This window comes from Corapipo altera, unplaced genomic scaffold (genome assembly GCF_003945725.1).
Source record: "Corapipo altera isolate COAL_440 unplaced genomic scaffold, ASM394572v1 1, whole genome shotgun sequence".
Taxonomy (NCBI): domain Eukaryota; kingdom Metazoa; phylum Chordata; class Aves; order Passeriformes; family Pipridae; genus Corapipo; species Corapipo altera.
This window is the reverse complement of record NW_020884873.1, coordinates 11985736-12057824: the sequence shown is the minus strand read 5'-3', so window position 1 is coordinate 12057824 and position 72089 is coordinate 11985736. Positions and strand designations below refer to the sequence as shown.

The window sequence follows — 72089 nt, the reverse complement described above, 5'->3', positions numbered from 1 at the left end:
GAGATTACCTGAATTCCCAATGCTGTGTGCTACATATCCTACCTGAGCATGAAGGGAGTCTAACATTAGCAGAACAAGTTCCATAGGCATATATGTCACAGTGCAGTGAGGTCTTCATCCATGCCTGGAGACTTCAGATATCGCACAAAGCAAATAACTGCTGATAACAGTACTTTGGCATATATTTGACAACGAAATGAATGACCCTTGGGGCAGTGTGGCTGTGAACTGGGGCTCTGACGATTCTTTGAGAATAAGGATTGGTTTTCATCAAGTTTTTTACACTTCTCTATTACTGAAGTGTTTTATAACCCACAAAGAGAGAGAGAATAAAGAAAAAAGAAACCACAGCAAATTATGGGTATAATGGCTATAAAACAAGACAGTAAAAATTATTTCCTGCTCATGTTGACAAAACGTAGCTCCAGCCAGCTTGGCTTTAGAATTCAGAGCTCCCACAGTGAGGATTTATATCAGCACCCTATTAGGGTTAGTACTTTTATTCTCACTGAAGAGTCTGATAACTAACACACATGTGAGCTAACTCACTGGCATAGACATTGCAGCACAGAATCCATATAAACCATCATTTTTCTTAGGATTGGTGGGAACAAGCAAAGGGGAAACATTGTGGCTTAGTGTCTTTGCTCTCAATTTTATCTTTCAGACAAAAATATTTGAATCTGCTTGGGTTAAAGTTACTTACTGGGTAAGTAGGAAGCAGTAGCAGGTAAGTTGTTAATTACCTGAATGACTTCATACTGAACAAGAGATGAATTTTCCAACTCTATGGAAGAAGAAATCAGAAACAGCTTGTTTTCTGGACTGCGTTTTTGTCTCTACAAAACAAAAAATAATTTTTGTGTGATTCTGTGTCTGACAGTGCGCTGTTCACAGTATTTTAACACTGAACATAATCCCTTCAGCAAGTGCTGTAGTATTCCACATGATATTGAATTATTATAAATTCAAACTAATTTTCAGCGTTAAATAGTTAATGGAAATATGGCCAGGGACATTTTCCCTCTTTGAGGAGATATTTAAATGTGTAAAATAAGATGTCTGTATTTAGACCAATTAGACATAAGAAGGCTAGCAGCTGTGACATCACAGACAAATAATTACATGACCTGAATTCACTATTAAGGATGTATATAGAAAAACAAGCACTATTTGAAGGCTTGGCCTCTTGGTGATGATGCAGGAGTACCCACAAATGGAGCAAGTTTGGGATCAGCCCTGCAAGGTTACCAATGAGGGCAGAATTGCTGGAGGCATGGTACATTTCTGCTTAGTTAAAATGGTGAAGGAACAAGGGAAGAAGGGACAGTTCTGGAGCAGGATGACTCTGTGCAGGGTCTGTGGGGTGCTCAGTAGGCACTAGTGAGAAACATCTTCTCCACAGCCTCCATTTAGCCCTTCGACTTGTGTTTAGTCTTAGGGTTTCTTTTACAGTGGTGAAACAGTTCCTATCCCTCACCTGCAGTGAAAGACACCGAAGATTGCATAGACAGCCACCAGTCAAATCTTTTTGCATCCTTTCGGCAGCTCTTGAACATTTATGCCTGAGTCAAGTGAATATCTAGTATGTACATTTCTTGTCTCCTACTCCACCCAAATCCCTAGAGCTGTGGTGTTGTCCACCTGCATGCAGCAGGGCTGAGCTTTGCTTCAGTCCACAGTCAGCCACAGGCTCTAGAGTGAACTAGACCTCTGCTGCTTTGTCAGGTAATAGAGGAAAGGAAGCAGAGAGGCAACCCTGCGTCTGTAGCTCATGATCTGCAAAATGTCACTGAAAATAACCAAATATCAGTGATATTGCCAGAAGCAGTCTTCACTCTTCGCCTTCTGTTTCGGAGTTGCCCAGCAGTGAACTTTTTTTTTTCATGTCATTTTTACTAAACTACATTTGAAGTCCCCTGTTAAGAAGTCATTAAATTCAGATACAAGAGTTTTGTTTAGTTTGTTGGGTTTTTTTGCAGTGGTGGTGGCGGTAAATTGTAGTGTAAAATTTGAAGTGTGTTAAAATTAGTTGCAGAAAGAAATTAACATGTTTAGAGCTTCTCCATAAATTAGTAAGCCTTGAGTAAGCATTGCTCAGGCATATTAGACATTTGAAGCTGACTTACTAAAGGAAGAATCCTGCACAACAACTATATGCTGGATGGCTGTTCTTTCTTTGGAGAGAAGTAGGAGACTGAGAAGTGGACAAAGGACACTGATGCTAAAGAAGAAAATAAAAGTCAAAATTTGGAGTACCTGGAACAGACACACCCTACCCCCATCACTACCTCAATCCTGTCCTACATGGGAGAAGGTGCTCTGCATGCACCTAGAGCTGCTCTGATGAGAGCACAGGTAGTCTCCTGGATGGGGTTTGCATCTGCAGACCTGGGGGCTGCACTGAGGCCTGTTTCCTCTTCTAGGAATGAGATAGCCATTACTTTTGTTAATTGTTTAGTGTTTTCACTTTGTTTTCCTGAGGTTTTACAGTGAATTAGGCCACAGAAGGAACATTTAGCCATGTAATAGAATCATATATTCTTGTAGGGATGGAACCAGAAATAACAGCATGACAGTTTCCTCTGTACGGTATCATATATTTTTGTATGTGAGCCTGTTCAAATTACTCTTTTCAAACTGAGTGCTTAGCAGGGGCTGTCTAGGTAGGAAACGTGATCCTGTTTGTCACAGGGTCTGTCAATGCGTGAATGGAACTGCTAAACTGATTTACAGTGTTTTAGCACAGCTACTCCTGGACATGCGAGGTTAAAGTTACAGAACAATTAGGGTGAAGACATCAGTGGTATTTTATTTATGAAAGGTCTGTTCACATTCTGGAATTAGGCCAACCTAACCACAATAATTTATGAGCTGTAGTTGGCAAAAAAAATAGTCTCAAAAATTTAATTACAGTGGACAGTGACCAAGGAAACTGATCTCCAAATGTTTTTCAGCTAAACCAGTGTTACTTACGTAGATACTTGCATTAAGAACTTTTTATATCCTCCCTACTTCTTGCATAGGACATGCTTAGAGAGCATATATAGAAGAGCTTATGTTCTTCAGATATCTTGAAGGTCTTAGCTTGGAAACAGGTTTAAAACCTTACTTAAGATCATTAAATTAGCCCTTTTTTGGTTTGCAATGGAGCAAAGGGGTTTACATGTACTTCTAGCAAACAGACCACTTGGGTTATTTCACTCTTTCCAGATAATGTCTTTACATTTTCTTCCTCATACTTTACAAAGTTTTGCCTATCTGAGACCAAGCAATCAATTGCAACTTGAACATGAGCTCTTCTAAGATGCTCCAGCAGTGGAACGAGGCGCAGATTGTCGTTTGCTCTCCTGAGATCCCTCGAGAGTTCTCACATTCAGAAGTACAGCATTTTCAGTTCCCTGCATTTTTACCTCCATAAAATAACTTGAAGGTACAGCTTATTTTGAAGATGATGGTACTTGCTGCTGTTTATTAATATGGTATTTAATTATTTTTTTTTTGACTTTTGAGAGTCACCAGGTATCTGTCCTTAATGTCTTGTACTGTGGGGAGGTAAAGACCTTTCTCTCAGCCTCAGCTTTTTTAAAGATTAAAGGATTTTGTGTAGGAGCCAAGACCCCTAACTGTAATATTTTCATTGTCACTGGCAGCAGCAGGGCAAAATAGACAGTGAAAGCTGGCCAAACTGGGGGAAGAGAGCTAATGGAAGTGAGGTGACTGAACTAATGCAGCCTGAAAGCTCGTGTCTCAGTTTGAGGGACACCATCCTTGTATGCTAGTTTCAGGTCTGAACCCAAATGTATGATGTCACATCTATCCAGCTACGCCTTCACAGCCAGGCTGTTGTGTCCCATAGCTCGGATCTGAGGGCTTTGAGGGAGGGAGAGGCAGCTTGGCTCCCATCAGTGGGATGAAGCAACAGTGAGTCACACACAAATTTATGGCAAGTGATGGCAACCAGCAGGAATAGCTTCTAAAATCAGCTCTCTGCTGTGCTAAGGAAGTGGTCCTTGCTGCAAACACTGGCAGACTGCTTTCAAATGGCTTGCACAGCCCTGTTTGCCTTCACATTGGCTCAGGAGAGAAGTTGCCCTGGAGCTATATAGGCAACATCCACTTACTTTGTCCTTGCTCTTGGATCTGCCTCCCCATGAGTCACTGGGCAGAGGCTGGTAGACTTTTTGGGGCCTTAGACAGTCTGAGCTAAACTTGCACTATGTCCATCACCTTTGTCAGAGAAACTCTTGCTAATAATGTAAAAACTGACAGAGAAAGCATCCAGATGAAAGGGGGTTTTTTTTGTATAGTTTCATTCTCCTTTCTGGGGTATGTAAAAAAAAAGAAAAAATAAAAAATAGGTCTCTTAAAAGGCCTTTTAAATGTTAGAAATGGTTTTTTAAAAAACCCAAATTATTCCATTGATCTCCAAATCTTCTAATACTGTTATTGTCAAATATTCCATCCAACATCTTTGACTGGAATAATATGAAAAGCCAAGGACTTAGTGATTTTTGCTGATAAACTTATTAATATTTAGAAAATGATACAAATCTCTTGATCCTTGCTCAGTCTCATTTATTGTAACACTTTTTGACAGGTTTGCATGAAGCTGAATCCACCCTGGAGAACTGAGACACTGCAGGTTTGCCTAAGACTTGGGATGGTACAGGTAAGCTGAGGATTCTTTCCTTAAGGCCTCCTTAGTTTTTATATATTGTGTTTACATTCTCGTTAAAGTGCACCAACCTGTATATCTAATGATAAACAGTAACAACTCCCTTTGATAAACAGCTGGTTTGTCTCCTGGGTTCTAGTCCCTTCTCTTACCTATCTCTGCTCATGCATGCTGTTATGTTTTATTCCTCTGATCTCTCAGTTTGTCTTTATTGCACATCACACGGGTTCCTGAATGAAGGCTGGTCTCAAATATCACTTGCTTTTGAAAGTTTGATTGCTTGATTTGGGGACCTAAAAGCTCTTGGATGGTTTATAGTTCAATGACTGGGTTTTTCAATGATTGCATTGCACGCATTTGTGTACGTTCTTTCTCTGGCCTTAAGTATAGTGACATATTTACACAGATAGTATATTTCATAAACTGTAACAGGCAAATTTGTATGAATTTTACAAAATACTGTATATGAATTTGTGTATTTGGGTGTATTTCTACAACTTCCAGATCACTCAAAAATTTCTAGAAGTTCTCTGGGTATGAGTCTTATTTTTCTGTCAGTGAAAAGAAACATATGAATGGCTGCTGAATCTTCACATCACCACATTATTACTATCAGTGAAAACTCTAAAACAATTAAAGATCTAAAATTAAAACCAACTGGAGAGCTTACTAAGCTGTCAGTTATATCAGATACTGCCAATAACTTCTTGTACTAGCAGTATTTTCTGAGCAATTTCCCATAGAAATGTGAATGAGAAGAGTTTTTGCATGGTGATAGCATTTGGTGAAGAAAAAGTTAGTGATTTGATAGTTCAGATTGGGACTGTCACTTCCTACATCAAGTAAATGTGAGAAGACAGTGGCAGTAGTTGTCAGAGACATGGACAAAGGGGGGCAGGTCTGGTATTTCTGGTGGTGTTTGGAGAATGGAAAACAGTGCCACATAAGAGAAAAAAACATTGTCAAAACTGGTAATGTCACTTTGAAGTTGATGACAAAAACCTTGAATTTGATGTGGAAAGATAAGATGGGGCAACAGAGTAAAAAGATGACCTTGTTTGCTCTGGGCATCATACAAGAACTTCCTGGCCCTGGCCTTGCTGAAGCATAAGGTGATGTAAACAGGTGCAATTTCAGCATCAAGGGACTTTGAACAAATTTCTCTCCTCTTCTGCGCATTTTTATTTTTTTAATGGCTATTACATGTAAACCCCAGCAATATATGCTCCATTGCACATAGTTTGGGCAGATGCAATGCTGGTGTAAGAAAGCTTACGTGAGTCTAGATGTCTACTTGCTTTAAGTGGTCTGATCCTTGTACAACCTTTTAAATTAGCCCAGTGTTCAATAATTCCCCTTTTTAATTTTGATCCACACATTTGCATGATTTGTTGAGCAACTTTATGTCGTTTTCTACTGAATACATTTCCATAACTGTCAAGCTGTATAAACTGTTCCTGAATCCAGTGCAACTGCTGTGCAAATGGGAGCAGAATTCAGAGTCTTAGGCAAATATCTGAATCTTAATTTTTATCCTGATCTGATGAAGGTTACTGGGAATCTGATTATAATAATACTGAATTACTGGAATAGTATCTCTGGAAACACATGTTAACAACGCAGGTCCATGGTCACTGTCTTCTATTGTATCGCAGTTTTTTATGCTGAGACTGACAATGCAAGTGTAAGACTACGTGGGTATAGTTTTTATTGTGATTAAACAAACTCTTGCTTGATCTTTTTGACATTCAGCTGTTGCTGAAGATGTTAAAGCAAAAGTAAATGTACTAATCATTGGTAACAAAGCAGCCTAATCCACACTGACCTACAATTTGTTTAGGATCCTTCGGAGCAACAAAGAGATTAAAGTATATAAAAAAAGAAGAGGTAAACAGTGGGTCAGAGATTAGAAGTGAAAAAGGAAAAGGCTGGCTTTCACCAGACCACACACTGATAGTGGACTTTTGGTCACTGATTGTTAGAAAATGTTTCATGTTTCACTTTCCCCCAGAACCTTAGAAACAGAAGGTTTGATTGGCACTTGTCATGACTGATAGAGAGACGAAGATGCTTTGGTAAAAGGGAGAGGGAGGCAGCCGTGTCAAAAGCAGAAGTAGTCAAAGGATGATTCCTCCTTTCTGTGGTTTTGTCTCTTTCTAAATTATTCAAATCTGGGTGGCATCTTAGGATAACTGGCATTTTGACACAGCTTAAAGGATTGTCTCACTAACTCTATTGAACTAAGGCTGCCATCCTTTTTAAGAAAAATTATAAAAAGGCAGATCTTCTATAATCTGATATGTATACAAACCAAAGGCAGCTTGATGCAGACGTCTTAAATATTTTGGAGGGGGGGCAGCAATTTTATCCATTTTGTTGAGTGATTGTCTTCTGCATCCATCTGCAAGAATGTTACTTATTGGTTTAAAAAAGCCTTTATTTGATTTCCTTTAGAATACCCATAGTTGTTTGCAATGCATCTGGTGGTTACAAATCCAAGTCAGGCCAGCTGGATCAGAATCAACAAACACAGGGAATTTTCTCAGTCTAAAGAAGGTACCTCACCAACAGGGAATCTCCTCTATTGATGGTCATCCTGATTATGGATTTTTCTTTTAGGGGCAATTTTCTTTCTTTCTTTTCAGAAAGGGACCGTGTCCCCTCTTAGTGCTTTGTCTGAACCATGCTGGCTGGCGTAAATGGGCTCCCCAGGGTTAGGAGCTCCTCTGTCATTCTAAGCTGCCATTTTATGCTTTGGTGTCCTCTTCACTTATCCATAACCAAAGCCAAATCCTGCTCACTTTATTCACGGGAATCGCCCACTGAAATAAATAATTGCATAAATTTTGGATTAGAAGGATTAGATGTCCAGTGCCAGTCTGTGCTTAACTTCTTAAAATCATTCAGCAAAGCCCATGATTCCCACACAGTTACAACCATTGCGATTGGCTATAGTTAGCAGGAAAAATATCATCTTAGTCTCCGTATTCATGTATTTGCTTTGAGCTTCTAGCAAGCCAATCATCAGCCTTTATTGTCTGGCTCAGTTTTTTAATTTCTAGTGAAGAAAATCTTCAGTTATCTGAAAGGGACAGCTACATTGGGCTGACTTCTTACATGTAGAATGAACAGGGGGTTTCAAAGGTCCTTCATCTCTACTCAGCAATAGTCACCAAGCTAAAGACTTCCTAATGGACATATCAAAGTTTTAAATAAAACTAACTGGATAAACACAGTCTTTAATGATATAGGGCTGAGCTCCAGACAGATTTCTCTGATGGGTTTTTTTCTAGTAGCCAGTTTATCTTCTAAGATGAATCTTCTAGAATTTTATGAACAGGGCATGCACATTCATTAGTCCAATAACACAGATCAAGATAATTCTATAAAATTTCTGGGGAGAGAGCTGAAATGAGAGTACTCACAATACTGGGAATGTGAGGCAGGAACCTTTTTTACTTGACAAGAGAAGTACGAACACTCAGGGCTTTGAACTATCAACATCTTGATTTTCTTAATTGTTAATCAGGGAAAGGCCAAAAGAGATGCACTCCTAGTCTCTCATATTTTGTTTCTTTTCCTCCCAATTTGAAGTAGGAACATTTATGTATGATTTATCTTTAGTCATCTAGTGGCATAAGAACCAGTTGAAAATTCACATGAAGAGATAGTTTTTGCATTTCAGGTAAAATTTCTGAACTCTGCAGAAGGCCTGCAGGAGACTCTTTGTGTGGACTTCAATAGGCCTCCCAACCTGGATTACAGAAACCCCCAAGATGTGGGGTATTGATAGGAAGAAGAATAATAAAAAGAAGCACAAGTCTTTAGCTGTCCTGTGTAGGGCCAGGAGTTGGACTCAATGATCTTGATGGGTGTCTTCCAACTTAACATATTCTATGATTCTATTATTCATGTTAATTCATAACTCAAGAATGTTCCCTTCTTACCTTGTCATCCCCCTTGCCAAGTTACTGAAAATATTACCATCTCCAGCTTCCATGATGGTGAATTTTTATGTTTAAGCTTGTACTTGATTGCAGAGATCAAATGAGAAGCTGCACCATAAGAGTCCATATCCGGCCTGCACCATTTTCTATTAGGTTGCCATACTTCATACATGATCATGAGTATCAAATAACTCTTAATCATCACAAACACACTTCTGAAGATTACGCCCTCTGTAAAGTGATATCTTTCACGATAGGAGAAGAGAGGCGGGTGGTCTATTTTCAAAATTAAATAATGCACTCAAAACCTGAGAAAGTCTTCCTTCAAGGGTTGGACTTTTCCAACTCAGTTGATTCTATGATTCCTTTCACAAAATTGAGCTTACTTGTGTCTATTAAATAATTAGATGTCCAATTGCCCAGAAGAAATTCAGATTCTGCACCAGTGACATGCATGAGAGTTCTGATTTTTTTGCATATGCAGTTTAAGCTGCTCTGCTGTATAATCCTGACCCAAGGAGTTTTCAAATGCACTGTTTCATCTCGTTAGAACAGAAAACATTCTTGTTGATGTCAACATGTGATTGGCAAATATGACTTACATCCTGCAATGTGTAATTGTTCACAGATTCTGGAATTAGGTCCCATGTTTAAATTAAATAGCAACAAATAAAGCAAAATGCTGAATGACCAGAATATCCTGAACTGGAATTATTTGTCCACATTGCTGAAATCAGTGGCCTTAAAGTGCCGACTGTATGATCTGTATTTCCCCCAAAGTGTGAAATTAGATTCCTTTTGTGGATCCATCACGGTAGTATTGAGCCATTAGATACATCATCCTACACTTGTCAGCCAGCCTTCCCTGTTCATAGGGACTGTAAAGCATATTAAGCAGACAATAATAGTACCCTTCAGAATGATTGGGTTGTCACATTTTTCAGTCGAATAACGTACTTTGCTCCTGTATCCCACAAGCATCAGAGGGCTTCTTTGAAACCCAGGTCCTCTGTGCTCCACTAGCACAAGGTGGTACCAGGGATGTTTCTTTCTCTTCTTCCATCGAGTTTTCTTCTCCAGCTCCTTCCAGTATGGTACCTAAGAAAGTCAGCACAGATACCAGGCCTTCAGACAGCCATGCTTCCTCCTGCAGTGCCAGTTCCTGGAAAGAGGCAGAAATGTGCTGGCAAGCTGCAGAGTCACAAGCTGAGTGAAAAGAGAGTTGTTCAAACAACGTCTAATGGACTTAATCCCCACTTCCTGCCCTTTCAGGATAACAACCAAATTTCAAAGGCAGTGCAAACTAATATACAATTCCTAGGAACAGTTTGACAAAGTTAAAACATCCATCAGACTGAAACTGGTGGCAAATAAAAGTCTCTCGAGAGGCTAAAAAGGTGAAAGACAAATTTCTTTTGTGAGTGTTTCAATCTACCCAGTGACCTGCAGCCTGGCCATTGCCAGGCATGAAAAACACAGCATGCCCAGAGGACTCCCTGCCCTCCTGGCCTTGGCAGCCCCATTTCCTTGCTGTGTATGCCCAGGCTCAGGTGGCTCTGGAGTTGTTTTGGTGCCTTGCAGGGAAAGTTGCACTTAAGTCCTGTAGATGTTTAACTTAAGTGTGAACAAACACACATCCCAAGGTGTTTTCCTGTTTAAAGTCAATAGGAATTTCAGTGGTCAATCTCAGGTTTATTATTCTTATGTTTACTTTTTCTGTAGCTGCTCCCCTTATTTGGTTGTATCTGTACATGGAAAAAAACCACAGCCCAAACCCCACTGCAATATGTTCCCTGTTGCTTCTCTGGAATATTCCTCCCAAGGCAGTGGGTGGATGACAAAGTATCACTGACTTCAGGCCTCCTCATGCTGTGCCAAAAGTGCCATGGCTGGGATGCAAATGTGTCAGTTTTGTATTTGCCAGTTTTACATCATGTAGGGTGATTATCATTTGAGACACCTTTTTTTTTTCCTGTATCAGGTCTGTTTTAAACTCTTTCTGGTAGCATTAATCAAGCATGGGGAGAGTGATGTCATATCACTCCACGCTGTACATTTCAGGCTGCCTTGACAGAAATACAACTACATGTACATGCCTGGTTTGGATTGTATTTGTAGACCTGCAGACCTACTACATCATGTTCTGCTGTTAGTGACTGTAACAGTGTCATGTAAATCTTTTGAGGTGCCAGCATAAATTTGAGCTTTTCCACTATGACAGGGATATGTGTGGGTGCAAATGAGCCATGGTGTTTCTTGCCTCATTTTCAGCCATGCACATTGTGCCAGGGCTCCTCTTCTGGGTTGGGGCTTTCTCCTCCTGAATCGCTGCTGACAGCTCCTAACAATGCAAGTGGTGGCCCTGCAGCCACTTTTCCCATCCACTCTTGCTGTCGGCAAGATTCACACTGAAAATGCCAACAAAGTAAATTATATGCTATTGTATAATCATGCTATAATCATTTCTGTACAAAATGTGCCTTTAATAAGTGCATTGCAAGAAGTTCCCTTCTCTTTTGTGTTTGGCATAATGAACCTTCAGACAGCAGTTTAAAGAAAGGATAGCAGTCACTAAGCTCCTATTTATGTGTTTATTTATTCAGCAATTTATGTTAAGCAACAAGTATAATTAGCTTTTCTGGATAAACACTAAGCAAAGTGGGAGTGTTTTAAAATCAATAATAGGGCACCCTGCAGTGGTTATATTTTTTAATACTTTATTCAGAAAAAATACTCACAGATGCCACAGATCCTCCTGTTTGCCATTGCTTAATAGCTGGTGTTCCAAGATCCTTTCTGAGCCTTGTCTGCAGGCAAGTGGCTGCCCTCAGGAGTCATTAAGAAGCCTTATCTAGTACAGCATTTAAGGGCGTGCTGCTAGACAGTCTGGATGAATTAGCACTTTGTAACAGTGTAATCAAAGCAAAGCAACTGGGCCTTGACTCAGTCACATGAGGAGGATTATTAACAAGGTAGAGCCCACAGCAGAGGTGCAAATACCAAGGGAGGGCTTGATGCCGTGTTTTCAGGTGTGTGTGGATAGCTGGTGCTCCTGGACCTCTGTGCCTGACCCTGTGGAGTAAACTTCAGGTGTGGAGCTGGTGTCTGGGATCCTGGCATGCACTGATCAGAGGTTTTTGTCCCTGCTCAGGTTGTTATAGATCATTTTTATAATGCCAAATCCAGAACAGTCTCCCGATGACTCCTCTGTGCCATTGTGAGCTTCTAGATGAGAGCAAAAATAAATCAATCCTCTCTCATCCCTGGCACATGTCCCTCCTCCTGGTGGAGCCCAGTCCTAGAAAACAGTAGCTCCTCTGTGATCTTCTAAGCAATTTGAAGATGCACAGAAGCATGCATCCCTTGGGACCTTGTGTAGCCTCTGCACTGCTGCCTCTGCCCAGGGACATACAGAGTGAGGTCAGCAGAGTGGAGACCTCATTTGTGGTCTTTGTGGGCTGTCTCTTCAGTCAGCAGAGACACATGATTTGTGCTACCCATCTGGAAAAGCCTGCTTCTCTGCACTGGCCACAGAGGGAACCTGACGTGTCCTAATTTAGGCTGGCTACTAACGCTAGTTAGTAAGAAGTGTCTTCCTGCTTTGGTGGGCTGCAGAGAACTGTTACCTAGTCTTCTGGGCTGGCACCCCAGGATCTATTAGCTACTGCTTTGCTCTGGCAGTGATGCTGGTTGGAGCTATGTGCCCTCTCTGATAAGAGTGACAGCATGAACTCCTAAGTTTTGGAGGCTTGTAAGGAGATGCTGGCAGTTCCTTTCACCAGAAGAATAGCAATGGGAAGTAAGAGGGAGAAACTGTTTGTGCATCAGGCCTTTCCTCTTTCACACCTCTATAGTGAACAGTTGGATATTGCTTATTTTTGGAACAAACAAAATTCAGTAAACACCATCTGCTTCTGACAAAATGAGCAACACTCGCTAAAACAGAAACAACAATATGCATTAAAATACCTCTGAAAGAACAACAGGCCCCATAAAAATATAACAAAGGGTGAGATTTTGTTCATTGTCAAAAGTGTTGATAGAAAGAAATGTTTGTGTTAAGTCTAAAATAGATCTGTACCTAACAGGATCCTAAAATAAATCAGAAAAGTTACTTTCATTTATTTTCTGCGTGAAGTCCAAGTCAGAAATTTAGCAACTGCTTATAAATCTGTTTCCATCATGAGGCATCTGGGACATCATACAGAAGTTGCAACAACAGTTGAAATGCATCTTCACCTCTGTGGAGTCATGAACCTGTTTTACCCTTACACAGAACTGAAAGCCATTCAACATGATGGGCAGATTCCAAGTTGTCATCTCAGATATTGTCCCTTGTTCAGCTTTGTCTTCCTGGAAATTGTGAAAGTCAGTGAATGCCCTGTCCTAATCCTTGTCCTAGTGAAAAAGTTCCCTTAGTGAAGACCCTTGGAGCAACTCTGTAATTTCCTGCTGGGAAGGTGCATTGATACGCCTTTGCTTCTCAAAGCCTATCTGATACAATCACTCAGTGTGGCAAGAGACAACCATGCAGTTATGAGCATTGCTCTGCTGACCATGGCATGGCATGGCTTTTCTCTGATCCCCTCTAAAGTGAACTGTGAAGAGAGAATTGAGCAGTTTTTCTGTGATATTGACATCAATATCACATTAGGGTAGGTGGACACGGCTCACTTCTGAGGTCTGCTTCTGTAAGCATGTCATCACCTGAACTATCATCCACATAAAAGACCCTTAATTTGTCTCAGACTACTCCAGGCTTCTATACCTGTTGGACCAGCCAGGTAGCAAGGTGCTCATGTAGGTTCTGATTTTGGAAGACCTTGACAAATTTGTAATGCCATCTATAGATATTGTACACCATCCATGTGGGGAAAAGGTCATGGGCCTACTTTTGGGAATAGGAGGCAACCCAGGCCATACAAATCTTGGCAAAGGGACTAACCAAAGCAGGATTGTGTTCATGGAAAACTACACAACCTGTGGAGCAATGTGGATGGATGTGACCTGACCATGGTGTAAATGTTTTAGCCAACTTGGGCAGCTCCAGATGGAAGCAGTGCTTGCTGAGTAGGTGTGCTGAATAATGCAGTAAGGGAGAGACACCATCCTTGTAACCCTGCCTTCCACAGTCTGGGTACCGACAGGACACAGGGATAGTGCTTGAGTCTGTTCAGTGTACATGGTCAGGAACCCAGGCCTGGAGAGCATCTCCAGGGACTCTGTTTCCAGCCAGAACTAGTGTAACAAATCTAGTCCTCATTTATATTTTCTGATTTATTAATGTGAAATTGTATTAGAGCTGTTGGCCGTAATACTGAGCTGGAATTTCATGTTCAGTGGACTATTCATTATGACCCTCAGATCTTTCTATCTTTTCTATCTTCATCTGGTCCCTTCAAAGCTCATACCACTTTCCTGTTTTCAGCTAGCTAAATGATCCCAATTACTCTGAATCAGCAGCAAAGCTGCTTAATAATATATCATCCTCCTGAGCAACTGGCCCTCTGTGGTCTTTAGTGACAAGTTTTTCTTCTGCGTTATGGACAAACACGTCAACTAGGAGTGGGCCAAGATATAGCTCAATAATGTTCTTCATTTGTAATGACATTTTTAGACCTGTCAGCCAGTTTTTAATTCACTGAATAAGTAGCACAATAGTTTGGTGTCATTCCAGTGTCTTAATCAAAGTTTCATGTGATACCAAGTGAAATACACAGTAGAAGTCCTAAGTCTATTACCTATGTCAACCAAACCAGTAATCTTATCCAGAAAACAAATCAAGTTAGTTTGACAAGATCTATTTTCATAAACCCATGTTGACTGGCATTAATTATATTTCCCTCCTTCCATTCTTTATTAATCAAATCCCTTATCAGCTGCTGCACTGTTTTGCCTGGGTTTGATGTCAAGCTGACAGGTCTATAATTACCTGGGTCGTGCCATTTACCCTTTTTAAACAGTGGCACAATATTAGCTTTCTTCCAGGCTCTGGCACTTCCTCAGTGTTTGAGAAATGAGGGCCCAAAGAACTCCTTCAATTTCTGTTAAAACTCTTGGAAATAATTTTCCAGGTTGGCTGATATCTAACTTTTGTGTTTGCTTTTTAATACCCCTAAAAGTTGCTATTACAAGGGAACACATGTTATGATCATTGTATGATTTCATTTACATCACTAAGCTCAGTATAGCAATTTGGTGGGGTTTTTTTAGTTATACCAAAGGGCTATATATTAAACATATCTGCTTTTTCTTTATTGCTATTATTGCCATTTATATATCTTCTAATCATCAGTAGGTTAATGCCAATGTTATGATTTCTTTTATTTCTGATATAGTTTAAATCTTCCCCATGTTAATTTACCTCAAAGCACTTTCTAAGCTTCAGGGAAACAGGCTTCCAAAGTTAGAATAGGTTAAGATAGGATAGGGTAGAATAGAATAGAATAGAATAGAATGTTTTGGATTGGAAGGGACCTTAAATACCATCTAGTTCCAGCCCTCTTGCTATGGGCAGGGATGCTACTCACTAGACTGGGTTACTGAGAGCCACATCCACCCTGGCCTTGAACACTTCTGGCAATGGGACATCCACAACTTCTCTGGGCAGACTGTTCCAATGCCTCACCACTCTCCAAGCAGAGAAATTCATCCTAACATCTAATTTAAATATCCCCTCTTTTAGTTTAGTGTCCTATCACTATTTTTCCATGCAAAAAGTCGTTTGCCATTTTTTTAATAAGCTCCCTTGAAATACAGAAAATACTGAAATTACCCACAATTTGACTAAGGAGCTCAGTCTCGTGCAAGTAGCAAATTTCCCAGGGTCCTTCACAGCACAGGTAGACGCTGTTGTCTTGCCTAATAACACTCTGTGATTCACACAGAAGAGTCTGAGTAGTCAGGTCTTTGAAGGCTCAGCCCATGTGCATCCTTTTCTGGGGGTGAAACAGTGGTAGTGGTAGGAGCTACCAGCTGACCCAAGGACCAAATTGGCATTTCCATGCAGTCCCTCCAGGATACCAATTAGAAATATATTCATGACCTTCAGAAAAAAAGTGTATATACAATAATGGTGTGGAGGAAACTCTCAAATGTTAAAAACGGGGTAGAAGAATGATTTCCTCAGTGGTGTAGGTGGGAGATATGAGAAAATATGGCATAAATCTCTTCTCACTTTCCTCCTGTTTTGCTGAGGAATATTTTGGTTTTGCTGCATTTAAACATTAAAGATGTCTTTTGGGAAAAGAGAGGAGAAAATGCTTTTTTAGACAGGTTTCTGCTCTAGATTATTGTTTCATGCTACACTGCATAGAAGAAAGCAACCCGTGTTTTTTAAAGGATAAAGTGAGGGGGTGGGCAGGGTGCTGGTATCAGGGAAGGGGAGGCAAGTGCTCAGTATGTAATCAGATAAAGTGAGCTGTTTGGCATTAGTGTGTTAGCTTTGTCCAAGCTCCTAGCATCTTCAAAGGGCCAAAGCACACTCTTCATTTGTCACCCCAGCGCACCTTTTGTGTGAATAATTTCCCATTGGTATTACCCAGAGCTTGGAGTTGATAGCTGGACTAGCCTCTTTGCTTGTACTATTATTTCCAGCAAGCTTCATACATCTGCAGTAAATCCAGGAGGATTTTCAAGTGGGCTAAGGAACTATGAGTGACAGAATGAGCTGATAAGGCCTGAGTCCCACAGAAACAAAAGGCTTCCCATTTTGTCCTGACAAGACAGGCGCTGCCTTGGAATTGATTTGATTTGATCAAGTTTTTGCCAGCTGAGCCCAAAAGTTCATGCAAGTGAAGAATTAAGCCTCCAGGCTCTCTCATGCTTACGAGTAAACCTTCACGTTGGTGCCAAGGATGAGAATATCTGTTGTGAGTTGGGTTGCCTGTTTGTTTTTGTAAAGCAGGATCACTGAAGCTTTTCCTACTGACGCATTTTTGACGGTAAGAAACTGAAAAATGTCTAATGACCCATAACTCTGTGGACAGAGCATCTTCAAAGAAAGGCATCAAGCTACAATGCTATTGAAGTTTAATACACTCTGAAAGATTAAGACCTGATGAGGTAAAACATAATAACTTTCTGTAAATCCTTATTTTTGAACTTGTGCCTAAGCAGGAAAACATGAGACAGGACAAGCATGAATCAGAAAGCCTGGCTGATATTATAGAGCCAGACATTTTTGAAACTCAGAGGAAAATCTTTAGGAGGGTGTAAAAAAGGTGCAGGTCTACTTCTACTTTGGCAGAAGTAAAGACAAAGTAGGAAAGAAAAGCATGACTGGACTTGGCAGCTGGGCTAGCAAAGGAAAACCTCATGTTAAAAAATTAAACCTTTCCAAAAGAATGGGGTCGTGTGAGAAATGCATTTTTTCGTAACAGATGTTTGAGCTACACAATACAGTAATGTATAAGTTTTATCAAGGGCTACAGGTGCTGTGAAATGGCTTGTCCTGACCATCTATGGGGCGTGTGGGAGGGGTACAGATAGACCACCTTCAATTTAATCCCACTTTTCTGAGAATCTTCTCTTACCTTTGCAATCTTTATCAGAGTGATTGCAGTTAAATATTTATTGCTCAGGGAGGCGGAGTTTGATGATATACAGCTGAATTTTTCCCCTCGACCTATTGCATGGCAGAGCTTTGGGAGTGGCAGACAGACTGTCCCTTGCTGTTACAATGATGTTCACACCCTTATTTGCAAAGACTAGGTAACATTTGTGTAACCTAGGCAGAGGTATCCAAAATAGAAGGAATTCTGTGTTTATATGTACATGTGAGAGAGAGAAGAAAGGGAGAGAAGCATGGAGGAACTTTCAGATCAGAGTCTCAACCTTAAATTTATAAGGTATATTTCTTTTTAAGGGGGAATAAAGTGAATTATTTACAATGCCTCATGGATTCCACACCTGGGAGTTACAGGACTGTCTGTTGGGGATGCCTGTAAAATGAGGTGCCCTTTGGACCCCCTTACCCTAGAAGAAAGGTCTCCTGTTTCACATGAAAGTGTTGCTGTGTGCCTCAGTTTGATTTTACTTGTGTAGCACAGGAGTACAAACTTTACAGACGCCTGAATCTATGCTATGCCTTTATCTGTCAGTGGTGGCATGTTAAATCTAACTCTGCCCACAGTTCATGGCAAACAATGAAAGCCCATAAAAGTATGGGAAAGCCCCATTTAGAAATCATTTTTGGTTGAATGTATTCTCATATTTTTCTTGCAACAGGGTACATAAAAAAATTTATTTTGGTTAAAAATGCTAACATTAAATTTTAAAGTTAGTCAAATGTAGATAAGAAAAGAATCCCCTTGTATTTACAAAATATTAGTGGGCTTTCTTTAAAAGAGGCTGATTTTTAGAAAGAGATGTGTATGCCTGTGCATATGCTTTTAACACTCAATTTGTATCTTTATAAAATATATTCTGCCCTCTGGTTTCATATAAAATGCTTGGTTCTGAAAAGCAGGTGTGTTAATTGAATGGGTAAATGCAATGAATTGCATAGTGATAATTCAGAATTATTGCTAGGAACCTGAAGGTTTGTGTTGCCAGCCCTGATGTTCTAATGGTCAAGTCCCAACACAAGTTAGTTTCTACTCCAGCAAAGCTCCTTCAGCTTCTTGTGAGTGGTATACCAGTTTTAGAATTTAATTAAGCCCTGGTTATTCCTTCCCTAGTAGTTTCCTCTCTATCTGTCTCATAAACATCTATGATTGCCCAGTCAACAGCATTACTTAATTGGCTGAAGATCCTAATCCAGCTTTCCTGAAAGGAAAAGCATCCTAGACACAGTTGCCAATTATTCCATTATCTCTATTGACAGCCTGGTGTAGTTTGATGTCCTTCAAAGCTCTGACACAGATATCCCATGGGAGACCATTGTCTCCAGTTAAAGCACAGTGCTGAAGAACAGTGATTTTCTGTGTCTGCTACCACTGTGTTCCCTGGCTCTGGAGATGTTACTTAATATCTTGATTTCCCTATCTGTAAAATGGGAATAATGTGTTATTCAGGTAAGGTTAAGAGGGTTAATCTTTTGATGTTCATAAAATGTTACAAGAGCTTCTTTATAGTTTTAAGAACAGACCACAAATGTAATAAAAAACTAAGTGGAAATTATGGAGCTGGATAGCAGTACAGGTTGCTAGTGACTTCATGTTACAGCTGCCTCAGTTTTTCTCTTGTTTTGAAATGCCAAAGCTAAAATTTCCAGTATAGTTGACTTCTACCCTCCTTCTTGCATCATGACATGTGGCCTCTCAGAAAGCAGTGCTGTAGTATTTTCCATAATTTTGTAGCCCTTAAGTTCCTGACTTTTCAATTTTAATATTCTTTTAATACAAGGAGCTTACAGAGAGTATGAGAGTTTTAGTTTATGAAAGCAAAGTAAGCCACCTTCCCCTCCTCAGGAATGGGGTGTGCTGCCAAAGCTGACGTGGCCCGTGAGCTCTGCATGGCCACAAGATCCCCAAGCAAGTGAACCCTAAGCCTGGATGCTCCCTTGAGTGTGTTTGGAATCCTCTTGTATTTCCCTGGCCTTTTCATCCACTACCCTTGTTCATACCTACTTGCTGGGCCCTCTTCTCTGCAAACTTATGCCTGTTTTCATGAGAGATCCCCCATGTGTTCTATGAAACACACAGGAGGAGTTCAGAAAGCAGATTATACAGGCATGACTTTGTGTATGGAGTAAATGCTACAGGTGGTGCCCAGCTTGTGAACAAAGAAGCAAAGACTAATTTTCCTGTTCTTTGCAGCTGTAATATATCTTGTTTTTCTCTTAAGTGCCTTTTTGAGGTAGGACCTTGGAAATACTGGACTAAAATTGTTCTAGTACTAGTTACCTTTTATTCTTTTAAGGTTGCAATTTTAATTCAAAATATTTTGTTAGAATTATTTCTGATTTCAATAAAAACAGCCTTTTAAATCCTCAACAGTAGGAAGAAGTACATTATTTTGCCTGTACCTAAGGAGCTAATAGCCTTGCAACTGTGTTTCTGCAAAGCTAGAATACTTACACGCTTTGGAGTAAAGACTTGCGATTGTCTTGTGCAGGACCAGGAGCTGGACTCGATGATCCTTGTGGGTCCCCTTTCACCTCAGGATATTCTATGATTCTGTGATTTTATGACTTGACATTTGGCACAGGGTGACTAACTAGTCCGGCTTGAGGGATGCACCCTCTCTCCATCCCATAAATCCGCCCTGTTCATGACACTGTTTCAGTACATACGTGCTCAGTACAGATTTATTTAGAGTTCTGCAGCTGATTTTTCTTAGGCTTTCCTCAGCTCTGTGCAAACTGAATAGTTATGGAGTGAGGGCCTGTGCATGATTTTGGACGCAGTCACTTCTGTCACCAGCTCTGGGCTCTCCAGTAAAGACAGGGAGAGGAGACAGAGCCTAGTGGGAGGGCAGAAGAGTGTGCCTGGCTGTAAAGTGCTGAGGAACAGCTGAGAACTCACATCTGGGTCTGCCGAAGCCCAAAGACCTCTAGCAGCCTTTTAGGGGTATATATTATGAGAGGTACAATGCACATGGGGCCCAGTTTCCCCTGACCTCAGTCTCTGTGACTCCTACTGGGGGCACTGCAAGCAAGCTTATATTGAAAGCTATGGAGCTGTTTTTAAACGGTTCTTTACAGCAGAGAATAATTAATTAAACAGGTGGTTCCATGAGCGGTGCTACTAATGATGGCTGCTTTCCAGGGTTTCTCTCTCGTGTGGATTTCCAGGCTGTAACAAAGGTTGAGCTCATGCTGAGGTCTTTCCCTCAATGAGGGAATTAATAGGGCCTCCCTCCCTCCCTCTACTCTGCTGCCTATTTTCATGAAACTTGTAGGTACTTAATTCCTGTCAACCCTCTACGCCTCTGTCGCACTTGGTCAAAATTGATCGACGATTTTGAAACTTCCTGGGGATGGAGGGGAATAAACAAAGAGAAACAGATGCATGAAGAACATGGCTGGAGAAAATCCACTTCCTTAAGTCAAAATTATTGCTGAAGATGGGAATGACAAACTGATCTTTGTTTGCCCCTTTGGCCAAACTGGAGGAAAGTAGTAAATAGCAGGAGATCAGTAGTGCTGGTGAGGTTGTCTATACAGTTTTGATGTCCGTGTTTTGAGAAGATGTCCAATCTTTCAGGAGGTACAAGAATCACCAAAAAAATCCTTTAAGGAATGGTAAAAATTTCCAACAGAAAAACTGACAGAGCTTCATTTAATTTCTTCTGAGCGTGAGCTTTACTGTAGCACATAAGTAATTTTAAAGGGAAGATATAATGGAAATTAAAGATTTCCTTAACCTTGCAAAAACTGCTTTTGTTGAGACTTAACACAAGTTCAAGTGTCACGTAAGCCAAACATTGGTCTTAGAAATAATGTACAATATGTCCATATGGGATTCTCCATATCCTGACAGCTTCAGATCAACACAGGAAAATTGTCTTCTGGAAAATTGTGCTTTGACTAGGTTAAAATAATTGGGTGGATTACACAGTGATGATGTTTGACATCCTTTGGCCTTTGTTGTGCAGCAAAACAGAGTAGCTGACCAAAAAGCCTAAATCCAACCCTGGAAGTTGATTAAATAAACACTAAAGTTTTCCTTTCTGATCCTCTCTTTCTGGGAGAGAGATGACCCTCCATCTCCCCCTTCCCAAAATCATTACAGGGCTATAAGGTTAACCACTCAATCGCAAGTGAAGTTGCAATGATATAAAATACTTGGTGGGAAGAAACTTCAAGATTTTATGAAGAGAAAAATGACAGATTTTCTTTTATGGTTTGACATTTTCCAGAATCACCAGATGGCGCCAATGCAGACTGTCCTGGAAGTGATGCTTCACCGTGGGTTGGAACATCTACATCTCCCAAGCCCACGTTAATGTGCAAACAAAAGAAGGCAACTTCTGAAAATTTTTGTGGTAAAAATAGATATTAGGTTCTGGGGAAGTGCTCAGTACTAAGCATGGTGCAAATCTTTTCCAGAACCTATGCCACTAGTGCATTGGTCCTCTTTGACTTAAATCTTTCTTAGATGCTGACAGTAAGATAGAACTGTGCAAAACCAATTTTTCCAGAAACTAGTTTTCTCATTCCTTTCAGTATTATAGTTAAGTTTGGAATTCGGAAGCACATCATGTGATAACAACAATCTTGGAGCATCTGTCAATCTGTGCTTGAAATAGAAACCTCTGTTGCTGTTTTGACATGGAAAGCCAAGATATTTTTGTTGTTTTTATCACACAGATTTGGTTCATCTGGAGTATATAGGATAAGCAACAATGGCATTTAGGCATCTTTATTCATCCCTTTGTACTGTTTTGGACACAGCTATAAACAAACAATGAGCATTCCCTCCCAATAGGAGTCTTTCTTGCACATGGCCCAAAACATAACCTGAAGACAAATGTACTCTTTTAAAAAGAAACAGGAGATTTATGTTGCAAGCTTGTTTAGATACCAGTCAGAATACCACATTGCCACAACACTGTGAATCACTCCTTTTTTCTTTACAGTAAAAATAATGTTACTGATAGTGATGATGATGATGATAATTCAGATTTTTTTTTTCTGGTACCCTTTTTCAAATTGTTACCTGCGTTTTTCAGTTCTCACTCTAAATGAACAGGAAATTAGAAGAACTGAGTCCCAACACTTTTCCCCCATCAGGTCCTGAATTTGCTGTCAGTTTCCCTTGGTGTGAAAATTGGGGTTTCTTTCCTATGAATGTGATGATGATGTGGTAGAAATAGCGGTCTAGGGACACAGAGAAACACATTAGAAAGGAAGTAAGACTCAGTAGGAGTTTGAGTGCAGAAGTAACAGAATTGGTACAATCTGCAGAACTCATGAGCTCGGTCTGTGTTTGTGTCATGACCTGCCTTTTCCCTTCAATTTTCTTATCCATTCTCAGCAGATTTTCATGTGGTGTGAGGAAGCAAGGCCTGCTTCATACAGCCCAATAACTCAAGGCCTTTTCCTTCTTGGATGATAGATATGGAAACAAGCAAAAAAAAAATAATTGAGGAGAAGAATCCCATATGGTATTTTTTAATGGTTGTCTCCTACTTGATTTCAATCAAAAGTCAGAAATAGGAAAAGGTGTGTGATTTCTTTGATGTAGCTACTCAATACTGAAAGAGAAAAGTTTGTATTGGTACCTGTCTCTACTGATTAGAACAAACCAAAGGAATTTAATTTCTGTTGGTATCCTTGGGAGTATCTATGAAGGATGCTGCTCCACAGAACTCAAATTTGAAGAGGTTCTTTTCTTTAACATTTAAAACAAACAACAACAAGCGTTCGCCACGCTCCCAGAATACTGCCTGACCAGGATGGAGCTCTTATGCTTTATACATGTTAAACATCTCCTATTCAGAGCTAACTTTGACTTTGTGCCCTGGACCAGGTGAAAGGACTTTTTCAAATAAGAAAGAGTAAGGAAAAAAGAAGAAAGCTGATAACAAAACCCACAAAACACAAGAAACAAACCATAAATTGGAATTTCTGCAAGAGGAGTCTTCTGTGGCCAGTCTGATTGTGTATTTAAAAAAATAGTTTTCTTTATGGCAATTTATAAAAATGCTTAAGGAAAAGTGTGGAAAAGAGTTCTTTTATGGACTATTTTATCCTTTTTTTTGTCTGCTCTTGCAGTCGACTTTTTGGCAAAATACTGCATCTTCAACCAGGAGAAGTTGGCGAAGCACAAAAGGGCTTTTGAAGCAGTAAGTGTAAATTCAGACTTCTTTTCTTTTCTTTCTTCCTTTTTTTTCCCTCTCCCTCTCCTCCTGTGTCTGTAGACAGTTAAGCAGAAATAATAAGCACCATTGCTTGCAGTACACGTCCCATGAATTACGCTGACATCAAATGTAACTTTAGAATGGAGGCACGCTTTATTCTTTTCGACGAACTGTTCCCCTATCCATTCTTTATTTACATGTCGTGAGCCTAAGCGCTGCACAGCCAGTCAGAACACACACACAAGAGGGGGGAGAAAAAAGGAGGCCATTAAACAAATTAAAAGGGATGGGGATGACTAATACAGTACTCTTGGAATCTGCAATTTGATTAGTCTGAGTTTAATACACAAAAGCAGCGCCGAAGCAGGAGGGGAGTCGAAGTGCTCTTTAATAACCTTCTACAATTAAATTATGGTGATGAATTTAACTATTCTGTGCTTCTAAAGGGGTCTTATTATCTGATTGACTCTGAAAGAAAGTCAGTATTTAACCAGGGTTCTTGAGTCCAGCTATTGGAAGTCATACAGTAGTTTTATGCATTAACAGCTATTTTTTTTGTTGTTGCATGCCTCTTCCCATTTGAATTCATCTGTGATTTGAGAAAGATGGCTCTTAGGGTTATTCTCATTGCTTTTGATGGGAATGTGTGCTGACCCTTTTACTGTACTGCCTAGAGAGTTACCATGAAAATTGCATGGTAGGGTTTGTCTCCCTTTCTGTATTTTTGCTTGCAATTTGTAGTTTTCATTTACAATTTTAGACTACTTCCCTCTACTGGTCCTCTCCATTGTCTAACAATGCATCATTCAAATGTAGACACTTTGTAAAGCATGCTGGGATCCCTGAAAAAGACTTTAGCCATTAAATGGCACTAATATCCATCCACAGTTTATCTTGACTTCTGGTTTTCTCTCTGTCCTTCCTCTTACATGCTTTTTCATATGCTGACAGTAGAGTACTATACTGCATGTACAAAATAGCAGAGAGGGGAATTGAATGCATTCCTTAAAATAGTGCATTCCTTTTCTTTTTTACTAGTAAGTATATCTCTTTCAGCTCTTTGATCTTTGACAGAGAGAGAGAGAAAAAAAAAGGACAGGGACTTCATAATTAACCTGATGGTAAAATCAGAGAGATGATTTTATTCATAGAGGGATATGATGGAGGCAGAATCCAAATGTTCCAGCTTTTACTTTTAATGGCCGAAATGCCGGAGCTCCTTTGCAAATTTTTATCTGAATATTTGGAGAGGATCTAGGCTGAGGGGATGAAAAGAGAGAATTATGCAGAGTACTGACTATTCAGCTAGGGCCTTATTCTGATACCTATTTTCATGCTAAGTTGTATCTTTCTCTGCCAGTAGTTTCACTGAAAAAAAAAAAAAGATACTATTTCTGGTGCTAAAATACTGTGCTGTTTGAATGAGGGTGCTATATCCAGCCCTCGTTTTGTTCGTGTCCTCAGTGCCCGAGCAGGAGGCTCGGTGCCTCTGCTCCATGCACTGTGCCAGCTGATGGCTCCAGAGCCAGTCTCCATGCAGGGCTGAGGGGCAGCTCTGGCCCCACTGCCCCCCACAAGACCCGTGTGTGGGGCTGGGTTTGGAGATCTTCATTCAGCTTTTGTGCAGCTGGCTGGCTCTGCTGAATGAGGGGCTGCGGTGCAATTTGGACCTCTGCTGCTGTGCAGAGGAGGGAAGGGGCTCCCACCTTCTCGCTCTGTGTTTCCCACAGTGTCCCGTGCTCCCTGGAAGGTGAGAAACAGTGGGTCCAAGGGGCTGCTTGCCCTTGTTTTGTGGCATTTTGTGGTGCTGTTGTTACACAAAAATATGTGAGAACGAAGTATAGTGGTACAGAGCTATGGGATAGCTTCCCATAAGTAGCAAAGGACCAGCTAATCCAGCTGAGGAGTGCACAGCTTAAAACCAGCCATGAGTGAAAAGTGCAGGCTACTTCTCTGGCAGCCCAATGTTGGGTGCCCTGAATGTCTCAGAGACGGCTGAAAATTGTTGTAATTTATGTTAGCTGCCCCCAGGAAGTGCAAAAGCATCGGAAGATGATCACTACAGCAAACAGGAGACAAGGTTGTATCTCTTTTTTTCCTGACAGACCTGTCTGCATAGCTGGCAGAATGATTCCCTCCATCCCCTATACCAAGGGAGTTTGTTTACCCTGAGGGCTCTCCTGGCCTGTGCTGGACACTGGGGGTCTCAGCATGGTCAGCCTGTGTGCTCGGGTGCCCCCTCCTTGCTGCTGTTCTCAGCTCTTGAGCTGCTTAACTGTCTCAGGGCAAGTTTTTGGATACTGGTGGTCTCTTCAGCTCTGCTAATCAGGATGGAGCTGTGGACAGTTTGCATACATTCAAAGGCTCTGCTCTGTATTTTTTGAGCATTTTTTTACTCACAATGATCTATCTTTGCCTCTGCGAAGGGTCAGTTAAGACCAAATAGTTTAGACCAAAGGCACTGGAGCAAAATTTTATTAGTGCTTTGATATTGCAGTTTATTTTTTTGTCTTAACAGTAAAATCCTTCTTCTTGCTTATTAAATCATGGCAGAAACTTCCTTGTGAGCCAATGATGACAGGCAAACATGATGTCAGTGTTTAACGAGATGCCAGCCAGAGGTTTAAGGTTTCTGATTTTTATCAGAAGCTTTTATATTCTCTGACTAGTAAAAAAATACGTTGTGATTAGCATCTGTGGCTCATGCGTGGTGAAAAGGGCAGTGCACTGCATGAAACCTAGGGATGCTGGGCTGAGCAGCACTTCCTTTTAAGAAGATTGTGCTCCCAAATTAACTTGTTCTGATGCTAAGCATAGCAGAAACAGTGCTGCTGCTAAGCAGAACAATTGTTTTTCCTTTGTAGTCTGCCTGCTGGTTTGTTCAGGCCTGCTTTGTGCTCAGCCTTGGCTGGGTCTGGGACAGTGGTTCAGTAACTGTGAAGCTCTGTGCTTAGATCCTAGCCAAATCAGTGACACACAAAATCAGGGCAGGCAGTGAATCCCCAATGTGCCAGGTTTAGGAAATCAGCCCTCCACATAAATGAGCCAATATCCTGTTTTTATTTTGCTGTTTTCTGCACCCATTTCTCTTGCATCTGGGTATTTAATACGTATTTCCAACCAGCAACGCATCAGCCTTAAATTAAATTCCCTACTCTGGATATCAAAAAACAGGCCCTTCCTTCTCTGTGCTGTTCCAGCTTTGCAGCAGTCACCAAATACAAGACCACGCTTCCCTCAAGACTGCTCCCTCTTTTCTCCCTACCCAAAAGCAATTTTAAACTGCTTGTCTGAAAGCAGTATTTGAATGAGGATTTCAAATATGTGCTCAGGCTTCCTCTTTAGCTCACCTTGAGAGAAAAGCGCAGAGCAAATGGTCAACTGCAGTGAGCATGCCAACTGTCATTTACTTGAGTTATTCACCACGTGAAGAACCAAGGAATGAATCAGGGACACCTAAAATGAACATGGTAGCACTAATATTAAAAAAAAGGGGTGATTTTACCAAAAAGACAAATGAGGACTTCTGCCTCTTTCCTTTTAGCCAGCTGTGTTGGAATCACAATGCCAGGAATATGCAGTGGAGAAGGATGCTGGGAAACAAGGCACAAATGTTGTGGCAAAAAGAGAAATGAGAAGAAAAAGTTTGCTTCCCTCAGGTATCCCCCTTTCCCCGGCCTGCTGCCAGCCCCAGGAGTATGCTGAGCATCGCTGTGCTCGTTGCACAAAGAAGAGCTTGAATCTGGCCCTTGCTCTCACTGTCATATAATGTCTTCTGAACTGCTCAAGCTCCATCTAAAAGCTGTTTGCCTGCTCCCTCTGCACTGATTAACAGGCCTTTCAAGACCTGGACTGCTTTGGTTGTAAGAAATCTTTGTCCAATTTCCAAATGACATTTGTTTTCATGTTAACATTGCCAGCTAGTTTAGCTTCCTTTTTCCGCCTGCTTACCTTAGAGATATTTAGTGGGGCAGTTGTGCTCCAGCTCAGCTGTGGCATTGCAAGGCTGACAAAAGCAAACTCTGTCAGTCTCCCTTGTGCTCATCACCCTGAACCTGCTCCATGCTATCTCCTGCATTGAGGCACAGCAAAGGGCAGGGGAGTCAGGAGTCAGGAGTGAGAGCAGGGAAGGTGGTGGTGTGGACAGGGCAGTGGACTCACTGGCAAGCCCCACGGTGCTGAAGAGAGGCGAGTAGGGCAGGTGTACCATCAGTCACCAGGGTCAGATGCAGCCCAATGGCTGCAGACACATCCATAGCAATGAGGAAGGTCTGAGGTCAAGCCAAGAAGTCAGTCCACAGGTCAGGGTCAACAATGTCACTTGTACAGAGTCCAAGGACAAGTGTTGGAGCTTAAACACAGCTCCTGTGCCAGCAGGTAGAGGCCCCATTGAGGCTCCATGCAGTCCAATCATCAAGGTTAGTCAACAGTGCCATGACAAGGCTGACCCTGCAGCTCAGCCCCCAGGAGCAGGGGAGCAGCAGCAGAGCCCTTTGGGGTGATCAGAAAGGGCTCTGGCCCTGGAAAGGGAGTAAGCAGACCTACAGCCATCAGCACAAATAGTCTTTCCACTGCTGCTTAACTAGTGATTCTCTATCAAAAATATCCCCATCAATAGACCTTACAATCATGTTCTTCACATCAGCATTGTATTTCTAGCTCATAAATCTCTCTTGCTCGGTCAGTCTCACATAAACTTCAGTCTCCTCTGTCACCTTTCTTTGTCATGTCCCTGACTAACACAGAAAATCCTATCCTTAATCCTGAATTATGTGCCTTCAGACATTCACCTGAACTTTGCCCCTTCAGTCCTCACTAACTTCCAATTCTACGAGAGACTCTGATCCTTCTCTATTTTAACCTTTTGCTAATTAAATGACTGCTTTGCCTGCTACATATTTGCTCACCTGAGCCTAGTGTTGCTGACCAGGAAGAGGAAAAGGACTACAAGATTCTTTTATCCTGTGAATATTACTGAATTAGACAAATCTGTGACTCTCTATGACAAAGATGTCCTTTTTCTGTTTCCCTCTCTTTCCTTCCATGCCCTTCCTTTCTCTTGTTTTCTCCACCTACCCTTTTAAGGATGGAATAGTTATAATTCTAGGAGTCACTTTTAATTCAGAATATTGAGCCTGGAATTACATTTAGATGTTGATTCATATAATTTAGGCTGTGCTTTTAAGGAATTGTACTGACTAGTGAGAGTTCTCTCTTATACCGTGGTGGGGACACTTTGTTGAGTTGTGCTTTGGGTGATGAAGGTGGTTTGGCCTTGCTGCAGAAATGAAGTCCTTTTGCAGGACTGCCAAACTATCAAGAATTGGCTTAAGGAAACCAGCTTGCCCTATCAAGAAAATCACTTTGGTCTTAAAATTTGTTGATGCCATGGATCATTGCTTATGGAAGATTTTCATCTGGCAGGTTGGAAGTTTTCAATCCAAATAATTTCTTTAGGTATGAACATTTACTTACATGTTCTGATCCTTTGAAAGCTTCAGCTGAGCTGAATTTGGGCACTGACATTTTTCTCAGGTGAGGGGCCACTGTAGATTTGCTGGAACCTTCTGTTTGTTGAGAGCTCTTGCAAGAAGTAGAAATATTTGGTTTCTCAGCATAAATATTTGTGCAACCTGACAAAATTCATGCTGTGTATTCCACGCTGTCAACTAAGCTTGCTCAAGCAACTTCCAAACAACAAGATCTTTGTGGCAGAGTGTAACAAAAGCCTTAGTCCCTAATGTGCTGCGAGGCCTAGATCATCTGTGTGCAAATGACCCTGTGGTGCTGCCAGTGTCAGTAAGACCTGTATCAACCTGTCTGAGGGCTGTTTGCACAAATTTGTTTAGCTGGAGAGAGCATTTCTGTACAGTTTACTTCTCTTTCAAAGTGTCTAAGAGGAATGGTGAAAGATCCCCTCTTCTTTGGAGTCCTACCTTATTCACTGCATGTCTGGCAGGTACATGGAGAGCAGGCAGACCCCCATGGGGGCACTGAGTGGTCCCCAAGCGCGTGCTGGGGTAGAGCACCCCTGCATTGTTTGCCTGAAGGTTTGCCAAATGGAAGTCTCTGGAGGATTTTGGCCTCTCACCTTTTTGAGATGAAAATTTATTGGAGCAGAGAGTGACCTATGCAACAGCATCAGAGCTGTACATCAGACTGGCTGTGTAAGGCATGCTTTCCCCTGTGTTGCTCAACACTTACTACATAATGAATTCATTAGCAGAGCAGAAGGATATAAATGTATAGTGAGAACTTGAGATCATTACCTGTGAGTAATTATAGCATCTTTTCCCTTCTGCTGCTGTACTTTCTCTGCTGTGAGTCTGTGAAGTGCATCGGTATTCAGCCATCAAAATACTTACGGACTTGAACAGAAAGAGGTACTGGCTGTGTATGCAGATTCTCAAGGCAGCAAATGGAGGAAATGATGTGATGAGATGTGACAACTTCTCCATTGTTGATTTTCAGTACTGAACCTGAAATGAAAACTACTGCCTGGAAAGATGTTGAATGGGGGCAGAGATCAATAGTCCAGTTATGCTCCAAAAATACAACAAAACTACAAATTTCCCAGTTTGTATGATGGCAGAGCATCTATTAGCTACCTGATTCCCCCTCCCCCAATTTTATCTCATATATTACATTATTCTGCACCCAAATTAAAGTGAGCTTTAGTAGTCAGAGATACTCTTCAAAATAGGAAGTCAACTCCATCAAGGATACTTCATGGACATCTTTAAAACTGACAATAGGCTCTTACCATCTGCTGGTAAAATTGAATGGGAGTGACTTCAATCTGGATGGGATCTTGTCCTGACAATCTCATTCTCATTCTCATTCCCATGTGTGAAGTCGCATCTTGCTGGAGATGGGTACCCCTGTTCATCTCTGCTGCAAATCGCTGTTCTCTGGCAGTTCTCCCCTGATGCCTTGTCACATCTGTACTCTTGACATACCTGATGCTGTTTATTCTGTTTGTATTAAACAAATGAAAAAACTCCTTGTTGCTAAGCTACCAACCTCTGGAAGATAAACTCTAACCGAAGGTTGCAACCTGCTGCTTAACAAAGCTCTGGTTTTGAAAGTCCATCACTGCAACACTTTCCTCCAGCTCCCTCTGAACATTTCCCTGTGCAAATATCTGTCCCTGCCAGCACAAGGCTGTTCACCCCACTGGTAAGGCCACAGCTGGCTGCCTTTGGGGCTGCCTGCTGAGGACAGGCTACGAAGAGGCAGCATGGAGTGCTGATAGTGCAAAGTGGTCATCTTCCTCCCTCCTGCCTTTCTTGCTGCCTTTCACTCTCCTTGGAGGGGAGGCACAAAAGGAAACTCCACTTTTCAAGACTGTTCAGTTTGCATCAGGCCGAAATGTGTTTTCGACTGAACAATCACTTTCTGTGCAGACAGTGACAGCTCAATTGGTCCAAGGAGGGGGGCGGGAGGGGGTGCTAAGGTTTTCTTTCACTCCTTGTAGCGTTAGACCATGTCAAATGAGACAGTTGAAACAACACCCGGTTTGTTTGTCTTGTGGCCTGGTCTGAGACGTGAAATATTAGGACAGCAGTAAAGTGTTTACATCTCTCCACAGCTGAAGAACACCTCCCACACAGCTTCAGCCCCTCTCCTCATTCAGTGGAGAACTGAAGAGCACCTTTCTCTGGATAAAAGCTCCCTTGGGTGCGAAATTTCTGGCCTTGGACTCTCTCTTGAGCATCTGAACAGATCAAAGGCGTATTTAAAGAGCTTTGCTAAGCTCTCACCCTTACAAGTTTCTTACACGGTATAAAAAATTGATTGAAGTAGGATGCTCAAGTTTCAGGTTATGCCTGAGACTACTTTTTCATTTGGATCTTCATTTCTGTGAGCCATTCCCAGAATGCTATTACTTCATTGAGAGCTTGATTGAAATACAAGTATAAACCAGCACAGCGAGTGAACTTGAGAGCAGGGGAGGGAATCCACAACTTTGTGGTTATAAGAAGTATATGGAACGCTTCCATATTTCCTTCTCAATCTCTCTCCCCACAAAACACAAACTATGCTCTTTTTGCCCAATCTCTGCATTACATCAGTGTTTATGCACTTTTCCTAAGAAAGATTTTCCTAGTTTGTAAGCAAGACCTGCTTTAACATGGAATAAGGTTTGTTTGGTTTTTTTTAAATTGTCATTACTAATTATTTCTGGAGGTTCTAAGCACCATCAGAGGTTGATAAAAGTCTCTAAGAGATCAATTCTACCTCTACTTAAGCTCTTCTTAAGGAGTCTTTCCATCTATCCCTGTGATAACAGAGAACTAATCTTACTTCTCTAACTCCTGGACAACTAGTAAACAGAGGATTGAACATAAAGTTTTTTAAGAGAGCTCACAATCCTGAACCATGTCCTATGTGGATTGTTGAATCTGAAGAGGAAATGTTTTATAATGGTCCTGTAAGGGACATGTATAAGTCAGTATGCCAGTCTGACTAAGATAGATGAGACTGGTAAAGCTTCAAGTGTAGTAAGAAAACATGCTCTTAGTGTGAAAAGATTTTCCCCACTGATCATATTTATTTACCTTAATTCATGTAAACCTCTAAGTGGATGTGTAAGGATCTGTGGTCCAGAGGGAACCAACGCAGCTCAGCGAGAGGCAATGCAAGCCCAGAAGCTCAACAGCTGTGTTAAAAGGTACACAGCCTAATTAATGTGTCCTATTGAGGATGAGGTGTGGGGATTCAAGAGCAGCACTTCCCTGACTGTGCATAAGTTGCTGATTGGCGTAGGCTGTTGGTGCTCTGGAACACCTAAATACAGCAGTTCAGATCTCCATCAGCTGAGGGAGATGATGTAGACATGACAGTCATCTCCTGTGTGACTTAGGTGTGACTTAGGTGTTCCAAATCTAGTAAGTGTGCTGTGGATTGTTGTAATGACATTTCCAGTCAAAAAGTCATTGCTCCTTATGATTAAGCAGGTAATCACTGAAGCTCTATGACGGGAGTTAGGCTGTTTATTTCAGGATGCCCTGAGTTATTCTAGACCATCAAATACCAGGGAGTTGCACAGTTTCTTCCTCTACTCTGACTTACTAGTTGAAAGGAGTGCACTGTGAGAGACAGTTGGGGTGACAAAAAAAAGGAAGTCTTATATGTGAATTACTTTTAAGTAAAAGGGGTTGGTTTGGGTAAAAGGAACTGAAAATCACATAAATTCTTGCCTGTACAGATCTTTTCTTCTCTGTCTACATCTTCTCCAGAAGATCATAAAGCCTGTGCAGTGTCTGTAAATATCTGATGGGTCATCTCACTGAGAAACATAATGAACTTTAGGGTCTGTGTGGAAAGACTGTAGTGCTTATAGTGTATTTTAGCTCAGTATAATGGAAAGTCATAGAGAGATGTCAAATCCCTCCATTCTTTCAGAATTTCTATATTTTCATAAGATTTTTGAATTTTCACTTATTCTTCTCCTGCTGCTACTTTTGTATTACGTATTGGAAAACAACTAATTGGTGAAGAAGGTGGTGGAGAGCCAAAAAAAACTAAACTACTGTGCCTCTGTGCTCAGCAAAGGGGAAGAGTAAGAGGTTTTGAGAGTTTCCTTCAAACTGAAAAATGAAAGCAGAGCTTAACTGCGCATTGTCAAAGCCACACTCTGAGACACTGGAGTTGTGCACAGAGGTGACTGTCTAATTTTCTGAAAACTAATATTATGAGTGTCCTTCCAGGCTTTTACTGATGAGATCGGTACTTGAATTCCTAGCAAATTTTGATGGCCTTGAAAGAAGTTGCTACCTCCAGAAGCATTGACTTACACTGTAAGTAAAGCCAAGGGATCCATTCCTGGAAAAGTGTGAGAAGGGGTGGCAAACATTTCCAGTGTTTATACCTTCATCATTTGTTTGTGATATTTGGTTGGTCAATGCTCTCCTTAAATAAAGGGAAGCAACCTGACCAGCAGCAATACTAGTGCATGTCTGAGGTATTTATTTATTAAACAATTCTATATATAACCCAAATAATAGATTAAATAGCACACCTTCCTTTTTCTTCGGCTTCTGGAAGTAACAGTAATGCTCAAGCTCTGAAAGGCCTGGGAAGAAATCAAAGCTGTGAAGGAAGGGGAAGATCAGAGGCTAGCAGTGGAAATGGGGTGTATGCCTTCGTTCTTATACAGGTAATTCTGGCCAAGTAGTTGAAAGAGAATCAAGAGATAGCACTAAGGGTACAGTCTAATCATGTTACTCAATGTTATGTCTTTGCACAGATTTTCTTTTCTCAATTGTTAGCTACATTTTGAAAAGTGACAGGGGATTTGGGATCTGTCCCATTTTGGTCAGCCAAGTTGGCATAACGTAGAGGAGTCTAAATATAGCTGTAGGAGATGTTGCTCATTAGGCAACTGAAACCACTAGACAAGATAAAAATATGTCAAATACTCTGTGTATTTAATTTCAGACCCAGCTAGGCTCCCTGCATAGAAACTGCACTTCTGTGGTAGTTGCTTTTATTTACTTCCCACAACAAAGACATCTGATTTTATCTAAATGTTTTGTATATGCTCAAGTATGAGAAAATTTTCCTAGTGTCATGGTAGTGCTTGAAAGTTTTTCAAGTCCAGCATTAAAACATTTGGCTCTTCAAATGCTGCTGGTTTGTAGCTGATGCACATCAATGGAGATGTGCCTGCTTCCTCCAGCTGAGCCTTCAGCACTTCACTGCTGGCCTTTTTGCAGTTCTCTTATCATGATCCTGTTTGAACTCTCCAGACATACAGCACAAACTCTGTTAATGCAGAAAACCGGTACTAGGAAATACAGAAAAAGAAGTATAAAAACCTCCATGATTTAATCCAAACCTTACAAAGGCGTTGTTTCTTTGGGCACTTGCTTTGAAAAGGCCACCATTTCAAACAAAACAGAAGGAAATTAGTAGGAAGTGATTATGGAGACAGGAAATCTGAAAGCCATGAAACTGTAAATAAAGTGTTATTTGTACTACTGTACTTGGTGTCCTGCTTTGCATTCCCAGCACGAAATGTTAGACAAGGCTTTAGCACTAGAGCAGGGACCAAGTTCTTTGGATGTTTTTAAAAAAAAAAAAGGAAGAAAAAAGGGTTCAACATTTTCAACACATATTTCATACAATTTAAAATGAAAGTCTTTTGGACAATTATTTTGTATGGAGTTGTTCTGGGCAGATTTTTATCTGAAACTTGGAGCCCTGCAGCCAGTCTCCATTGCAATTTGTTCCTCTCAGCAGAGGATGTGACTTGTTTAGACATCAAACACATATCAAGTGGCTCAATGTTAGTATTCTGAGGCATCAGCTCTAAGGCAGGCGCCAGTGCTAACATCATTACACAACTCATGTTGCACTATGATTATCCAGTTCAGCAGTGCCTGTATTTATTGTTTATTTTTATCAGACCTATAAAGCTCATCTTTTCCATCTGTCAGCATTATCTTATGTGATCCATTAATACAGCTAGGAGGGATGAATTGCACTATACACTTGGATCTCAGTTAATGAACCACCTTACCCTATAGTAACAATTATGAATGAATGAACACAGATTTTAATTGATTCCATTATGATGTGTTTGCTTTGACAGTGGTTACTGTCGTATGAAAACTTAACCAGCAAAGTTATCCCTACATCTTTAGTTGTTTATATATGTGCATTCAGAAAATATTCCTTTCTTCTCCCTTCCTCAACAGCCATATATTGGGTTTTCTGCTGTAGTTTAAAAATTATTTGCTCAAAGGGATACTAAAGCAGAGCACGTACAACTCCAATTTGGTCTGACAAGATGCTCTGAAAGAAATGAATTTTACAGGAGTTAAGTTCATGTGTTTTCATGTTGCGAGAGGCCACTGAAGTCCCGTGGGCAAGAACTAGCCCCTTTTAAAAGACAGAGGGCTGACAGAACCGAAACTGAGATTCTGATTGTTGTTTCACACTGCTGTTCAAGCAGAAACAACTGCCTCAAACTGCCATAAGGCCTTTGATTCCCAGTGATATTTCATGTTAAGAGAGTCTGGAGGTAAAATTTGGACCTTGATGTGGAACGGACATCCATTTGGAGGAAGCTCAAAGGAGTCTGGTGGTGAGACCTGCAGTGCATTTAGGCTGACACATCCCCATATGCCGAGAAAATCGAGAAGACACCTTCATTATGCTTATAGCTGATAGAGTAACCTCTGCAAGCATTAGCAAGAGGAGCAAGTGTAAGACCAGATAGAACTGGGCAGAACAGACTGGAAGTCAGATCATGTTAGGAGAGTTTTATTGCAACTGGGTGGTTCACTATTTCAGTGGCTGCAGAGGGAGTTAAATGGATAATGTCCCCTGAAAGCATTTTGCACCAGATATAGTCAGTCTTTTTTAAAATGTGGACAAGTAGCAAGACAAATATGAGGTAGCTGAGTCCTACTTGTAAGTTGTCACCATTCTGATGCCTTAAAAATCAGCAAACACCTCCTTTACAGAGAGAGGAGGAAAGGAGGAAAGGAAACCCGTGAAATGAAAATATTACACTTACTTTCCTGTGGTAGAGCAGACAGTGTCTTGTGTAACACTGAGAGACAGAAATATTTGGGGTGGTTTTCTTTACTGATTTAGAGTATGTTCTTGAAGTATCTTCAGTGCCTAGTTGTGTGTGGCAATGCCTAAATTATAGCTGTAATTTTTTGAGGCCTCCTTCAGCTTTCCTACCCCAAAGCATTTTTCCCCCACCAGTCTGGTGTCCTTATCAACTTCTTTGGAGAAAGCATTAATATTTTGGGGGGATTGTTTTGCTGACTGTGCTAATCAGGTTTGTCTCTGCTTCCATCAGGTCTTATTATTCAGCTTTCCCCCTTCCCCCTGCCTCCCTCCCCTCCAAGCAGGGCAGCAATCTGTTCTCTTTAAACCCTTCATCATCTTTGCTCTCTCCATCTCAGTTTCCCCAGATTTTAGAGATTGTTGACTATTATGTAACAGATGGCCTGACAGACCTCCAACTCTTTGCAGTGATGGCTAGCTTGGCGCAGAAAATAGCAGCACTGGAGTAAGCATTCAGCAGCATAGACGCTCATGAATTTTAACTCCTCAGTGACAAAGGAATTCAAGGGGGTAAGAGCCAATCTATCAGTAGCAGAAGTAATTAGAAGACTTAGATGGCTCTCTAGTGCAGAGTATCCCTTTGCTGCTACAGACTGTTCATAGTAGATTAGGATAGTCTATGTCCCATTGATCTCTAAACCATAACTATGCTTCAAAACAATGGGACAGCTTAATCCAGAAATTGAGACATTCAAGTAAGCATCAGTGAGGGCTGTTCTTTTGGCTTGTAATGAAGCATACTTTGCAGCATCAAGCTGGAACAATGTATATTGAGCAGAGTTAAACTTTTTGTTTCTATAACATCCCTGGTTAGCAGGGGAAATCACTTGCATTAAATGACCAGTATTTTGTCTCTAAACATTTAATACTTGGGGAATTAGTTTTCCTGCCCTCTTTACCTCTTCTGTCTTCTTTGTTCTTTGTCATTCTTGTTTCTGTATGTGTGTTAAAAGAGTTCTTGTGAGCAACCACAGTTTTGGCACTCTCATGTAGCTTTTTGTCATCTCTAAGAAGTTTCTGAATATATCATTCCCTTTCCCAGAAATCTAGCTGCGTGTCTTTCAGAAATATTTCTGTGTCTGACCAGTCAATGGAAGCTTTTTCTTGTAAAGTAGGGGAAGTAGGGAGAAAGGACAGTCAGTTCAGAAGAGCAAAGAGCATCTTTAAAGAAAATTGGTCAGGTATTCAAACCAGAGCTGGTTTATATTATTTTTAAGACTAGACTAAATTAAAATAAATGGAGTAAGGTACTTCAGAGGCAGAAGAGCATGAAAATAAAGAAGACATCAAATGAGCCTCCATTGAACTGAAAATAATGGTAGTTTGTTGAGACCATGTTGTATTTATATGCCAGTCTGTTTAACCTGGCTAAAATCTTATCCAGGAGCAGAAGAGAACTGGGCATTTGTCTGAGCAGGCAGCATATGGCTAAGGTAGGTGCTGTGTGTCTCCCACAACAGTGTCGCCAGCTCCACTGGTGCAGGTTCAGAGGTTCCTCACACTCATGCTCACAGCAGGGACTCCAGGACTTTTTTACCCCAGAAGTGTTTGAATTACCTTGAATAACCTTAATTTTCAGTAGGAGCCTTACCAAGTTATCAGCAGAGGGGGAAATCCGGGAGTGGTAAGCCAACAAATATCTCCCCTTTCTTCTCTTAGATGTGCTCTGACACCTCTACAGGTGATGAATGGGCCTTCCTTACATGGTCCTGTAGTTTAGGAATGCTTGTCTCATTGAAAGTCAGTTGTGGAATAGTTTAATTCTGGCTCACAAAGTCTGTAAAGAATAACTTCGCCATATAACACTTAGCAAAATGTGTGCTAAGCCACATTTTGCATTAGACCCTGACCCAGAGCTTAGCCCACAGCCCCAAACACTGGTAAATGGTATAGACTATCCTGGAGGGACAAAATTCTCTTTGAAGGGCTTGATTACCGCTTGTCCACTGCCCCTGCCCATATGCAGATGCACACATACATACATACAGATATCCCTTCCCTCAGCACATCTCCAACCTGAAGTGCTGTAATACAGGGAGACCTCAGAGACCTTCCATTGTACTTTTGGGACATAGAAAACTACCTCTCTTCTGGCCAAATCTCTGTGGCTCTGTGCAAGTCTTGAGTTTCCCAAGGATGGTATATCAAGGAGAGGATGCATACAGAGGTCAGCCAGAGGCTCCAGGCTCAGCAAAAGGTAATGATCTGCCTAGGCTCTATGAGCACTAGTAATGTCATTTAGCAGCAATAAGTTTCTGTTTTAATTAGAGTGACAGTGTCCCAAATGGCCATTTTATTAAGGTCTAGAGATTCTGGGCGCAGAGCTTTCCTACTTTTGCAGCCCATAATAACTAGTTAGTTGCGCGCAAGGTCAGACAGCAATATCTAGTCAGCAAAGTCTTCATTTTACAAAATATCTTTGCAAATGGTATCACTGTTGTAAAATTGGCTTCTCTTTCTCTGCCTATTGTTTAGCCAAGTGTCACAGCTATGAAACAACTCCCCCAAAAGGAACATCAGCATCCTATCTTGGGCAGAAGAAACCTTGGTAAATATTCCAGCTGGCTGGAGATACCAAGCAGTGACATGATAATTTTGTTCATTCTGTGTAGAAAGAGAGACATGAAATGTGATCTTTTTCAGTTATTAAAAATAAACATTTCATTCTTATGTCACAACTGTTTGTGGGTGTAGAGTACAACGAGGCTGGGATGGATGGAGGGAGAGAGGGATACTCTTCTCTCCCCACTGCCAACACATGGGCTAATCCCACCTGCAGCCCAATAAAAGGGGTGCTGCAGGTAGCTGCCAATGGACAGTACTGGCTTCCGCAAGTGGCAAAGGCAAAACTTTCCCCAGCATCTCTGGACAACAGACAAAAGTGGGCAGTGGACATACTTCAGTCTCTTGTACTTTTAGTAGGGCCAAAAGGAACAGGTTTAGGGAGATGTTGCTTGGGCAGTGTGCATGGCCACTGCTTCTGCAGTTGCAGTTCCTCTGTATGTGTAACCTATTCTCTGTAGGGACAATTCAGGGTGGTTTTCATTTCCACTTAACCAATCTCAGGCTGCCAAGGTCGTGTGTCACCAAAAGTCATGACAGTCTGGCAGCTGTTGGACAACCTGTATAAAGTGAGTTTGGTTTCAGCCCAAATGCTGAAGGAGAGCTGGACACTTCATGAAACCCACTGCTCCATTGGGCATGCTGGGTATCCTGCAAAGCCAAATGTTGCAGGGACAGGGTGACCTGACTCTAGCAAGAGCATTGGTCCCTCATGTTCATGGTTGAGGTCCCTTTTTTAGCAGTGGGAACGAGGATGGCTGTGATTTTGGGGACTGCTGCCAGGATCTGGGAGGCCAGGAGCTCTACACTGCAGATCAGATGCTGAACTCTCCTCTGGTGAGGTCTGCTAGATGCAAAGCTGAGAGTAGTGGTACTTAGTCCTGCAGGTGGGCGTCAGCTATGGACTATGAGGTTTTGAGAAGAGCTGTAAAATCCAACACAGATAAACTTACAAGTAAACCCTGCAGTGACTACCCTTAATAGGTTCCTTTCTGCAACTCTGGTGAAATATTTAGCCTCTTTCAATCACAACCAGATATAGCTGACTTCTGTCTCTTTGATATGCAAGCATTTTTTCATGCAGTTTTGTACTGTTTTGTTTGGTTTGGTTTTTTTCTTCAACAATACCTCCAAAACTCTTTCCATGTAATAATTAGTTAACTGCACTTCAGAATTTAATAGTTTGGGGAACTTTTCTTATTGATAATACCAGGCAGTTCACTGAGAAACACAGTAACATAGAAATCTTCTGCTGAAATCATATCAGACATCTCAGAATTTTTCTGACAGAAACCATTCTGTTCTGGTTTATTTTTGCTGGGCTGATGTTTACACTGCCATGTAACAGCAATAATAATAATTAAAAAAAATACCTTTTTACATTATTTGTTGTTGAATTTATCTGATTTAGACATGGCACTTTCTGAACTTTAGTCAAATAACTGGCATCTGAAATCAATAAAAGACAAGTGCAAGTGCAATTCATTGCTTCTTTGTGAGTCAAACATTCCAGCCCCAAAATAAACATCTGCCAAAAAAAAAAGGACATTTCAATGGGATGTCACATGTGAGAACTACCTGAGGGCAAATAAATGTGGGGATCACATTCTTATCACCCCTTTCTGATAATAATAGCCTGGTCACTGGGGACAGCCTGTTAGTGTTGGCCCACTGGGTCAGATAACAATCCTGAGTCTCTCCCTCTCTTCCCCCGCTGTGACCTGGCCCATCTGCTTCTCTCTGGCCATATGGTACAGAAGTATGTGGGACTGAAGACATTATACTTTTATGCATCTCATTGCTCCTTGCTTTCATTGAAGTTTTGCTGACACGACATTCCTTTGAATATTCCTTGACAAAAGTGGGGTTTGTTTTGGTTTTGGTTTTCATTTCAGACAGTATAAATGAACACCAAGGTTTATATCAACAGAGGAGACGTAATAGATATATAAGGTAGGAAAGCTGGCCATGCATTGCCTCCCAGCTTACCTTAAATGCAATGTTATTTATCCTGCTCTTAACAACTAAAATAGAGCCCAGCATATGCAAAAGAGCAAGGGTTTTTTGATTCATAAATAACAGGGAGTCTAACACGGTCCCTGAGTGTCATGGACAAAGCACAGTCCAATCTGAAAGTTGTAATACTGCTTTACAAAAAGTGAAGAAATTAAACCCACTGGGACAAACTGTGCTCGGACCCAGCATCTTTCCCCTTCTCCAGACCAGGCAAGGGAGCTTCTGGGATGTTGCAGCTCTCTACCTTGCTGTTGCTGAGGTCTCAACCATGGCCACTGCTCATGGGGCCTGTCAGCCATGCTCTGGAAGTGTTGGCCCTCAGAGGCCTTCATCTGACCAGCACGATATGGCCCCAAAGCCTCCCCGAAGGACCCATCCATCCCCTTTCCCAGGCAGTCCTTGGGCACAGAGAACACACAGTTATATCCTCCACTTAGGGCAAATGTCCAATTAAGCCTAATGAGAACTCAACCCAGGCATCAAAGAAGGGACAGATAATAGCAAATGCACAATACTCATCTTCAATGGTCCCTTTGCCAAGAGGAGGATGTAATTATTGCATAATAAAGCCTATATGTTCATCCTGGGGCCTCTCTCACTGGGATCTCTGGACATTGCAGCAACCACCTGAATGATGGAGGCCTGAGCTGGAAAAGTAAAATAGGGATTATTATACAAATATCACCACAATGAGCTGATTTACAAATTCTCTGAGGGAAGTGCCCAGAAGCATGGTTGTCTTTCTGTAAAAATTTTTAATACCAATAAAACCCCAAATAGTCAAATCTGTATCTATGTCACTCCCTCCCCTCATATTTCTCACAGGGTCCCTCATGTTTTCACCTGCCTTGTGGAAAGTCCCACAAAATATGTCATGTAAAGCTCCAGAGAATTTTAAAATCGGTGAGTGTCTTTAGAATAATGCAAGGTTTTGGCCTATGTTTTCACTTTGTCAATCAATCCTGTTATTTCACAGTTCCAGGGAGGTACCTAAAATTTGTTCATTAAAAAAAAAAAAAATAGTGTTATGACAGGCTCAACAAATCTAGAGATTTACTGTCTGAGGCTATGTTTAATGCCTATAAGTCAGAAATTAAAGAACAGATTTTCTTGAGATGTCTGAAAATTCAGACGTGATTGAGAGTCTGAGTGCTGGAATTTGATGTAGATAGGCTGCCTTTCCTGCCAGACAAAGAGCCTGACCACCTGCTGCCTCTGTAAAATAGACCCCCAACCTCATGATGTCAGAGTGAGTTTTGCCATATCCTGGCCCAGCATTTAATGGATCAAAATTGGTAAGTCCATCACCCTCTGCTGCTGAGTCTGTCTGTATGTGCTGGAAGGGACACCGGCAGCACTATTCAAGGAAAAGGGGAAAATAAAGAGGGAAGTAGAGAGACAACCTCATCTTCCTCTCCAGCCATCCTGTTTATCAGTGAAACATGATAAGACTCACATCACCTGAAAAGTAATACTATCCTTTGCATTATTACCTTTCCGACTCCTCTTTAGCTGGGAAAATTTTACACTCAGAAAGCGAGATTTGAAACCTATTAAGCAGTATGCCATTTCACAGGTTGTTTTGCACCTCAGTAGTGATTGTGGAGCAACGCTTGCTGACCTGCTGCTAAAGGGAAAACCGTATTCTTCCCGTAATCCCAGGCTTGACAGTCATTCTCCTCCTTTCCCTTCAGAGAAACTAATACTCCGAATCTGGATTGAGTGTTCTGGGGGAGGCAGAGATGTCTGAAAAGTCAATATCATTATTGTGTCTATATTTAGAGTTTGAAAGGGATATAGCTTTGTGATGAAACCAGATGCTTCAGTTTTCCATAGGTTTGTGGGTTTTTCTTCTTTTCCTTTTATTACCCTTTACTGATGTATCCCTCCTAATAACAAGGCATACAAAGATGTATGTTGATGTTGTGCACACACACACCACCCTGACACATGCAAAGGCTGCGTGTGAAGCAGCAGTGGCTGTATATTGCTAGCACTGACAGTCTACAGTTAGTACAACTATAGTCACTGAGATGGCCTACACCATCAGATTGTTCATTTACAGAAAAGGATCCCTCTCTCTTTGCTTAAGCTTTCACTGCCTAATTCCAAAAGGAAAAAAAAAAAACAACCTCCAGAAAACCTGCCATAAAAAAAACCTAAAAGCAGATAAGAATGTGACACATTTATTAGGTGATGTGACACCTACCATTAAATTGTTATTTCCTTTAAAAAGGCTACTCTCTTCAACAGAGATGAGGAGGGAAGAGATGAAAGCAAAAATTTATTTATTTGGCAGTTGCATTCAGTGATGGCTCAGAAACGCTTTGGACCAGGGACTTCTTGTATTAGGGGCTGTATGGAAGTGTGTTAAGAGTCATAGAATGTAATCATGTGGTATTGTATGCATCATATCACAGAATTTCATATGGAATATGAATAATTGCTAAAGTGAGTTTCTCAGCAATCTACAACAATCTCATCATAGCTACAATCTACCTCCCTCTTTACAGTATCTTTGTTTCCTAAAATATGCAAATAGAGTTATAAAAAGTTTCAGAATAATGTATTATTAAGAGTTTATGTAGTTTTATGATTCAATCAAGAAACTTATTCTTAGTTCACAGTATCAAACATATACATACATGTTGCTACATAACCTATTGTGGAACTAAAGTGGTTATTGCAGTATACTTTTCACAGTTTAAGAATATGTTCTAACAAAAATCACAATGCCAAATAAAAGTACACTGCCAAATACTGGCCTTTACTATTATAGTCACAAATGCACATTGTTTGTTTCACCACTTCGTTCCCTGGTGGGAGAACTTGCACAAATACCCTGAGCCTGTAAGTCTTTAAGAACCATACTGTGTATTTATGAACCTCTTGATACTATACTATATGCTATGCTATATACTGAATTATATACAGTCAACAATAATCTTCAGTGAAAAGGATTTCTTGTAGGAAATCATACTCATGCTTATCCAATATCCTGTTGCAAGAAGGGACCGTACATGTCATTTCACAGAATGATGCAAACAGCCCAGAAGCTGGTGATTAGGAGATAATGTGCTCTTGGGGAAAGGCTCTTCCCAAACGATGGATGGGGATGATGCCCTCAAGCCAGAGAGTTCATCTCTTGTTCTAACTTTTTGCTTCTGACGTTTGATACTTTGATGCTGAGTTCTCTTGTTTTTCCAGATAAGTGTTCAGCGATTGATCGAGCAAACCAGAGGTTTGAGTTGTAAGGCTGGACTGAAGTTGGATGAATAGAGCATGTTAAGTCCCAGGGAGAGAGGCTGATGAAAGAGCACACAAAAAGGGTGAATGGTGGCTTTCTTATAAATTCATTTACAAACATGTTAATAGAAGAGTGATTCTTTTTACTGCTCTCTTTTCCATTTTCTAATGTGAACTCTTCTGCACAAAATCTACTTTTATCACAGGCTAATTTTCATTTTTACATATAAAAATCTCTATTACTGCCTCAACACACAGTCATGATTTCTTCTGTTTTGTGAATATATGAATGAAACCAAAATCAACTTGACACCCGTCTGTACAGTACGAAGACTGAGATGGGGTACAAGCTTGAACTTTTGCAAAGCTGAGTAATACTAGACTGTTATCTTGTCATTAAGAATTGCTTTGAGTCCCTATCTGTTCAGCAACTCTAATTAATGATCATTTAACTGTACTGTCAGCCCCGTTTAAATTTGAGTGTTGCCAGTTGCTTCCTTCATGCGGGCAGCCAATAGGTGCTGGGGGAGTCATTCATGCATAGCATTGTCCCAGTGGCGCTGGGCCTATAGCATCCCAGTTTAATAGGGCATTCAGGGCTCATTAGTGAGGAAACACATCAGGAGTGACCGCTCCACTGCCACACGTTGCAACTAATAGCCTCGCCGAACAGAATCGTTTCTGTTTCTGCTCACTTGTTTTTGAATCCTTTCAATGTCAACAAGTGGTCATGTCGGCAGGAGCCCGCCATTCTCCCCAACAGTTTTATCCGTTGCTCTCCTGAGCCAGACTTGTGTCCTCCTCCATTGTTCCAGCCACAATGGAGCCTGAGCAATCACAAAGGCTTCACAGCCATTCATCATCAGCTCACGAATTCTGGGGTTGAGATTACCCGCCAAAGTTTTGGGCCATCATTTTGGCATAATGTGTGAATGCCCGTGAAATACAAATAGTTTCTGAAGTTTACATTTTTGTTACAAATGCACAGGGTGGTGGAGGGGGGGGGGCTGTGTTAGGGGCTACTGGATGGAGAGAAAGAAGAGGAAATAAAACCTGACATCACTCTAGCTAAAAATAGAAAAGATCCTGTGGAGGGGAGATAAGAGACAATGAGATTTCTGCTGGAACGAGAGGTGTAGAAAGGAGCAACCGGGGAAAAGGAGGTGTGTCCAAAAAGGTATAATCGCACTTTTGGCTCACAGATTTGGAAACAATCCCTTGGCTTTGGCAAGGAGGCACGGGCAGCTCTTGTGTTGCTGGAATCCAGGAGGTACAGAGACAGGGTGCTCCTGATTGAGCTCCCCTCCTTCCGTTCATGGAAATAACCAGCATTTTTTCCTGGTTACTGGAAACATGACTGGCAAAAGGCTCTCTAGAAGCATACATCTGCTGCTTGTTATTTGTATTAGGTTAGCATTTAGCCCCTGTTGTGCTAAATAGAGAATAAATGGATGTTTTGCACCTGGAAACATGAGATCTGAAGATGTAGTGACTTTACTAGGGTCATACTATGGAAGTCAGAGATGAGAATCAAAGCTAAAGTGTGCATGTGTGTGTGTTTGTTAGCTTATTTTGTTCGTTGCTTCCACAGTGTCATGTCCTTCTCTACATTTGAAGTCACTGGGCTGAATCCTGCCTGCTTGAATGCTGGGCAAAGCAGACATTCATTTGTTGTGGACTGGCTACTGCCCAGACATGCTCAATGCACCCAAAGCATCCTCCAAATGATCCACTTGGGATGATAGAGTGCACTGTGACCACAGTGCATAACAGCGCCATCAGATGTTGGTTGGGCACATGGCAGAGAGCTTGCTGGACTCTTCCACCTCTCCCTTACCACATGTTGTTTCATGGAGTTTACATTGTGTTGGTTTCGCCTGAGTAAGGAATAATGACTAAATCCCAGTTAAAAGGATTTGATTTGGAAAGTTTTGGAAACATTTGGAAATCCCTGTGAGTATCCTACACAGTATCCTACAGTCTCTTCCCGGTCATTTTAACAAGCCGGGAAAGTTACAAGGTGACAAAAAGTATTCATAAGAAAAGTAAAAGGGGCTTTTTTTTTGTCTGTCACTGAAGAATTAAGTTTGTCAGAAAACACAATCATAGCCAAAGATGCTTTTCAGTACAAACACCTAGAAATGGTCTCCTATTCCACCGTACACTGTGTATCAACTACAGATTTCTCTTTTTTACCTGTTACAATTATCAGAATGGGGAAAAAAATTAAACTGTTTTTTTTCTTCCCAACAGGTCAGTGTCCACTTTATGGCCCAGGCTACTATAAAAGTACCAAGAAGCACTGCATGTGTATCTCCTGACAAGAGTTTTGTGTGTAGAGCTACAGCAGTCTCCACTGTCACAGGTAATAGGAAACAGCAGAACGTTTTTAGGCCATGCCTTATGTGATCATTGCCATTTGAAAACAGCCACAATCCACTAATTCTGTAAATACTGTGTTTCCTGTTATCACGTTAAGATCTGCTGCAATACTAAAGGACTAACTTTGGAAAGCAGGCTCTGTGTAATTCCTAGTTATATATTGTGTAGTTACACCCAACTGATACTGCAGCAGGGCAGGTGTTTCTTCTTGTCTCCCATGGTGAAAAGCAGGAATATTCCAAGAAAAACAGCCACCTGCAGTATGCTTCAGTGCTGTTTATAGTTTGGGTATAAATTAATGAGCATGATCTGGTCTTACTTTGAAACTAGGTTGGAATAATCCCACTGATTTCATTCCTGTGTGGTACACACACCTGTGAGGAGTCAAACCCCTGCTTGAAAATCTTGAATTCCAGTTGTTCTGGTAATTACCATGTATAACTCTTGGGTGAGTCATCACTGCTAGTAAAGTCTTTATGAAACACAATAAAATAAATACTATGAAGTTAAAGTCCCAGCTACAGTAGACACCCATACGGGATTTAGTAAGAGACAGACTCACAGATACATCCATAAACTGCACCTTCAAGAGCCCAGAGTATTCATTATCCAGGAGCATCCCCAGATCCAAGTGGGGTGCTAAAGCTGCATAAGAAAGATAAGAAGACAAATGCAGTCAGGAAGTAAAAGTGGGGAACAATATAGGCTACAGGTAACTCTTTGCTGCATTTTGCATGTTACTGATGGGCACAGGAAACACAGATTGTCATGTCTTGCAGACAAAATAAGCAGGAGAACATCACAATGAGGTATCTCAGCAGGTTTATGTGTAGTCTAAGTACATTCTAGACACCAGGACTTAAATGGGCATATCCATGTCAACACAACATCTTTAGGGATCCTTGGAAATACTAGAACAGGGACCCCACCTGTGCCTGGTGGGGTTAGGCAGCAGCTTGTCAGAATTTACACGTAGATGTGTTTTGTGGAGCAATGGAGTAAATCCTGACCTTGGTAAATCAGAGGGGGTTTTGGCCTCAGTATGTTTTCAGGTACTTGTCCCAGTCACTTTTACCAGTCCCATAATGGTATGCATCTATTCAAGCCTTTCAAGGACAGAATATTTCTTTTTTCTTTTCTTTCTTTCTTTTTTTTTTTCTTTTTTTTTTCTCTTCTCTCTAAAGCAGCTTATGAAAGAGGTAACTGCTCCTTTTCACAGTCAAAGTAGGATATTCTGAACAGAATGCTAACTAGACTTGGGGCCAGACTGGAGAAGGGTTTGGGTGGTTTTCAAATCTGGGTTTTTGGTGTCAAGATCATAAATAATAATATATAGAGAAAAGCATATCTGGAAAATTCATAGATATCAGACTGACATTTCTTTAGTTTTTCTAAAAGTTTGATGTTTTCCCTAAGAGAAGGGAAATCACAGTATGCAAAAAATTATATATTTTTTCTTTTTTTTTCTTTTTCTGTTGTTGTTGAATTTTGCAGCAGTTTTATGAGATTGTTGATTAGTTGCATAGACCTGAAGGCCTTGGTATTGAAAATGTTCTAGCTGAGCTGTATGTAGCGCTCTGTATCTGGTTACCAGGTCTCTTAAGTCCAGGTCCTACAAAGACACAATGGTATGCATCTGCCTAAACAGAAACTACTCATTTGCTTAAAATTCTGTACATTGTGACAAGTTTTTGTTATTCTGAAAAAGAAATTCAGTGAAAGTTATGTGAATGCCTAAATTTGTGGATTTGGAGCATGTGTGTGGACAAAGCAGTAAACTGAGATATATGCTTGCCTCCCAAAGGGTAGGTTTTTCATTAAAAAATGCTTTTTATTCATAGCTTCTGAACACTATGTGCAACACTATGTGTTGCACTATATAGAGAGTAAGCTGGGGTTTTTTAGTATAATGTCGGATGAAAGTAGTCTATAGGGAATTATTCTGAACTATAATGAGCCACTGACTGGGAGCAAGCTTTGTCTGTGATACTAGTCACACGGGTGCATGATATTGATTTCTCGTATCAGATACAATGTTGGTATTTCAAAATGCCACATCTGCACCACAGCTTCTTTTCTTATCAACAGCAGATACATTTTTCAGCGGTAAATAAATTGAGCACCTGAGATGCGACATAGGTATGTAAGAACCCAAGTCCCATGTTGCTCAGTCTTGCTTTGTATTCTGCATTTGGCTCCAAGTGGTTTTTTTTAAGCGAAAAGGTTATGTCCAGCTCAAGTCAAACCAAAAGTCTCCCTTATCTCTATGATGATGCAGCAGTTCATTCTACCTTTTTTTTCCCATGCTTTACATCTGAAACTTCTCAGTTTAAACAACAATATTTATGCAGTAGGGGTAAGCTTAGATAAAACAGTAGAATAAGATAGCTTAAGAGTGGTAGTGAGAGGAGAAAGCTTAGACTTCAATAACAGTCCCAGGGAACTGATGAAAGGGTTAATATGATGATCAAGCATCAGCCAACCCACTTTTCACTGCTACATGCTCCTCTGAACATGACAATTGCCTTTGGTGCAGAGTTTTACGGCCTCAAAAGTGACAATCCTCACACTTTCTAGGGATGTGATTTTGTGACTTGGGAGTAATTCTGATTATCGGGTGAAAAACCAAGTGAGCAAAACCAAACCCTGTGTTCTAGTGCAAACTTTGTGGCATAGCCATTGGTTTCTCTCTCTCTTTTTTTTTTTTTCTTTTTGGCAAGTAATTTAAAGAATAGCCTTTCCTTGTTGATTGCTCTACCATTCATCCGACAGCATATGGTTTTTGTCTTGGGAATCATCCAACATGTCACAAAGGCAGTGATACTGGACAGTTACTAGGCAGCTTTTGTATACTTTGGGGATAGGGGAAGATGGTATTTTAATAGATTTCCTTGGGGATCTCTTAGAAGGATAATTTAATTGTTGAAATCAAATTTTGGACCCCTGTCACAAATCATTACCTTATCTTTCATCCATCTATTCCCTTGTTGTTCAAACTAATAAAACATGCACACTGTTCTCCATTCATGTGACCCCCTTCGAACATTTTTAACTGGTAACCCTGGTTAATAATGGGTAGGTGGTCTGTTTCTGGTTGAGGATTTTTTTGAAGGAATGGATAGTTTCTCTAGCTACCACATCAACAAGGGTGGCAACATTCATTCACTCAAAAGGAAAAGCCACAGAACCACGAGTGTTGGTGAAATTCAAGCAGGAAAAGGGGAGGATGCAACCTGGGACGTCCCCTCAAATACTCACATTCTGAACACTGGCAGGCAAATTCTGGGCAAGTGAGTCATTGGTGAAGTGATCTGGAGACCCTTCTCGGTGAAGGTGTTAGTCTCCATTGCTATGGTAGTGTTTAATCGATTCCAGCATTCACTCAGTAATGCTCTCAGAAGAGATTGCTGAATTTTCTTGCGGGTTTTCTTGCAGATTGAAGCATCTGAGATGAGGTGCACTAAGGTGGTGGGAAGAAGCTCATGGCTCCACTGCTTCAGCTACTTGTCACCTGATCCAAGCTATGTGCCACCTACAGAAATACATTCAGACAGCACTTGCATCTATCCTGTCACAGTCTCCTCATCCTTTGTAGCTTCTCTCATTTCAGCAATTCACAGTAAGGAGACAGGGATGAGGGATAAGGAGCTCTAAGCTGACAGAAGCCAGTTAAGGCAGTAAAAAGTGAGTAGGCAGCAGAGTCAGAGTGGCACATGCTATGAGGTTAGTGGTATGGTCTCAGAGCATCCTTAACCCCTTGCAAAAGCTTAGATAACCTTCAAACTTCTTGAATTTGATCCAAAGGCTGCTTCAGCCTTCTGGTCACCTGCTGAATTTAGGAGTGGAGAACAGAAATATGTGTAGATTGCTTATTTCTCACTGTTCAACCACATTGTTCAGATATCTCTGATTGTGTGGTGATTGGGTTAAAGTGATTGTGATTATTTTTAGACAGGATTTCTGAGCTTGGCCCAGCTCTACTTGCATGGATATAACTGGGGTTTTTTAAAAAGGGATCACTGCACCATTAAATAACCAAAGTCCTCTTTAAGGCACAGTGTTCCCTTTGCAGGCACTGAACAAGCAGCATCCGTCCCTACTGTTAAGTATTTATCATCTAAAAAAAGCAGAAAGCAGAACACTGAGGAGCATGAGGTCCAAAAATAAAAATGTATGTGTGTGTGTTCAGACCAAAGAAGTGATAGGCAGCAGCTGCACACTGTTTGCTCACTCATTTATTGGCTACAATTCTATGGTTAATTCTTGTTTTTCATTACAACATCCTATCAAATTCTGTTCCCTTTCACCTTAAAGATATTCTTTTAGATGCTGTGAGCTCAGAAAAATTGTATTTAGAAACACAAAGAATGACCTAAATAATACAACATTTAGAGGCTGTTTCTACCAAAATGTAGCCACAATCCCTATCATGTCAGAGTGGGAATCATTATGCAAGTTAATAAGTGGACTTCTAAAATAAAAGGATTTTTTTTCCTAGTTAATTCTGTGAAAACAGGATCAAATCTAGTGCTTCATACATTCAGGAGCTGATGCCTGCTAAGTGCAGTTCTTACAAGCTTCTTTAATCACAATGCTAAGAAAATCCTAGCTTTCTTTTTAATGTTTGATCAAAAATGTTTTTCTGGAACAAACCAAAACAAACAGAACCCAACCGGTCTTTTGTTGGTTACTCCACTTCCCAAAAGAGTCCAGGGCACTTGGTGACACAGCATCTGTCTCAGATGCTATTGAAGGTATTCAGTCCCTAAATGCTCTTCCACTGACATTCTTTTACGCTGTGGTATTTGACAAACTCATACAACTGGGCTAGAGGAAAGGAAAAAGGCATCTTTTGAATAAGGTGGAAAATGTTTAATCTTCTCTCCGCCTGATTATCACTGAAATTCTCAGGAACTTGTCTGTGCAGTTTCTACTTGCTTTCTACTTTAGGGAAAGCCAAGTATCCATGTATCTTTATTATTAAAAATACTGTTGTTTTTGCTATTAACAACAGGTTATTGGAATAATCCCTGTAGGATTTTCAATTGGAAGCTGGCTGAAGTCTCCAAGCCCCAGTGTCCTTTTACTAAATGTGTTCAGGATTAGACCCTAGATTTGTACTACTTATTTTGAATTATATGTTCACTAATTTTAAAGGAGAAAATGAATTAACACTATTTCTTCCATAGCAAAGCCAGTGGACTAATATTAATCTTTTGAGGACTGTCCCTTTAAACCATCCGAGGTGTTTATTTTGTGTATGAAGAAAGACTTTACTGCTCTGACTAACGTAATCCTGGCTGTGTGTAGAAATGGGGGGGGTGGGGGTGGAAAGAGGAAGGCCTATTGTTCTTTTTGTTCCTAAAAACCAATGTTCCTTTTTATAAAGAGATTTTAGTGCAGCCCTATGTATTCTTCCTCACGATAGAGAAATTCAGTGAAATAGTATCTATTTCCTCAGATTGCTGTCCCAGATACCATAACACCACATGGGTAGTAAGATGTGCTAAATTAGAGGGGATTTTTTTTTATCACCTAAGTGGAAGTGTTTGTTCCTGTATCTTTTCTTTTTCTTCATAAAAAAGAAAAAAAAAAAAAAAAGGAAAGAAAAAGAAAAACTTCACAGAACAGTAAACCTGAGACACGGATTCGAATGCCAGACAGTTGAATGAACAGGATAATCGGGGTATTTTTTTTGACAGGTGCGACAGCCTGCCTATGACTGGCATTATAATCATTACCATTTTAATAAGGCTCTAATAGGGGGGCCGATAATTCAATGGGGTGTGAGGATCCTAATTCAACTCCCAATCCCACATGAATGTGCTAGAATTTGTGGGCTTTGTTTTCCTCTTTTGTACCCCTGAATGCAAATAATTACTGGCTATAGATTCAAAAATTCTTAGAACTGGAAGCTAAATTAGCTCTCCTAATACTGCACAAGAATGTCAATACTCAGGGGCGAAAAAAAAGGAAGTAAGTGGTTTTTGGTTGTTTTTTGTATTACACTTGTGGTACTGCAAAGGTTCTGTAGCTTAAGTGGTTTGGTTGGCAGCATGAATAATACCAGCACTGTTTCTAAAGGACATGCAGCTCGCTTCCCCCCCCCCCCTCCCCACAAGGAAAAGAAAATGTATTTGTCTGAAAATCATTTCTGGAAAAATCATATGCTGCTTTCTACCTGCTGTTTTTATTACTGTTGCCTTGGTCTCTCCTGGACGTGTCTGTCCACTGTATTGTTTCAGCAGTGGTGTGTGGTATGTTCAGCATCTGTGGCCACACTTTCACAGGAGCCCTGTGGGCATTAGTGTAGTCAGTTTATCCCATTCAGATGATCTGACACGACAGTTTCAAATCCCGAGGCAGTGCCCCTTACTGCAGTTTGAGGCTGGGTGCTGAAGGCACCCTGTGGGTGCAGAAGCTGCTCAGCACCTGAAGAGTGTTTCTAAATGTAAGAGAAGACACCAATCTCTGCTCAGAACACCACTTAGATTTGTGCTCAATAGCATTTGAATAGCTGTGTCAAAACCCATGAGGCTAAGGGGTAAGTAGCCCTTTTTCCTTGCTCCTACTGACTCTTACCTTGTGTCCAGCTCTCAGAAACGGGTGAGGGGGAATGGACCACTCTGGGCCCCTCTCTCCCTTAACAATCAGGAAAAAAACTTTTCTTTTTTGTCTCAGCTGACCTATGCAATGAATTTCTCCATTCATTTTTTATCAATAATACATGTTATTATTTCTAGCTAATGACCAACAGGGCTACATGGGACAAGACTTTGAAAAATTGAGAGGGATATTTCCATATAACCCCTTGCAGCTGGAATCAGCTTCTCCCGCCCACTGTTTCTGATCCTAAATTAGCTGTGGAGTCTTGCCATGATTCCAGTCCTCTTTCTCTTTCTGTACACGCATCGCCTGATGTATAAGGAATATAAGCAGTACTTATTGTATAAGGGAGTGAAAGATAAGCAAACACACTTTATACCGTGTAAGAGCGGGAAATAACTAAGTTGGACAAACTGTTCTGTGAAAATCAGCCTGAACCTTTGCCCCAAACTGAAATGCAGAGTTTTGGAGATTGGCCAAAATCTGGTTAATCTTTCTCCCTCTCTGTCTTTTAATGGCATTTATGATTTCTCAGCACTTCCTGGTTTCATCTGGATCCAAAACCAGGAGACTGAAATATCATTGAAGAAGCTATTCACAGTATTTCCAGCTGGCTAGGACCATGGAACGAATGATCTCTCACAATCAGGTCTGTTCTAGAAGGATTTTTTGCCCAATTTCTATCCTGACAAGATTCCAAACTGTTATAAAATTATCCTAATTATCTTGAAACTTTGAAAATATGCCCATCCACAAAATAACTGACATCTTTCACCTGAGGAACCTGTGTACAGAGAATTCATTAAGTTTTTCTTTTGCCTCTTTGTGCAGAAGATGTTATTTTTTCTTGATCTTGGAAGGCTTTTCACAGAAGAAATGGACTGAACGTAAGCTACCTGTGTTCCCTTTGGGATGTTTTTGATGCATTTCAAGTTTTCATGGACACTAAGATGCAAACCTAGACAGCTTCTGTCTTTATTCAGGCACTGAAACTCATTCTCAACCCCATGGTTAATATAAGAGTGGATCAAATGAATGTTTTGTCTTTTATGATGAAGGCCCGTCACTCAAGACTACCACCTTAATCCTGGATCTTACAGGCTGTCTTAGTCAGTTAATGACATTTGAGTTACCTCAGGCAGCTCTAGGGGAGAACCCTGGAAATCACCCAGAACTATTGTATGATTTCTCAGCTTTAGTACTCACTGTAGGCCCACTGAGCATCCTCTTCATTTTCTGAATATAGTGAGTCAGGGAAAGGCTTCTTGTCATCTACATAAAATTTTTACTCTTCTACCTTTTGAGCTCTCAGCTCATGTTGTGTACACAAGACTGATAACTTTGATCCAGAGGGGAGGGTATCACCATCCATAGGTGGAAGTGCTATACCAGACCTCAGTGAATTAGAGGACTGGGCAATCACCAACCATATGAAGTTCAACAAGGGAAATTGTTGGATTTTGCACCTGGGATGGGACAACCCCGGACGTATGTACAGACTGGGGAATGAGATGTTGGAAAGGGACCTGGGGGTCCTGGTTAATGGCAAGTTGAATATGAGTCAGCAGTGCCCTGGCAGCCAGGAGGGCCAACTGTGTCCTGGGGGGCATCAAGCAAAGCATCGCCAGCCGGTTAAGGGAGGGGATTGTCCACTCTGCTCTGCACTGAGGCGGCCTCACCTTGAATATTGTGTGCACTTTTGGGCACCACAATATAAGAAAGATATTAAACTGTTAGAGAGTGTCCAAAGGAGGGCAATGAAGATGGTGAAGGGCCTTGAGGGGAAGCCATATGAGGAGCAGCTGAGGGCTCTTGGTCTCTTCATCCTCGAGGAGACTGAGGGGAGACCTCATTGCAGTCCACAGCTTCCTCGTGAGGGGAAGAGGAAGGGCAGACACTGATCTCTTCTCTGTGGTGACCAGGGGCAGCACCTGAGGGAATGGCCTGAAGTTGTGTCAAGGGAAGGTTTAGGCTGGATATTAGAAAAAGGTTCTTCCCCAGAGGGTGGTTGGGCACTGGAACAGGCTCCCCAGGGAAGTAGTCACAGCACCAAACCTGAGAGAGTTCAAGAAAATTTGAATAATGCTCTCAGGCACATGGCGTGACTCTTGGGGATGGTTCTGTGCAGAGCCAGGAGATGGACTCAATGATCCTTGTGGATCCCTTCCAACTCGGCTTATTCTCTGATCCTGTGAGTCTGTGAAAGGCTCATAAGCATGTTTTAAATATTGTGCTGTAGATGCATGGAAAGTAAAAATAATTTAATTTTTGTTTGTCCATACCTATCACTCACAAATGCTTGATCAGCAGGTTGATCTGAACATTGGACATCTTGGTTAAACCAGACTGGCTGATACCAAAGAGCTGTCATTGTGAGGAAATACTAGGTTTTCTCAAGAAAAAAATGTCAGGATTAGGAAGCAATCATTGCCTTTCTGCAAATATTAGAAAGAATATATGGAGATCTGTTCATCATTGCACAGTTTGATTTAGACTGGACATTTTTACAGATCAATCTGAGATGCTGTGACAGACTATGAAGAGCAAAACCTGTAGCTGGAGAGGTTAGTCTTTCCCTCTGTCTTGTCTTACCCTTTGCTGACAATGTGGCTAATTATTGTTCCTTTAGGACAGTTTTCTTATTTTGGCTAAAAAGATTTTTGACAAGTTTGTGAAGAACAAACAGAAGATGTCTTTCTTCTCCTTAGGCCTTATTCAGTTCTCTGGGGGACAGGGTAATATCTGGTCATTTGGGAGGCGACCTTGAGAGTACACAGAGCTTTTCCTGCTGACTTGGACCACATGATGTGGTTGACTTGCTTCTAGGCACTGATCAATACCTTTATTCTTCTGTCTCAGAGATCACAGGAGGCTGTGCTAGACTGGCTCCTATCCAGCAAGCACTGTCCTTGGGGACTTTCTGTCTCGTCTTGTCACCCTTTTGGTTCAGTGTGTCCAAAGAGTTGTTAGGTAAGAGAGTCGGGGTCAAGGATAACTCTATGGGTTATTTTCAGTTCTCAGCCTTGGATTCATTAGCTCTAGTCAGGGCTGATAGAAATTGCACTTTTAGGCAGCCACCAAGTTTGAGGGAGTGCCAGGCATTGGTGACAAGCATTTGACTATGTTTATGTAGAAGTAAAACCAGGCAAAATGTATGTTGTTATGGCTAAGGAAAGGTTCCAGAAAGAATCACAAATATTTTAAAGATTCACAGAGGATATATCCTTTTTTGTGATTCAGTAGGTAGGAGTCTGATCTGAGCTGCTGTCAGGTGCTCTTGAAGCATGAGAGTGCAATGCTTTTGGATAAACTCCCCACCCAAGAAATGAAGGCTATTCCTCCTGCTTGTCAAATTATCTGCTGTTGTCATCACTGCATAATCACCATGTTTAGCTGTGGGCCCAGAGTTAAGCATGGATGTAGAACAGCTGTTCTGCCCCAAATAGCTCAGTGGTCTGAGAAAAATAAAACAACATGCCTGACAAACATAAAGGAACAACATTTGTCTATCCTGTGGTGGAGAAAAACTTGTTCTAAACTTAGGTGTTTTGTTTAGGGTATCAAAAAGACATTACAGGGTAATTTATCTTGTTTTTATAGCCCTCCACATGATCCCTATTTCCTACCTGTTTGAATGAGGTTTCTTACTGGGTCACATTTCAGCCACTGCACCCACATAAGACATTCAGGCAAATGCTCCTGTGGCTTTAACAGGAGCAGCCACCAGTCTGGAATTCAAGAGGAGAAACCCAAGCCACCAGTACTGTTCCCCCTTGATTCCAACCCAAATGAGTCCAAACCTGCCCTGAGAAACAAAACAGAGCAAATCTTGGCCTTCCCAGCTGAGGGATGAAGTGGGAGGGAAAAAGGGATGTGAAGATACTGACTTTCCCTGTCCCTAATTGGGGAACTAGGTGATATTTAATTGTCTTGTTGAGCTTTCCACATGTTTAGTGGGTAGCAAACTTTCCTGCTGGTGAAAGATTAGTTCAAGTTGTCTCAAAAATACCAAAGGAAAGCAAACAATACCCAGCTTATAAATTTCAGTGACATTACCAGGTCCAAAAGATTATGATGGAGCAGCTAAAGGTATTGTTTCTACCTATGCCATTGGTCTGCTGCCTGCCACCAGCATTTCACTTCCCTCTGCTGTAGCTTTCCCTTGTCAAAGTAAGACCTAACACTGAACTGTTCCTAGGCAGGTCTGTTCAAGGTTCACAGAGTTTTCTGGAGAAGGGGCTGCAGCTAAAGGAGCTGCTGTAAAAATTTTGACCATTAGCATTCACTTTGATGTGTCAAAAGTAACCATTTTTCTGTAAGGTGCTGGAAGTTTCATTATGTGGAGAGTTTAGATTAACATTAAATACAGGAGGTTTTAGAAATCATTCACCCTGAAGGCAGGCAAAACTGGCATATTCACAGCAGAACTGAAAAACATGTTTTATCTGTGTTGTCCTTTGTAATTATGCTGCTGAATAACAGGAGTATTATCACACCAGGGTTAGTGCCAGAGGATTACCCAAAGTTTTTCAAATGGGATGGTAAAGTGGCGCAAACAGGTGCATAGACAAAGAGCAAAAGGAGAGGGGAAAAGTGAGAGAAAGAAAACTGAGGCCTTCTAGTTTCAACCACATAGCAAAATTAATGGTTTCTCTAAGTGAATAACATAGCTAGATTACTACTGAGCTTGTAAAATTAGAGGAATGGGTCAGATTCTTCATTTCACTCCTGTTCTAATTTAAGCAAAGGAGGCCACTTTAATTGTGCTTTGCCTCAAAAAAAAATCTTTTAATTGGAATAATTTTGAAGCAGAGAAAATGACTCATAAGAAGAATATGGTCTCTGAAATTTGCTTCCCAATAGCTCCCTTTGCAAACTGGATCCTACAAATCAGGATTTCTTTTTGAATGTTCTACACTGTGTATCCAGAAAGAGAGAGGGGGTATTTCTAAATGAAGTTAAAATATCTTTACAAGCAAAACAGTTAACATAAGCACATACTTGTTGTTATTCTGGCTTTGGTGTTTCCTTTTTAATCTATCTTTGTGTGTTAATTTATTTGTTTACATCAGAGCCACATGGATATTTCCTAATCCCTTCAGCTCAGAAAATAATTATGTACTTTTGCACAGTTCCTTTGCAAGATTAAACTAAGAGAAGGTTGTTGGTGCTACTTTTGAGTATGAAATGCTATCAAGAGATGCATTTCAATACTTACTGTTAATTACCACAAACAGAGCTGTTAAGGGTTAAGGATTTGGTTATGGACATCTAGGATATTTTGGGGAGGGAGAGAAGGGGACATTTAGGTCTTCCTCATGGGAAGCTCTCTCTCAAATGATAGCTTTGGCAATATTTTGTGGTGGAAGGAAGCAGCGCTTCAGGGATTTGGGTCATTGGGAAAGTGTCCCATCCCACAAATTTCTGTGTCACCTCTATCTGCTGGCTGTCACTGAGAACAGAGGCATAGTTTAGCTTACTGGTTGCCTGGCATTTGAGGTAAGCCTCCAGGTAACTATAGGCTTGTTACAACCACTTTAGTACCCACAATGCCATGAAGTTGCAGAAGCTCTGTATGAGTGACTAGAACAGGTCTGGGATGGCATATTGATGTTCCCCCTGACTAATGCCCTTCAGTGGGACCACTACGATTCTAAGCAAGACCTTAAAGGCATCTATGGGTTTGTTTTGTAATTAGGATGTGGCAGCCCCTGAAAAGAGACCTCCTTAGAATAATTCCTACAAAGAATTGTCATTATAAAAATATGTAATTACTGGTCCCTGAATCACGTGTTGTGGGCAAATCACGGGCTTCACGGCTATGCAAATTAACAGCAGCCTTGTGATGCCCCATCCCCTGTTTTCCTGTCAGCTCTGTTCTTGTGCATCACTAAAGGGCATTGAAATTGCAAGTCAGTCCTCTCAGCGGGCTCAGTGCCCTGCTGGCTCACAAGAAAAGGGACAGCAGGGAGTTTAGGGGCAACAGAGTGCACATGTATGTGCTCACTCCACATGCATGCCCTGCCTGTCATCCCAGCAAGACCAATCACCCTTCTGATTGTCATTTTGATCCTACTTCTTCATCTGACATGCTTTGAGTCCTCCAGCCGGGACTGTGAAAGACTGACACTTTCCTGTCCTAAAAAAAGCCCTGAGATAACACACAGTAGACTTTGTGGTGAATCATGTTTGATTTCTATCTGAATGTAAAGTCACGGTGTTGACTTGATGACAGTAACTAAACATTGTTGTTTTATTTTGTCTGTCAAAACATAACCAAAAGGGGACATCTGAGATCATGTCTACTTCAGAGGAAGTCAGAAATCAGAAATTCATTCCCTTTGAGAAACTTTTTCCTTTCTGTTTATACATATGAAAATAGCACTTTTTGTGTTTTGGAACAACTTTACTGAAACAAAATGCTTTGGTATTATCAAAATGATTTTTTTTAAAATTTTTTTTTTACTATTTTTAGTAAAAAAATCAGTAAACTCAGTTTTGCTTGACAGTGTTTGTACTGCCTAACGAGGAAGCATTTAATTTGAAAATGCAACGTAAGTCTAGTTACATGGTCCTCAGGACAGTTTTCAGAAGACGAAAGTTTCGTGTTCCTGGAGGTCAAGCTCTGCATGACAATTCGTATCTCCTGTGTGATAATGCAGTACCTGGGATCAGCTGAGGTGTCCAAGATAAGACATTCCTCCATTAAATAAGGCTGACAGCAGAGCTCTCACCAAGCAAAGTATTTCTGCCTTACTGGTTTGCCTGAAATCTGATGCTTGGATATGGATATAGTGATATTCTTTTGTAGTCCTCCCTTTTGCCCTGTTCCCTAGGAAGCGATACCTGATTAAACTGCCTGAATTGTTTGAACTTGTCTGCTTGGCTAGAAGAGAAGCAGGCAGATGAATGTTTCTTACTGGAATAAAGCCTGAAACCTAATCTCAGCTGTACTATTAATAGCAGAGGATCTGCATGGAGGTGAGTAGAACGCAGATGCAGGTCTCCTGCTTGGACAGCACCTCCTTCCTTTGACCTCTTGTGGGACATCATGTCTTTCAAGCATGTTTCACTGAGAAAGACAGCAAAATGGAGTTTGTTGTGAGCCTGAGAAGATAATTACTAGTGTTTTCTGCAATATCTTTAAAACCCACTATTTTATCTCATTTTGTGTAAGCCAGATTGCTAGGGGACACAAATCAGTGATTCTCCATGGATGACTCCAGTTTCCCATTAGCAATGGGTCTGGCCACAGAACTTGCTTAGATTTTGGATTAGTGTGTTCTTTGGACTGATCAAACAAAGTTAGGAGGGTAAAGACTGTAGAGATTTCCAGAGGCAACCCAATCCCAGCTGTTAAACACTGGGAGTTCAGACACATTGAGGCTCAAACACATTGAGGTTCAGACACATTGGCCACAAAATTACCCATTTAGAGCATGAAGAATTTCTCCTAAATAAATAAAGATGACTTGGAGAAGTAGGCTGAGATGTGCCACTTACACAGCAAGTAAAATCTTCAGGTAGATTGGGCTTTATAAAAGCACTGTACACCAGGAATAAGTATGGAGTATAGAGCACAAGCACTTGTCACATTAGTAATCAAAACTGAGTCTGGAAGTAGTGTGAGACCCCAGGAAAATATGGCTAATGGAGAAATGGATCCTTGCAAAAGAGAAACAGTGGTTTATTTTCCAGGTGCAAGGGAGTAAAGTGGATGAGAAAAGTGCTGGCTGTCACACTGACTTACCTGTGAGGCACAAAAACAAAGGTGTTCCAGCCACTGGGAAGTGTGATAGAGGCGTTGTCACGGAGCGCTGCTTGGGCATCGTGAGGTGTGTCAGCCTTGCTGACAGAGGGATGGTTCTGGTTATCATTTCTGTGGTCTGCTCGGAACCACAGCTTGCTCTTTGACCTCTGTGTGCAGGGAATAATCTACAAACCCATAGGGGTTTGGTTTTCAAGCCTCAGAGTAAAGCAAAAATTTCACTCTTCCGTAGCAAGGGAGGAAGATTACAAAGGAGACAGGCTGACTTTAGCTTTGTTTTTTGGGTTCTTTTGTTTGTTTGTTGAGTTGGGTTTTTTTTTTAACTACTCCTCATTAGAAAATTTTTTTCTGGAGTCATTTTAAAGAATTCTAATATTTTTTGCCAATGTGTTTATTTTAAAAGGAACGAAATCTAGAAAAAGTGATATTCTCATGGTCATCTTTACCTTCACAGCTGGCTGAAGCAGAGGTCTCTGCTCAGGCCTTAGGAGGATGAGTCAGAAGATTGATTTTCCCACGTGCACATGATCACCTGTGATGTTTCCTAAAGTGGGCCAGCAAGAAAGCCGGAGAGGGACTTTTTACAAGGGCATGTCATGATAAGACAAGGGGAAATGGCTCTAAACTGAAAGAGGATAGGTTTAGATTAGATATTATGAAAAAATTCTTTACTGTGAGGGTAGTAAGACACTGGAACAGGTTGTCCAGAAAAGTTGTGGAGTCCTGGAAGTGTTAGAGACCAGGTTGGATTTGGCTTCGAGCAACCTTGTCTAGTGGAAGGTGTCCCTGCCCATGGCAGGGGCCTTGCAACTAAATGATCTTTAAGATCCCTTCCAACACAAACCATTCCATGATTCTGTGGTGTTGAACCATGGGCACGAGGCACTAGCAATTTGGTCAGTGTCTCAGCGTGGGACTGTGATACCTGGTGCTGATTGCACAGGTAATGTGTGCGGCTCTGCCAAGAGCTCTGCCGGTCTGTGCTGCAGGGTCCTCAACAGCTGTAATTGGTGTTTATTCATCCAAGAGAGGCCAAGATGAGGGATAACATCAATTCTGTGTGACTGTACATTTTGAGAGAGAAAAGGTGCTCCTAGGAAAAGGGTACTGTACATTCATTTTTCTGAAAATACACCCAGGAATTCAACATATCTGTGAAAGCACCCAAAAGAGAGGAATTTTGTACAAAACTATGGAGATTTCCAAAAGAGCTGGACAACCATAATTGTTCTTGGTCTGTATATTTCATTTACATAACTTCATTGAAATGTCTTAGGCTTTAAAAAAAAAAAACAAACAAAACCCCAGCATATTATCTGCCGCTATCATATATATTCAAATAAACAAACAAACTGCTATTGTACAGGAGGATGATAATGCCAGGAACTAACATCTTCCTTCTACTCCATTTATCTCAGCAATGCACTCTTAGTCTGGAGACTGTGATATTGAGTATTGTCAGGTTGGGTTTCCACTAATTAATGAAAAACAGGCTGCAAGCACAAAGGATTAATTTGGCCTATTCACTCTGATCACAAACATTTTGAGAATCTGTTTAGCTTTTTTGAATGGTGTGAAGTAAACCAAGAGAAAAAACATCTTGTTTCAGCTAGTCAGCCAGAAAAGAAACCCACATGGATTTACCTAATGGGGTCAAAGCTAAGAAAAACAGAGCATTGTTCCCAGGAGTTAGACAAGACAGTTATCTTAGAGAAGGCTCGTTCTGAGGCTCTATAAAATTTAGAGCTACTAAATAATCCTGTGAATTTAAGAAGGGAACTTTGCTCTGCCTTCAGAGGGAGTTTTGCACTATCATTATCAGGTGGATCTAACAACAACTCCTGTAATTTCTGGCAGCCACAGGCCATTTGACAAGGGTAGAATGGTTTTGCCATCAGAGTTTTGAAACCTGTAAGTCAGGTTCTCAGCTGGTGAAATCACTGTACTTGGTCAGTGAAGAGCCTGGCAATCTATATTCAGGTCCTACTTGCACAGTGTTGAGTGTCTTTGATTAAACTATAATCAGAAATTAGCAAGGACATAATTGGCATGTGTATTACTGCAAAACACACGTAAAACAATTCTGCTAGGCGTAGGCTGTAAATATGTACCTAGGCTGGTGTGCTAGCAATGAGCTACTTGCTTGCTCCTAGGACTTAATTACATGTTACGCTGATCGATGAAAGGTTAAAACAGCTGAATCAATATTTTATTGCAGTTCTGAAAACTGTAGTTATAGCATATTAGACTACGAGTGGCTGACAAGTTTAAAAGCCTGTAACTGAATCAAAGTCTGAGTAACTGTTGTGTGTGCAATTTAGAAACAGTTAATACCTTCCAATTGAGAGGATTTGTTTCTAATTAATATAAAAGCTGTTTATTTAAATCCTAGGCAGGCAGTATTTAAATACACAACAAGTCACCTGGGAATTCCATCTAAACCACTTTGTGGAAAGCTGTTATGTTGTGCTGAAATAAATCCAGCATGAAGTAACTGTATTCTCTTCGTTCAGAGTGTAGAGCTGTTCTCTGCATGCTGTTTTCTTTTTTCCTTCTTCTTCCTGAATATGCTAAAATATCCTTGGCCTTGTTCCTGATTAAGGAATGATGTAATTTGCAATGTTGCTGCTGTTTTCTCTGCTTTTATTGCCTGCATATCCTTGATCACCCATTAGCAGCACTTGTTTTGAAGAGGTATCATGTGTGTACAAAATGAAAGTCCTGGCAAGGGGAACACACACTATCAATAAGATGGGCAGGTGCATGAAGATATGTTGAGTGTTGACCAACAACATTTTCAGAGTTAACAAATACTACTTTTTAGAACTCCTAGTAAACTTGAGATCATGGCTTTGTTTTCTTGATGGGGCTTTTCAAATGGAATTATTAAGATATTTTTAATATTTTTGTGATGTTTGAAGGGGTTACAGGTAATGAGGATAGTAGCATCAAAAGGTCTTATAGCCATGTCAGCAGAAGAGTTGCTGATTTCTTTCTTTTAATTTTTTACATTATTTTATTTTTTCCCCTTTCTTGAAAGAGTGGGGTGGAATAGATAATGTTTTGATTAAAAAAAACAAAACAAACTCTAAGTTAAGAGTATTTTTTGCATCACCAGAGAGAAAGAGTATGAAAAAACTTCACAATTTCATGCTAGTCTGTCTCTCACCAGCAGTACATTCCTGTCACTAATTTTCACCAGATAGCTTCATTTTCTCCCCTCCATTTTTTCCCCCATTTCATCTAACTTTTCTATCCTCTATATATGTGCATTGTGCTGACAATGAGACCTGCAGCTTACTGCAGATCATATCAAAGAAAAAGCCAACAGCACCATGAAAGGTGGTGTTGGTAATTCTGCACTTCACCTGCAGTTCCTACAGTAGGTTTGAATTTTAGCAGTTTCCTAATTGGTGGTGGAGGTGGGGAGCTGGATGGCTGGGCTAGATTTGGGCAGGTTTTGTTGAGTTGGGTCTGTGTAAGAGTCAGCAAAGATCAGTTCACTTACTGTCTCATTTTTATCATGTCCATCATTTGTCCCTTGCAAACTTGCAGAAGGCAATGACTTTATTCCATTTTCACCTGGCATAGTTGTAAAATCCTCCTCAAATAACTTTCCTTGCTTTTTAGTTGTGTGTTAATGAGGTGTTTACTGAGTGTTTCTTCCGCCACAGACCTTCAATCCTCTCAGCCGAGCTCAGACTCCAGCACTGCTTGCCCAGTGCCACCTACTCTTAGTCCAGGGATGCCTGCCCTGCAGGAAAGTGAGAGTGATGTAAACAGGGGTTTAGCCAGCAGGTCTTTCTATGGAATGCATCATATTCCTTTGAAAGGAATAAACAAACCAGCAGGTTAAGTATGGAGCTCTATTTCTGCAGGGATTCCCTTCCACAGATGATTTCCTTGGAGTGTTTTGTGGCACCTCTGCAAAGTACAGCTTTAAAATGTCTCAGGAGAGTAAAATCTGGTATTTCTATCAGTAGGGAGGAATGACATCATATCAGGACTGGGGAGCAAGGAATGTTTGCCATGTAGACAGTTGTAACTTACAGGCAATAAATGAATAAATTTAGATAACAGAAGAACGAGGCCAACCCTCATCTGTCTTTTTTTTCCCCCTGCATAAGAGAAGTTACACTGCCTCCTAACAAACTTGCTTCTGTACATCTCTGCCTTTTCCTGTCTGCTGTGCCTCTTGACAGCTGCCTTACGCTGTGTATTTTAGGATGCATGGGTCACTAAACATATGAAAGTAACTTCCCATAAAAATGATAAATCCCACTGTAAATTGAGGGCCAATCTCTGCAAGAAAAGCTTATGGATTTTGACTACTGAGTGAAAGAAAAGCAAAACAAAAGTAGCTTTAAGGGTGCCTTGGCTCTAATCACAAGCTGGGTGGCTGATGGCATGAAGGTTATTGGGAATTCAGATGCTGTCTATCTTCAGCAACAGGTCCTCCATAAACCATAGATGTATCATGTCGGGTTAGGCCTTTTCAGGTTGGGCTGCATGCCTTCAGGTGCATCCAGAAGAAATCACTGTCAGTGATTAAATATTGATATATTGTCAAACCCACTGATGTTAGTGTAATTTGAGTCATTTATGAGTCTTTACTTAGCAGAGACTTAGAACTACAGTAACTTAGAGCCTGAATTGTCTCTGTGCCTGAAGAGCAGGTGGCCAGTCAATGTTCAGGTGGGGATTATTGCTGCCGACAATGTCAGAAAGCTTGCTTTGCACCTGCCTCCTCCTCATAACAAGCACGCAGATAAAAAGAGTCCGATTCCCTGGCACTGCCAACCAAGTCCTCCAATCTTTCAAAAACAAATACTCAACCTTGACTGTAAAATAAAATAGAAAATAAAAGTTACCACTACCTTCTATTGCCTGTTGATTGACCTGAGCACTCTCCAATAGCAAACATAAAAGATTAGATACCACTTTCCATACAGGTGTATGCAAACCATTTTTTGTCTTACCAGGAGACTGAATTGTTCAAAGTTCTGGAAAATGTCTGTGTGCAGTTTTACAAGTGTACTTAGCAAAAGGAAGGCATTGACTTATGCTTTCAAAGGTGGTGATTTACAATGTCCTGTATAGTGTTTCTAAAATCAAGAGTTTTGTTTAAGCTTAGCATAATGTACTGAAAGGAGATTTCTGATGCAGTGTGTGTGTTTACAGTGCAAATACAGGGCCAGGCTTTTTAGAAATTAATTACTCAAAATGCTCTTACAGAAGAAAGAGCCAGCCCTACAAGGGATGGGCAGGAAGGGTCTTCTCCTTCTTAGAGACTGATGTAAGCCAAGAGAAACTTTAAAAAGAGTAGGTTTCATGTGGTGAAGTCAGTCTTGGAGGGGATGGGGGCATCTCTGAAGACAAAATTTCTGCTTGGAGGAGATGGACAGCATCCTTCACTGTTATAATGGCTTTGATTCCCAAATTCACTGATTGTCTTTACTAAAAAAAAGGTATCATTTTCTTTTTTAAAGGAGAGAGAGGGAGAGAGAAGGATTCTGAATTTCTGGCAAGAAAAAGAATCCCAAAACTTAGTACCACTGCTGAAAACTGCTCATGAAAATTTTAAGATCAATTTTCAGCAAGCAGGGGTAATTTCTTTCATTAAATACTGTTCTATATCCTTCATTAAAAAAGCCAAACAATGATTTCTGACTTGTTTCTTGACTATTTTTCTATTCCCCAAAATATGGGGTTCCTCAATTTCTCCTTCAGTGCTACTGAAAGCAGCCTTTTGCAAGAATTAGAGATTAAATTTTTGTCCCATAGTGATGGGTCACCATTGAACAGATATCACTTCTGGAGAATTGCAGGGACAGAGAAAGTTTACTTGGACAAATAAGGCTTTCTAAACTGGCATTGAAGAATTAAGCAAAAATGATGGACTTACCTTCAACCCTCAGCATCAAGGGGAAATGACATAATTTATTAATAAGGGAGGATCCTGCAATAAAAGGTCCGCCTTTGCAGTAGTTACCTCAGCAAGGAGAAGATGTAAATTCATCCCTCTTATCTCTGCAAGAATAAGTTATTTCAGAATCTAACTGTCCTAGTTTGAAAGGATTTATTCATCCAACAGCTGAGACAAAAAAAACCTAAGCTGACATTTCTGCCTGGCTTTTTAGCTCGTTGAGACTGTTAGTTTGGCTGCTGCTGCTGGGATCTATATCCTTGTGGCTACTTAAAATCAAAGATAAGATTTTCCTTTTCTTCACCAGTGTGTTCACAAAGTGTCCTAAGATACAGAGCAGCCACTGAGGAGATGCTGTGTTTTAGTTGCTGACATGTTCCAGGGCATGGCTTGCAATGGTCAGAGTACAGTGGGAAACGATTGAACTCGTTGTGGTGAACACAAGGTTGTTAGGGCCACACTGCTTGATGAGGGTCTCCATGTGAACATTCTCAAGGCCTGACAGACCATACATCTGGACAGATGTGGGGTGGGTCTGGGCCAGGTGTGAGCTCTGAAGAGCTGGCACTGGCTCTCCCACGTTTGCCTGGCTCTGTGCAGCCACCGTGCATCCATGTGGGGATAAGGTGAGTGGGCAGCACACACCACCATCACAGCTAGTGTGGCAAACACTTTTACACACAATATAAACAAGCAATTTGATCTGGTCTTTTTTTTCAGATTCATTTCAGGTGGCTCTACCTAAAATTGCATTTCCTCTCTTTCATGTACTCACTTCCTATCTTACTTTGGGGAACAATATTCCTAATACTTTACTGGACATTAATCCCAAAAGGATTCACCTTTTTCCCACAATCACTTTGAAAATGTTTTTCTAGGTTTATTCCTTTTGCAGAAAGTTTCTTGACTAATGATTTGGACTGGAAGATGATAATTTTTCTTTTAAGGCCTTCATACTTCTTCATCTCACTATTTTCCTTTCAATGAGCTCTACAAATCACAACTGCCCACCCACCCTTAAGAGGAAAGGGTTAAGGTCTCTTCTGGAGTTCATTATAGGATCTGTATTCAGGAATGACAAAACTTCAAAACTGAAATACATTTGCTATGTGATGACCAACTGTGAGCTTTAGCCCATACTATTGTGGTGGTGTGTTTTACCTTGCACACAGTGTCTACACTGTAGGCCACTGTTAGCACCGGTCAGGAAAATGACTTTATTTTTTGTGATTATGATGTTTTAATTGCTAGTTTTCTAGGATTTTCTAGGATTTTAATAGCTAGTTTTAATAGCTAGTTTTCTAAGATTTTCTAGGTAGAAATAGATTGGCTCAAATCACAGAAGGCTTTTTCCACTCTTCAGGCTGTAATATTCAGGGTGTTCAGTCCCAGTTAGGGAGTTCAAACTGTAACTGAGTTCTGTGCTCACCAGACTGCATAGGATCTGTACTCATTTCTTGGACATGTCAGAGTCTGCATCACTAACCAGCTACTCACCAGAGTAGAGTGATGCTGACCTCCAAGTATGTTTGTGCATCTGCTCTTTGCCTGTGGGAAGTGTGTGTTCAATTTTCCTTTCTGAGAATGCAGATCAGAGGTCTTTCTCTTCAGTTTTTTATGTTTCTGCTGAACATCCCAACCCTGTACTAAAGTGTCCAAAGTGTCTCTGCAGCAACAGGCAGAGGCTGGAGACCTTACTGCACTATATCACCCTGTGCTGCAGCAGAGGAGGAGATAAGCTGCTTAAGGGATTCGGCTACTGCAAACTTGCTTCCTCTCTGAGCAAATGCCAACTTGGGGCTTTTCAAGCACATGCTGCATCCCTTGCTGCTCAATTCCAAACTGCCTGCATTCAGCCTTTGTGGGGATGCCATGAACTAGACCCAATCGGTAGGTGACAGCCACAAGTCTGAAAATAAAAATGCAGTAATAAAGTCAGTACTTTATTACAGTACTGTATGCAGTATCTAGTACTATGTGTGTCATGGAGGATGATTGCAAAGAAATCCAAAAAGTTAGGATTGGCAATAAATGATAGTGTCTTTCCCTGTCTAACACCCTACAACAAAAAACAACCAGAAAGCACAAAGGGGGAGGGACAGAGTTTTCTACTCTGCATGCTTGGCTGAGTCTCAGGCAGGGTGAGAGAGATCATGGCTGCATCGTGAGGGAGTTCAGTGAAAAGACATCCTGTTGGCTCTGAGCTTGTTAGTTCAAGGCTGTGCATGTGTTGACAGAGTGCTGAGCCCAAGCAAATACTCCTGGCTGAGAGAAAAAGCCTGTGTGTGTGTGTCAGGCTGATAAAGCTGCTGATCCTGCTGTAAGTGTGTCTCATGGCAGCATGCTCCCCCACAGGGAAGTACAGCCCCTATGGGCACTGCACTCCCTTGGGCTCTGCCCTTATTTCCAACTGACAGGAAGGGGCAGTTCACTTCTTACAAAAGGGAGGCTGCAAAGCTTCCTTTCTCTCACCTGACGCCCACTTAAACTGTCAGATCTGTTACAGATGTGAAGGGGTTGTATCTGCCACATATACACCCATATTTCTCATGAACATTGCTAATTCAAGAGATTCTGGAGGTGTTTATGGATGGCAGAACACCACAGAGCACTGTGAGGGGTCTCATGGTCATTGGACAAAATCCATACTCTTCACAGTACATTCACAGACTCAGAACACCCTTTCTCTTAGACATATTTTAAAAATCCCAAAGGATTGACCAGACACAGAATCTGAGAATCACAGTTTAACTGTGTGTTTAGTCCCACATCCCTTGTTCTACAAATCTCAAGGCTTGGATGGTTGAATACTGCTGTGTAGTATCCAATATTGGTTTCTTCTTTGTGCCATGAAAGGCGGTGTTGATATAGACAGGAGTGTCTGTATAGTTGATCAATAAAAATATTAGTAGGGTACTTGATTTTGAAGATGTTAAACTTTTCACCTCAACTCTGTGAACCTTGCACTACATCTAGATCGATGCAATATTAGCACAGCCTACAGCCAGTCACTCTCCGTGTGCTGATGTCTCTCAGATCTGCCTGCCAGTCGTGGAGCTAATTTCTACACATAGACTGTATCATCCTTCTAACACATATGAATCTGCTTTTCTGACCATCACCAGCAGGCTCAGCTCACTTAATCTCGCTGCTGAAACAGCCTCTTTTTGGCCCAAGTAATGAGCACTAAGACTTGTTGAACTCCAGCCCTTGTGTTCTGATAATGCCAAGTGCCACTATATGTTCAGCAAGAACCACAGCCACATTAACCTGAAGGTTAGGAGTATCATCTCAGCCAGGCCATTACTTCTGAAGTCTTCACTGGCTAATGAAGAAGCTATTTTGTGGCTTCATGCTGGAGCATAAGGAGATGCACTGTTGTTATGGCTTTTATCGCGGTGCTGCACACAAGGTATTAGAAATGTACATGAGAACACATGACCATTGCAGGGAAAATACCTGTGCCTTTGCTGCCCTGAGGTGCAGCGTGGAAATAAAGTTCTTCTTGATGTGCTTAGCTGGAGGAATGGTTTCAAGGTATATATGTTTCCTCAGCGTTTAAACCAGGTGATTCTAAAAATGTTCCCTTTGAAGCCAAAGGGACTCGGCAGGGATTTTGTCTCGTGCATTTTACTGGGAAATGGAAGAGTTTCCGGAGTGACTTTGCGTCTCAGTGCCAGAAGAATTCACATGCTTTTTAAGCACGGTTGCAAGCCCACGGATGAGAGGGCCCTGCGGAGCCAGCGGGGCGGGCCGGGTCGGGCCGGGCGCTGTCCGTGGTGCTGCCCCGGCGGCGGCGCGGGGGTGCCCGTGTGCGGGGGCGTGCGGGGCTTTGTGTGTCTGTGCACGCGTGTGTGGGGGCATGTAAGACTGTGAGTGGGTGTATAGGTGCGTGCATGTGCGGTCGCGGGTGTGGTCATGTGCAAAGGTGCGTCATGGAATCACAGAATCGAAAACCGCTTTGGGCTGGAAGGGACCTTGAAGAGGATCTAGTTCCAGTCCCACTACCATGGGCAGTGACACCGGCTACTAGACCAGGTAGCTCAATGCCACGCCCAGCCTGGCCTTGAACACTGCCAGGGATGGAGCATCCACAACTTCTCCAGGCAACCAGTTTCAGTGCTTCACCACTCGTAAAGAATTCTTTCACTGTGTGAGTGGTGAAGAGTCAGTGTGGGTGTGCATGTGTTTTTGCACATGTGCCCATATACATAGTATAAGTATCTGTGTGTGTATGTGTGCACATACATGTGTGGGCATTCATATTCATACATGCGTGGAAGTGCACATTTTTTTGCACATGTCTGGGTGCACAGGTGTGTGTGTGGGGGGGGTGTGTGCTCAAATGTGAGTGAGCACAAGTGGATGCTTATGTGGGTGTGTGCAAAGGTGTGCATCTGTATGTGTGTGCATTCAGGTGTGTATATGTACCTGCAAGTGCATGAGCACCCACAGAGGTATATGTGGGTGGGTGCATATTCTGAGCTGTACTTGTTTATATAGATCTTAGAGCAGCCTTCCAGTACCTACAGAGGGGCCTAGAGAGAGACTTCTGATAGGACAAGGGGGAATGGCTCTAAACTGAAAGGGGATAGATTTAGATTATATACTAAGAAGAAATTCTTTTTCTGATAAGATTTTAAAAATTTATCATGTTGATATCTTATAATTATAGACAGTCAGACTGTCAGTTCAACTCTCACAAGTTCCTTACAGGCCTACCATTTTCAAACCCTGCTCAGGATAGATGAGCATCAGTATGAACCAGGGGAAACTCTATGAGTTACCATTGCCTTCATATCCCTTTACTTCCTCTGTTAGAAATACCACACAGAGACTGTTTTAAAATAGATTGAAATATTTCAGAAATCTGTGAGTGATTCTCGTGGTCGTATTTTCTCTGCTTGGTTCTGGTAGAGAGAAGAACATATGCCATTAGTTGTTGTAGTATTTCAGTCATATAACAGTAATGTGCTGGTTATTTAATAACTTGCTGAAAACCCCCCACCCTTTTTGCTATATCTTGCCAAGCTTGAATAGTTCATGTGAATTTGGGCACAGCTGGCACTTCTCTCAGCTGCAGCCCAGGTATGGGACTGAATATTTAATATTTCTGGGGTACCAGAGAAACCAACAAGGTTGTTCAGCTGATGAGATGTGTCCCATTGCTTCACCTCTGGGCAACATTTCTTCTGCTGTCCATCATCTAGAAAACCATTCTGCATCTATTCAAGAGGTACGACCTGTTCACTCTGTTATGTTCTGATGGTGGCAGGCACCTCTTGATGCTCATGCTCTCTTATAAATAGGTAACCTGTAAAGAATAACCTTTAGCCCAACAGGCTTTTCACTGACAGCAGAATATGCCTCCCATTGTAAGAATATACTAATGTGATCGTGAAATTCCATCCCTCCTTGGCATGGTTGGGTTCTTCATGGAGAACTCATCATTCACAATGCTTATTTACAACTGAACCCAGGTATCAGTGTTACCTAAATGTAATCACAGCTAAGCCACAGTGGAGAAGCCAAAAGCCTTTTTCTGTGTGTGCCTCCATGTGTTTTTATGGTATCTTATGGGGCACCAAATCCTTTCCCAGGATCTTAGCATAGGGAATG

General features: G+C 41.2%; 2 long non-coding RNA genes across 2 annotated transcripts in view; one reads left to right on the top strand and one right to left on the bottom strand.

Annotated features, from left to right (window-relative positions):
• Positions 1 to 33, bottom strand: part of LOC113959710 — a 5741-nt gene extending 5708 nt beyond the window's left edge. The window contains exon 1 of the long non-coding RNA XR_003531907.1: positions 9 to 33. This is a non-coding gene — a long non-coding RNA (uncharacterized LOC113959710). The remainder of the gene's footprint in view (positions 1 to 8) is intronic.
• A 43722-nt stretch (positions 34 to 43755) lies between these two features.
• On the top strand, positions 43756 to 66103 carry LOC113952117. Its single transcript, XR_003529402.1, has 3 exons — positions 43756 to 43871; positions 46042 to 46153; positions 66034 to 66103. It is a non-coding gene; the product is annotated as an uncharacterized LOC113952117 (long non-coding RNA).
• Positions 66104 to 72089: the final 5986 nt, after the last annotated feature.